At 39.0% G+C, this 72,089-nt stretch overlaps 1 protein-coding gene across 10 annotated transcripts; it reads left to right on the top strand.

Annotated features, from left to right (window-relative positions):
* Positions 1 to 12,929: 12,929 nt before the first annotated feature.
* On the top strand, positions 12,930 to 56,084 carry LOC148596692 (uncharacterized). Of its 10 annotated transcripts, XM_088563815.1 has the most exons (23): positions 12,938 to 13,073; positions 15,137 to 15,247; positions 17,244 to 17,294; positions 19,951 to 20,043; positions 23,664 to 23,762; positions 27,507 to 27,605; positions 28,782 to 28,880; positions 29,179 to 29,277; positions 32,765 to 32,863; positions 35,522 to 35,620; positions 39,754 to 39,852; positions 40,463 to 40,561; positions 43,015 to 43,113; positions 44,683 to 44,745; positions 45,005 to 45,020; positions 45,300 to 45,551; positions 47,129 to 47,644; positions 48,966 to 49,072; positions 50,464 to 51,669; positions 51,984 to 52,011; positions 53,730 to 54,001; positions 54,215 to 54,236; positions 54,648 to 56,084. In XM_088563815.1, exons 3-23 carry the CDS (start codon positions 17,277 to 17,279, stop codon positions 54,926 to 54,928), a joined length of 3,765 nt encoding a protein of 1,254 aa, XP_088419941.1. In that variant the 5' UTR covers positions 12,938 to 13,073; positions 15,137 to 15,247; positions 17,244 to 17,276; the 3' UTR covers positions 54,929 to 56,084. The 10 variants fall into 10 exon arrangements, with proteins under 10 accessions (XP_088419940.1, XP_088419949.1, XP_088419945.1 ...); XM_088563814.1 differs by lacking the exon at positions 15,137 to 15,247 and having other exon boundaries at positions 12,930 to 13,073; XM_088563818.1 differs by lacking the exon at positions 19,951 to 20,043 and having other exon boundaries at positions 12,937 to 13,073.
* The last annotated feature ends 16,005 nt before the right edge of the window (positions 56,085 to 72,089 follow it).

Genomic DNA, 72,089 nt, shown 5'->3' on the forward strand with positions numbered 1-72,089 from the left:
TGGGTAAGTATCAGCAACTCTATCGAACAAAGGAAATGTTGCAAATGTCAAGTACCTGGACAGCTTTTTAAAAAGCAGTCTTTTTGTTCTTCTCCACTTCCTCTACATTTTCGTCCCCCAAAGAGAGACGGAGGGTTGTTACGATATCTTTCCCGTCGTGATAAACTGGGACCACACGTAGTACTACACTCTGTCCAGTGGGTCCAGTGACCAAAAAGGCCATTCACTGTTCATACATGTTTGTTTGTTGGGGTTTAACGTCCGAGCAGCAATATTTCAGCTATATTCAGACGATGAACATGAAATGGATGATAAAATGAACATAAAATGAAAAAAAAGGATGGGACACAAGGACAATAGGGTCGACAAATTTTGATTGCCACTGGGAAAAGGGGGATGGGTAAGGTCGGGCAATTTAGCCTCCTGTGGCGGAGCGCAAAGGTTCCTACTCCTATCGAATACCACAGCAGGGTTCTTTAACGTGCGAGGAACATGGCATCTTTCCCAACACGGTGCACCACTATGGTTTGCGGTCAGGTTTTCCGTATTATAGCCTGACAACACCAGCATGTAACACGCCAGGGGTACCCCATTCCACCACCTGGGGCACACATCCCAGTTGCTCTGTGGGCAGAGCGCCTAGCCCCCGGCTAGGTTTCTGAGCACTATTTAGTCGCCTTATACGACAAGCGTAGCGCTGCTGCAGGCCTATTCTTTTAACACCCGGACCTGCATGGGGCCACTGTTCATACAAAAAAAAAAAAAAAAAAAAAAATGGTTAGTTTAAAAAAAAATGGTTAGTTTAATTTTATAGGGACTATACTACATGACAATGTCAATTAAATGTAATATAGTTAAGACTGTTCTCCAAATTGGAAAGATATTAAAAATACAAAGTGCAAATACGTATATGAAAGTGACATTGTACCAGTCAACTATTGATACATGATTAAAAGATTTTTGAAAACTGTGTAACTTACTACGTATCACTCAATATATAAACATGTAGTATAATATATTTAAGGTTTAATTGTCCCTAATGGAGCTTTGAATTTACGGTTACAAACCAATCACCCTTGATCACAGAAATAGTAGGTTTTGACCTTTTTTAGGTTACATTGCTAAAAATGTAGGGTGTTATGTGATCTCAAAAAAGGTTTCAATATTGGTTGTATATGATTTAATACATCAAGCGGTTCCAAAGCGGAAGAATACAAATTGTGGCGGGTAAATTGAAGAACAGAATGACGTCATAATCTAATTAAATCATGGAAAGGGATTACCAGAATAATGAACAGAATGACGTCATATTCTAATGAAATCATGGAAAGGGATTACCAGGATCATGTATTGGAAAAAGTGAATAACCAAATTATGATCACGAGTGCCAAAGAAAGCATTAATTTAACGCAGTTCCGCGCACGAGTTAAAACTTAATGCGTTCTTGACAGGAGTAATTCTATTTTGATCATACATTGTTTTTTTGTGAAAAATGAACGTGAGCAAACATTGGACAGACGTAAACGATTAAAAAGCAACCAATTCAATATTATAGATAGGTAAAAAAAATGCAGCTATTTTAAAATGACGGAAAACAATTGTTGGGGTTGTGAACAGCGAATTGATATACATGTTGTGACGTTTTGTAATGTTTTGGCGGGAAAAAGTATTAGAGTGAAATTACCAACATATTCCAGTGTGAATTATAGATTATTTTTACATAGGGAACATTCGATAAGTCACTGCTATCTACATTAACAAGTAATTGATTAGATGAAACTTTCTGTTTTGTTTCGATTACTGGAAGATAGAATTATCATTGTACATGTAAGACAAAATACATATTTTTTTACAAGGCATAGGTTTTAATATTATGATGATGTAACTTAGCCCACATTGCAGACAACACGGGTGAAAAACAAATGCGAATATGGAAACTGTACTTGTTTGATTCCATAAAGGAACAAAAAAAAAGAAGAGCCTGTGCCAATATTTTGCCTTTCATTATTGTTTTAGATCGATGTACCTGGACATTTTGGTTTATCACAATGACGTATGTCTGTAGATTCACTAGGGCAAAAAACACCTCCAGATGATGGTAATGGGTCATCACAGGATCTTTTCCTAGTCATGAAACCTGAACTACACGTCACACTACAGTTATTCCACATCTCCCAAGAGCTTCAACCACCATTTACTTAAACGGTCATGAAATATACAGTTGTTTTTTCGATAGAACAAAGAGTAAAATCAAAATATATTAACGAGAAATGCACGAAATATATGAAGAATTTTCTAGAAAATGATATTATCATAGTTCAAAACCTCTGTAAGGCACCGACCATTTTTATACTGAGGGGTCTTGGATTATTTCAAATTTAAGTCCCGTGCAGGTCCGGGTGTTAAAAGAATAGGCCTACAGCAGCGTTAAGCTTGTCGTAAAAGGCAACTAAGTAATGCTCAGAAACCTAGCCAGGGGCTAGGTGCTCTGCCCACAAAGCAACTGGGATGTGTGCCCCAGGTGGTGGAATGGGGTCTTTGTTTGTTGTTGGGGTTTAACGTCCGAGTAGCAATATTTCAGCTATATTCAGACAATGAACATGAAATGGATGATAAAATGAACATGAAATGAAAAAAAAGGATGGGTCACAAGGATAATAGGGTCGACAAATTTTCATTGCCACTGGAAAAAGGGGGGATGGGTAAGGTCGGGCAATTTAGCCTCCAGTGTACTCCTGGCATGTTACATGCAGGGGTTGTCAGGCTACGATACGGAAAACCTGACCGCAAACCATAGTGGTGCACCGTGTTGGGAAATATGTCGTGTTCCTCTTTCCCAACACGGTGCACCACTATGGATTGCGATCAGGTTTTCCGTATCGTAGCCTGACAACCCCTGCATGTAACATGCCAGGAGTACCCAATTCCAACTACACACTATTTTGACATTTTTTCCACAACCTACGAATTTGAACCGAAGCTTTTGACAATGGCATACACAAATGTTTCCATTTTGATGTAGGAATATATACCTGGACATTCTACTGAGTTACAATTACAGATGTCAGTCATGTCGCCCGTACATATAGATCCATTATAGGATAGTACCGGAAAATAACATGTCCGTGTTCTAACTTGAATACCACCGACACAAGTAGCATTACATCTCGCCCAAGACGACCATTTTGACCATCCACCATCAACTAAAAAAGTCATTTATCATGTTATCGAATGTATGAAAAAGCATTCTAAATATAGGAGGAAAGTATCAATTGAAATATTAAATATTTATATTTCAAAATAATATAGATTTTCGAATGTAAAATTCTTCAGTTGTTCTATTTTAATTTTTCATGATTAATCCAATTAATGCAAAATTTCTGCAATCTTATAATATGTAAACAGACAAGTCTAAATCTTCCGACATAGGTTTAAACATATCGACAAAAGAAATGAAGAGCATCTACTTAAACTATATATAATTTTAAGTACCATTCTGTGTTAGAATTAGGCAAGGGGTGGCACATCGTAATTCTCAATTTGGTCTTTTTTGCCTCAAAATATTCAAATACATCTAGAAAACAAGTATTAAGCTGTTTAAATTTATCCTGAAGCATTGGTGACGTAGATATTTTTTGACTGCTTATATAAGGAAAATCTTCGGGTAAATCTTTCCGCCATTTTCCATAGTGCTTTTCAACTAAATTAAAAGACCTATCAATATCTTAAAACGTAAACATTACAAACATTTTGATAGTAAATTCTTGAGGTTATAAGGTATAAATAATTGGATAATGTAATCAATAATCTGGGTTTTTTTCTTAATGTGCCACACCTTATTCACATTTTGCCTGATTCTTATATGGAGGAGTACGTAAATAGTTATTGTTATGTTAGTTGGGGTTTAACGTCCAAGCAGCAATATTTCAGCTATATTCAGACGATGAACATGAAATGGATGATAGAATGAACATGAAATGATGATGAAATGAAAAAGGAATGGGACACAAGGACAATGGGGTCGACACATTTTGATTGCCACTGGAAATAGGGAGAGGTGGGTATTGTTTGTTTGTTTTGTTTGTTGGGGTTTAACGTCCGAGCAGCAATATTTCAGCTATATTCAGACGATGAACATGAAATTGATGATAAAATGAACATGAAATGATGATGAAATGAAAAATGGATGGGACACAAGGACAATGGGGTCGACAACTTTTGATTGCCACTGGAAATAGGGAGAGGTGGGTAAGGTCGGGTAATTTAGCCTCCTGTGGCGGAGCCCTATGGTTCCTTCTCCGGCAGAATACCACAGCAGGGTTCTTTAACGTGCGAGGAACGTGGCATCTTTCCTAACACGGTGCACCACTATGGTTTGCGGTCAGATTTTCCGTATTATAGCCTGACAACCCCAGCATGTAACACGCCAGGGGTACCCCATTCCTACACCTAGGGCACACATCCCAGTTGCTCTGTGGGCAGAGCGCCCTAGCCCCCGGCTAAGGTTCTGAGCACTATTTAGTCGCCTTTTACGACAAGCTTAGCGCTGCTGCAGGCCTATTCTTTTAACACCCGGACCTGCACGGGGCGGGAGAGGTTGGTAGGGTCGTGCAATTTAGCCTCCTGTGGCGGAGCCCTACGGTCCTACTCCGGGAGAATACCACAGTAAGGTTCTTTAACGTGCGAGGAACGTGGGATTTTTCTCAACACGGTGCACCATTATGGTCTGCGGTCAGGTTTCTAAGCACTATTTAGTCGCCTTTTACGACATGCTTAGCGCTGCTACAGGCCTATTCTTTTGACACCCGGACCTGCACGGGACGAAAATATATGATCAGGCAAAATGTAATTAGATATTTCTCGTAACAAATATGAAGAAATGTATAAAAGATACAAACATATTGAAATGAAAAAAAAGTTTGCGACAAATATGATAGTCAACAAACTCACTTGTGCACAAGGTTAATATAATTTACCTGGACATTTTCCCATGGTACATACAATCAACTCTTCTGAAGATCCGTCACAAGTATTTCCTCCGAAAAGTAGGACCGGATCATTGTATTTTCTCTCACGTCTTGTTCTTCCATTATCACATGAAATACTACAGTCCGCCCAAACAGACCAAGAACTCCACGATCCATTTACTATATGTACATTACTACAATTTAATTTTACCAACCCAAACTTCAGTAATTATTTATAATTAATTCAATATTCAAATACATAATAATTAATCGTAAAAAAACTAATCTTTAAATATAAAGACCACCTACCACTTTATTACGCCATTTTATTTATATTTCAGTATTGCGATATATCCTCCGTTCGATGTGTTCATTTTCCTACTTATTCGTAAATTTAACATGCTAAGTAACTTGGGTGCTTCCTAAGGTATGAAAGCAGACTAACTGAATCTTTAAAAACCTGGACATTCAAATGAATTACATCCGCGAAGTTCAGTGTCATTTCCAACAAACTCAACCCCATTAAACGCTGGTTCTGGAAAGACACAATCCCTTGTTCTGTTACGGATACCACCACCACACGTTACATTACATGTACTCCATTCTGCCCAGAAAGACCATCCACCATCAACTTATTTATCAAATAAAAAACAAACAGAATTTTATTTAACCAAGCGGGATTGGCATGTATGCGAAAAAACTGCTACCTGATCCGCATGTTTGTGTACGGATAAAAATCCCCATATCAGTTCTAGACAATACAATATGAACGTTATTACCAAAGTGGGTTTTAATTGGTAAAGAAGTGTCAGAGGAGAATAGTATTATTGATACTGGCGGATAAAATTTACAAGAGCTAACATTGCTTTGAGCTAATAATAAAGGACGATGTGACCCCTTTTACCTCGAAAACATTTAAGATAAATTCGAAATTTGATTGATAAACAGGGCAGGAATTTTGAATAAGGAAATAAAAAGAGGCTATTCCGAATCGCTCATTTAGTCTATAAAAAGTTGTATACTAGTAAAACTAAGTATGGTCCAAATATTGCACAGATAATATTTATCATAGAACTGAAAATGTAAATATTAATTATGGTCTTTCTCATATAACTGAATAAAATGCTAAAAGTGCAAAATCATTAAAATATACAATCAACCGATATTTTACAAATTTACACCAATCATAATCTGTACCTACTTTACATATATATGTAATTCGAAGAAGTGTCAACAGACTTCTCATAAATTTGCATAAGTAAAAGATATTGGAACACTGAACATTTAATCAGTCAATTTTAATCATCAATCTGCTTTCGTTTTCTTAATAATAGGCAAAAACTGTCAAATAGGTAAAATTACAAAAAAGGGCAATAACTCCAAAATTAGTAAATCTATTATTTTGAAATGTTTAGGTTTGTTTGTTTGTTTGTTGGGGTTTAACGTCCGAGCAGCAATATTTCAGCTATATTCAGACAATGAACATGAAATGGATGATAAAATGAACATGAAATGAAAAAAAGAAAGGATGGGTCACAAGGATAATAGGGTCGACAAATTTTCATTGCCACTGGAAAAAGGGGGGATGGGTAAGGTCGGGCAATTTAGCCTCCTATGGCGGAGCGCAAAGGTTCCTACTCCTATCGAATACCACAGCAGGGTTCTTTAACGTGCGAGGAAAGTGGCATCTTTCCTAACACGGTGCACCACTATGGTTTGCGGTCAGGTTTTCCGTATTATAGCCTGACAACCCCAGCATGTAACACGCCAGGGATACCCCATTCCACCACCTGGGACACACACCTCAGTTGCTCTGTGGGCAGAGCGCCTAGCCCCCGGCTAGGTTTCTGAGCACTATTTAGTCGCCTTATACGACAAGCTTAGCGCTGCTGCAGGCCTATTCTTTTAACACCCGGACCTGCACGGGGCTGAAATGTTTAAGAAGATAGACCTCTTCGAGCCAAAGAGCCTTAGATATCTCAGATTTCTTCTATCTGTTATTTTTTTTTTATTTTATTTTTTTTTGAAATATGAAAAAAAATTAACGGTAATACCCCTACCTTTTTTCTAAGTTCCAGCGTCCATTTTTATTTTATTTTATTTTTTTTTTGGCGAGGGGCCACAATTATGGGAGTACACATGACAAGGATGATTGTCACCAAGTTTTATTAAATTATGTTCAGTGGTTTTAGAGGAGAAGAGATTGAAGAAAATATAACGACGGACACCAAGGGATGATAAAGAAACTCGGTCTTAGACCAAGACAAGGAGACAAGTCTACCCTAAACAGAAATTCAGAACATTATTTTAATAGTAACATATTGATATCAGAATCATCAAAATCGCATCAGCCTTGTAGCCCCTTATTTTCGAAAGGGGTGGAGGAAAAACCTTTAAAACCCTCCGTCATGTCTAGGAACGATGTGTTAAAATTTCAAAAAGACCAGATAAGAATTACTTGAGTTTTCTTGACATCATGTGCAATAGTCATCTGAAAAAAAAAACATAAACAATATGTGCGTGTCATTCAATATCAATTTAATACTTCATCAAGTTTTAAACAGTATCGTTAATATATTATACCTTAGATGTTGCAGCGATACCAATTCCAGTCCCACAGATGAAAAACCACAGATTTGAATTGCAAATTTTTTGAGCGTTCTAATTTCGATGCGAAGTTGTCATGCCTCCATATGCTTACGTTCTCTTCCCTTTATCAAACATGTTTCGATGGAGCAGCGTAGCAAACAAATTCGTGGCTTTCTGATACGTAGTGGTAATTTTATTTCATATTGGACTTTGTAAGTCAGCAATCATACTAATACTTGCCATTTGTAGCATGGTGTTTTAGAGAAGTTTTTTATGGGAATACAATGCATGAATAAGCATGATAGGCTATTGAAGACTTAATTATACATTACATATAAATCTGATGGTTTGGCAAAAAGTGTTCTGGATTTCTATTTCTGGGGACGTAGATTGGTAACCTTCATAAATCCGCCTATAATGATTTTTAAGGAGCGTTCTCTCGTTCACTTGTCACGTTATCATTTGCAGTTACTTGACATAATTCATTAAGTGTATATCTAGTGTGTCTTCGTGTATGAAGTGGACAGATATTTAACTCGATATCAAAAGCTATCACATCACCTTCTCAAATTACGGCAACAAACTTTTACAATTTATAAACACCCGTGCAGGTCCGAGTGATAAAAGAATAGACCTGCAGCAGCGCTAACCTTGTCGTAAAAGGCGACTAAATAGTGCTCAGAACCTTAGACGAGGGCTAGGGCGCTCTGCCCACAGAGCAACTGGGATGTGTGCCCCAGGTGGTGGAATGGGGTACCCCTGACGTGTTCCATGCTGGGATTGTCAGGCTATAAAACGGAAAACCTGACCGCAAACCATAGTGGTGCACCGTGTTAGGAAAGATGCCACGTTCCTCGCACGTTAAAGAACCCTACTGTGATATTCTCCCGTAGGAACCATAGCCCCGCCACAGGAGGCTAAATTGCCCGACCCTACCCACCTCCCCCTATTTCCAGTGGCAATCAAAATTTGTCGACCCCATTATCCTTGTGTCCCATCCCTTCTTCATTTCATCATCATGTCATGTTCATTTTATGTTCATCGTCTGAATATAGCTGAAATATTGCTGCTCGGACGTTAAACCCCAACAAACAAGCAAACAAACTTGATACAGACATTATAAAATGAAATTATAGATAAAATAAAATTTTATGACAACCTTGACCACCACTTGTATAGTGGGCATTAGAGTTTCAACGGTAGATAATTTACTGGATTAATTATTTCGAAGATAAAACGAAAACATTTGCTCCACATACCTTAGTTTGCCGAACTAAATCTGAGACAAGTTCGATGTATATTAGAAAATTATGCTATTTGACAAATCGGCCAATTCACGTCTACTTCAAACTTAATTTTGTTAGAAGCAGCTCGTTGTGTGTTTCTAGAAAAGCAACGTACGCTTAACCTACCGGTGCACCTGGTCTATATTCCCATTTATAGTGGACTCCGAGTTGCTCATTTACTTTAGTTGCTTTGTAAGTATTATTTTTGGTTATTTTATGTTCTTTGTTGTGTGTGTCTGTTTTCCATGTCTGGACTTTGTCACTCGATTACATTCTTCTGATTTCCGCTAGAATCTTAGTTTCCTTGATTACTCTTATCTAAATATATGCAAATTACTGTGACAGTGATTCAAATACTAAAATCATTGTGATTTGACCATGGCATTGTGATCCAAAAGATACATGTTGAACGTTAAAGAACAATCTAAAATACCTTACTTGAGAATCTAAAACGTGATACTGAATTGACTGTAACTCGTGCTCACGGGTCATTATTTTCTTCTTCTAGTCAATGGAGGATGTTTATACAATGTTTTTAAATAGTATGCCATGCAGTATAAATAAACAAAGACAATACAATGTACAGGAATCGGATGTAATTAGGATCTAATTTAATTAACTGTACTTATAACATTTATAAATTGTTTGTTTGTTGGGGTTTAACGTCCGAGCAGCAATATTTCAGCTATATTCAGACGATGAACATGAAATTGATGATAAAATGATTGATTGATCGATTGTTGGGGTTTAACATCCGAGCAGCAATATTTCAGCTATATTCAGACGATGAACATGAAACGGATGATAAAATGAACATGAAATGATGATGAAATGAAAAACGGGATGGGACACAAGGACAGTAGGGTCGACAAATTTTGATTGCCACTAGAAAAAGGGAGGGATGGGTAAGGTCGGGCAATTTAGCCTCCTGTGGCGGAGCGCAAAGGTTCCTACTCCTATCGAATACCACAGCAGGGTTCTTTAACGTGCGAGGAACGTGGCATCTTTCCCAACACGGTGCACCACTATGGTTTGCGGTCAGGTTTTCCGTATTATAGCCTGACAACTCCAGCATGTAACATGCCAGGGGTACCCCATTCCACCACCTGGGGCACACATCCCAGTTGCTCTGTGGGCATAATATAATATTTCAAGAATTACACTTCAAATTTGGATGTCAAGAGCCTTCGGAATTTAATATGAAGGAAGTGTGAAATACAATCGTAACATACATGATGCACTGTGATACTGATATACTATACTGCACATCTTGATATTTATTTTTACGACTATTAATATTGGGTATTTTCGGATAACATTGCCTTAAAAATGCCAATCAATTATATGTAGGTATCATTGAACATGTTGGTATATTCACAAAAAAAAAAAACAAAAAAAAATCATATTCTACAGAACAGTATTGCAACTTCTTGATGGCGATTGATAATGGAAACGAAACGATTACTTTTTAAATGAGTGGATTTTGACATAAGTTCTCCATTCTTATGTGTGTTTTAATTTGGAAAGCATTCAGTATCAATCGCAGGTGCTTTGGATTTGAACTTTTGTGTTTATGAAGAATGTTTTCTCAATTACTAGTTCGATTGATTGATTGTTTTCTAATGCCGTATCGGAAAACAGGGCCATATCACGGCAAGAACACTGAACAAAATGAAAATATTAAAAGCAAGATCAAAGTATCTTAATAAAATAATGAAATTAAAACAAAAATCTATTTACATATCAAAAGGTACGAAAAGGTAAATCTAAGACATAAAATATACGTACAAACATTACTTCGATAAAATATTAAAAAACTGAAAAATTAAGAAATGTATCAAAATTTAGGTTTTATTAAATAAACCGTTGTCCCGTAAGAAATCGATGTTTTTAATTGGTTGATTTAATGTAATGTGATTGATTGTTGGGGTTTAACGCCCGAGCAGCAATATATCAGCTATATTCAGGCGATGAAGATGAAGTGGATGATAAAATGAACATGAAATAATGATGAAATGAAAAATGGGATGGGACACAAGGATAATGGGGTCGACAAATTTTGATTTCCACTGGAAATAGGGAGAGGTGGGTAGGGTCGGGTAAGTTAGCCTCCTGTGGCGCCCTAAGGGTCCTACTCCGGGAGAATACCACAGCAAGGTTCTTTAACGTGCGAGGAACGTGGCATCTTTCCAAATACGGGGCACCACTATGGTTTGCGGCCAGCTTGTACGTATTATAGCCTGACAACCCCAGCATGTAACACGCCAGGGGTACCCCATTCCACCACCTGGGGCACACAACCCAGTTGCTCTGTCGGCAGAGCGCCTAGCCCCCGGATAGGGTTCTGAGCAGTATTTAGTCGCCTTTTACGATAAGCTTAGCGCTGCACCATGCCTATTCTTTTGACACCCGGACCTGTTAGGGACTCCTTGTTTTCCATCGAATTTTCATCTCATCAACCATTTCATTTTCAATTTTCATCAGCCCCGTGCAGGTCCGCGTGTTAAAAGAATAGGCCTGCAGCAGCGCTAAGCTTGTCGTATAAGGCGAATGAATAGTGCTCTGAAACCTAGCCGGGGGCTAGGCGCTCTGCCCACAGAGCAACTGGAATGGGGTACCCCCTGGCGTGTTACATGCTGGGGTTGTCAGGCTATAATACGGAAACCTGACCGCAAACCATAGTGGTGCACGGTGTTGGGAAAGATGCCACGTTCCTCGCACGTTAAAGAATTCTGCTGTGGTATTTAGTAGGAGTAGGAAACTTTGCGCTCCGCCACAGGAGGCTAAATTGCCCGACCTTACCCATCCCCCTTTTTCCAGTGGCAATCAAAATTTGTCGACCCTATTATCCTTGTGACCCATCCTTTCTTTTTTTTTCCATTTCATGTTCATTTTATCATCCATTTCATGTTCATTGTCTGAATATAGCTGAAATATTGAAATATTGCTGCTCGGACGTTAAACCCCAACAAACAATAACAAACAAACAATTTTCATCATCAGATATAAACTTATTTCATAATTGGCAAGGTCTACTATATGGAGAAGGCGATTACTTTGGTTAATTTTGTTGTTGTTTGTTGGGATTTAACGTCCGAGCAGCAATATTTCAGCTATATTCAGACGATAAAAAGGATGATAAAATGAACATGAAATGATGATGAAATAAAAAAAAAGGATGGGACACAAGGATAATAGGGTCGACAAATCTCGACTGCCACTAGAAAAAGGGGGAGGATGGGTAGGATCGGGCAATTCAGCCTCCTTGCACCCGGACCTGCACGGGGCCCCAAGTTAAAATAAGACATAAACATGTTATAAAGTTTTGATTTTAATATATCATGAACGTAATATTCTTTGAGACGTAACGTAATGTATGAATAAAAATATCATAGCCATAACGTTCTTTGAGACGTACCGTTTTCTACTTTATTTAATAACAGTATATCTATTTGAAATCATGGATCACATGAATATATCACTGAAATATTGCTGCTTGGGCGTTAAACATCAAGCAATCAATCAATTTTTCGTCATAATATTAATATGTAAAAGTATTTAATAAATAATTGTCAAGGTATAAAATATGGAGATTGATTGATTATTGGGGTTTAACGCCCGAGCAGCAATATTTCAGCAAAATTCAGGCGATGAACATGATATGACGATAAAATGAAACCCAGTCAAACCAATTGCTCTGTGGGCAGAGCGTCCTATGCCCCTGATACGATTCTGAGCACCATTTAGTCGCTTTTTACGACAAGCTTAGCGCTGCTGCAGGCCTATTCTTTTGGCACCCGGATCTCAAAGGGGCAATGTATGGAGAGGACGGGTACTTTGGTTCATGGTATGAGGAATAAGTTACCTTGTGATTAAGTTCGAAACTTCGTTGTGTTACCTGTTTATATTGGGCATACTCATTTAAAAGTTTTGAATTTATTGTTTGATTTTAAAATATAGCCGTAACGTTCTATAGAATGTTACGTTTTCTTCTTTATTCAATAACAGTATTTGTATTTGAAATCATGAATAGCATGAAATCTGCTGTTGTTATTTAAACGTTTTATAAGTATTTTCAACAAAGAGAAAATTGGCTTTCAAAACACCTGACACCAGGCATTTATAAGTATTTAAATTTCAGTTGTGACTTAATCGGACATTTTTATATTTATCACGGCTTACCAACAACAAAAAGGGACCGAGGACAAATCAGTCAAAGATTCAAATGAAGGTAATTTATTCAATTTCTTCATATTGTATGTAAAGGGGCAAAATACATATCTTGCTAAAATGCCTCGAGCGGGTCCGGGGCAGCGCTAAGCCTGTCGTAAAAGGCGACTAAATAGTACTCAGAACCTAGGTAGTGGAATGTTTGTTTGTTTGTTGGGGTTTAACGTCCGAGCAGCAATATTTCAGCTATATTCAGACGATGAACGAGAACATGTTTGTTTGTTTGTTTGTTTGTTGGGGTTTAACGTCCGAGCAGCAATATTTCAGCTATATTCAGACGATGAACATGAAATTGATGTTAAAATGAACATGAAACGATGAAGAAATGAAAAAGGGATGGGACACAAGGACAATAGTTCGACAAATTTTGATTGCCACTGGAAATGGGGAGAGATGGGTAGGGTCGGGCAATTTAGCCTCCTGTGGCGGAGCCCTATGGTTCCTACTCCGGGAGAATACCCCAGTAGGGTTCTTTAACGTGCGAGGAACGTGGCATCTTTCCCAACACGGTGCACCACTATGGTTGGCAGTCAGGCTTTCCGTATTATAGCCTGACAACCCCAGCATGTAACACGCCAGGGGTATCCAATTCCACCACCTGGGACACGCATCCCAGTTGCTCTGTGGGCAGAGCGCTCTAGCCCCTGGCTAGGGTTCTGAGCACTATTTAGTCGCCTTTTACGACAAGCTTAATGCAGGCCTATTCTTTTAACACCGGACCTGCACGGGGGGTAGTGGAATGGGGTACCCCAGTCATGCTACGTGTTGGGGTTATCAGGCCATACGCAGGACAGTTAAGGCACTTCAAGAGTATTTTCTACTACTGTGGAAGTACTTTATGTCGTGGATACCAATTTTCATGGATAAAGGATGAAACACAAGTTCGTGGATTCTTGAATAAGTGGTTTTGAGGTTTTCAGTATACACATCGATTGGATACTCCTTTTCGTTGGGAACCAAATTTCGTGGATCGGCCTACCCACGAAAAGCACGAAAACTGGTACCCCTAGAACAAAAGTAATTTCACAGTATATAACATAAAATACTACATGTCATAATCAATGTTTACGTCAACGTCTGCAGGCGATTACAATTTTTCATTAAAAAGACGTCTATCGGAAATGCTATCTAGATATACTTGAAGAGAAAAGACAATAATTAAGGGTTTAAATCATCACTTTAGATTTCAGCTTTAACATTCTTTAGACGTTTGCTTATTTCACATTTCTTACGATTTTAGTAGGCCCAGCTTATTTTTTTTTTAGTATAATTGTTTACTCAGTGTTTCATTATTATGTGAATATTACTCGCACGCCCATAATAGTTTAAACAACATTTATTTGTTTGTTTGTTGGGGTTTAACGTCCAAGCAGCAATATTTCGGCTCTATTCAGACTGATGAACATGAAATGGATGATAAAATGAACATGAAATGATGATGAAATGAAAAAGGGACGGGACACAAGGACAATGGCTCGACAAATTTTGATTGCCACTGGAAATAGGGGGAGGTGGGTAGGGTCGGGCAATTTAGCCTCCTGTGGCAGAGCCCTATGGTTCCTACTCCGGGAGAATACCACAATAGGGTTCTTTAACTTGCGAGGAACGTGGCATCTTTCCCAACACGGTGCACCACTATGGTTTGCGGTCAGGTTTTCCGTATTATAGCCTGACAACCCCAGCATGTAACACGGCAGGGGGTACCCCATTCCACCACCTGGGGCACACATCCCAGTTGCTCTGTGGACAAAGCGCCCTAGCCCCCGGAATAAATATTGGAATCTTTTCAAAGTATAAATCGACATCACTACCGTAGGTATATACGGATTTCCATAGTTTCATTTTAGTTGCCGAAAGCGCCTTAGAAACTTAAAAAAAACGGTTTTTCTATTATTTCAATCACTTCAAAGCGAAAAGTAAGATTTTGTCATAAAAGAATAAAATGTATTCCCACTGTACATTCATACATTATTTTAAAGTATCATTATAGTTTGTGCATGCGTTTTGTATCGTAAGAAATATGAGGGAGAGACGGATGATGGTGAAAGAATATTATTTTTGCAGGACATAAAAATACCATTCCATTTGAACAATTCTCCTGTATTGTTCCACCATGATAGTTGTCTAAACTACGACATAAACCAAGCTTAAAAAACACAGCAGTCTGATAAAAAGGTAGAGTTTAAAGAAATACTCATACATTTAGCCGCGGATTTCAAATTAACAAGTTGTAGATTAATTTTGGGTTTCAATGTCAACGCAGTCATTAATCACATTTAAAAAGAATGAACACTGTAATAATTTAGTTCGTAGTGATCAAGTGAACTGTTGAATATTGTAGAACGATGCGTAATTTCTTAAAGATTGATGATAAATGGGTGGAATTTCGAATCACCTTTTGATGTAGAATAAAATCAACTATAATCAGAACTTGCAACGCACGTTAAAGAACCTTGCTGTGGTATTCGATAGGAGTAGGAACCTTTGCGCTCCGCCACAGGAGGTTGAATTGCCCGACCTTACCCATCCCCCTTTTTCTAGTGGCAATCAAAATTTGTCGATCCTCTTATCCTTGTGTCCCATCCTTTTTTTTCATTTCATGTTGTAGTAGGTAGTGCTATTTAAATAGCTAGTTAATTCACTTGGCTACAGGACTAATTCTTTAGCCGAATCGGTTGGTTGCTGGCTTGTCATCGAGCGGTCTAGGGTTCGATCATCGGTGGAGGCCTAACATTTTGTGAGTCAAATCATGCTCTCCCGTTGGCAATGATATATGTGTTGTGAAGGAGATGCATTTTATTGCATTTACACGACTGTATTAATAATTTTATGGATGTTTTAAATGTTGTTTAGCCCCGTGCAGGTCCGGGTGTCAAAAGAATAGACCTGCAGCAGCGCTAAGCTTGTCGTAAAAGGCGCTCAGAACCCTAGACGGGGGCTAGGGCGCTCTGCCCAAAGAGCAACTGGGATGGGATACCCCTGGCATGTTACATGCTGGGGTTGTCAGGCTATAATACGGAAAACCTGACCGCAAACCATAGTGGTGCACCGTGTTGGGAAAGATGCCACGTTCCTCGCACGTTAAAGAACCCTACTGTGGTATTCTCCCGGAGTAGGAACCATAGGGCTCCGCCACAGGAGGCTAAATTGCCCGACTGTACCCATCTCTCCCTATTTCCAGTGGCAATCAAATTTTTTGACCCATTGTCCTTGTGTCCCACCCCTTTTTTATTTCATCATTTCATGTTCATCGTCTGAATATAGCTGAAATATTGCTGCTCGGACGTTAAACCCCAACAAACAAACAAACGACTGTTTAAGTGATAGACAGTTCATAATAGTAGGAGGGTAAGGACTGTTATGTACTGCCATGTCCTGCACCAAATAATAGCATTTTATAGTTCTTGCATAGTAATTTGACAGGAATTCACTGCTCAAGTCAGTGGGAAAATCACTGTTCCTGGGACAGACAGTACTTATTTTTGTTCATAGTGTAAGCGAGTTCCCTTTAATATTGTGAGAAATTTCAATTTTGTCCCCCGCGACGCGTAGCGTGGGGACAAAGGAAATACCGGGCGTCCGTCTGTCTCTCCGCAGTTTTTGCACATTTTCTTGTAATGATTTCACCAAATAAGTTTGTTTTTTGTATGTGGCCTTATTAAGAAAAGTTACGATTACGGTTGAATGATTTTTTACAGAAGTTACGGCGCTTGAAAATTTCAATGAATTTAAAGTTTTCCACATTTTTGGTTTACCAATTGATTTTTGGTTTTTTAATGATTTTTACAGGAGTTACGGCCGTTACGTTTCAGTAAATTTAATGTTTTCCGCACTTTTTTAACGCGATGGACATTAGAATGCTGTTCATTTTGAACTCTTGCGTGATCGTCAAACATTTTCCAATGGCATTTGATCCAAATCAGCATGGTGAAACCAATTCTATTTTAAGGTATAAACATTTTAAAAATAATTTCATCTACTAGTATACTGTTGTTCATGCGTATAGAAAGTCTATTTAGCAGCTAAAAAATCTTTCGTGTGCAAGGGCGTCATCCAAGACTAAAATAGGGTAAATCCGAACCAGTGTTCTTCCTAAACACTAGTGTCTATGTGGAGTGCAGAGATTTCATCTAGGCTAGTTATTAGTTTTTCTTCTTTTATTTGATTTTAGATGGAATAAAGACTAAAAGACAAGGACACTGCAATGAACAGTATAAACGAGGTATGAAGAAAAATATTTTTCAAAAATCAATATTATGTTATATTTCCATTTTGTAATAAAATTCTCTTGCAACCCTGGTCGCCAAAAAGGTAAATTAGACAATAATTATAGTATTGTTGATTGATTGTTGGGGGTTTAACGTCCGAGCAGCAATATTTCAGCCATATTTAGACAATGAACATGAAATGAAAAAAAGGACGGGTCACAAGGGTAATAGGGTCGACAAATTTTGATTGCCACTGGGAAAAGGGGGATGGGTAAGGTCGGGCAATTCAGCATCTTTCCCAACACGGGGCACCACTATGGTTTGCAGTCAGGTTTCTGTATTATAGCCTGACAACCCCAGCATGTAACACACCAGGGGTACCCCATTCCACAACCTGGGGCACACAACCCAGTTCCTCTGTGGCCAGAGCGCCCTAGCCCCCGGTTAAGGTTCTGAGCACTATTTAGTCGCCTTTTCCGGCAAGCTTAGCGCTGCTGCAGGCAGATTCGTTTGACATCCGTACCTGCACGGGGCCATAGAATTGTTGCCAGTGTGTGGAAAAATACAACAAAATTGAGGTCCGCCGTTTTTTGTTGTAACAGAATGCTTCGTTATGACTTAACTTTTCGTTAACATTGCGTCACTTTGTCCATATCTGTAAAAAGTACAACATAGACCAGACCATGACGATTGAGCTAATACAAATTTGTTTGTTTGTTGGGGTTAACGCCCGAGCAGCAATATTTCAGCTATATTCAGGCGATGAACATGAAGTAGATGACGAAATGAAAAATGGGATGGGACACATGGATAATGGGGTCGACTAATTTTGATTGCCACTGGAAATAAGGAGAGGTGGGTAGGGTCGGGCAATTTAGCCTCCTGTGGCGGAGCGCTTTGGTTCCTACTCCGGGAGAATACCACAGCAGGGTTTTTTTTAACGTGCGAGGAACGTGGCATCTTTCCCAACACGATTCACCACTAGGGTTTGCGGTCAGGTTTTCCGTATCATAGCCTGACAATCCCAGCATGTAATTAATTAACTGCAAATTATTGCGATTTTTCCTGGCCTCCACGTATATGTCCCTAACCAAATGATTAACTTTTTGTAGGTGCGGTTGTCAAAAGAATAGACCTGTAGCAGCGTTAAGCTTGCCGTAAAACTTCTTAATAGTGCTCAGGAACCTGGTCCGTGCTAGCCCGCTCTGCCTACAGAGCAAATGGGTTCTGTGCCCCATGTGGTGGAATGGGGTACCCCTGGCGTGTTACATGCTGGGATTGTCAGGCTATAATACGGAAAAACTGACCGCAAACCATAGTGGTGCACCGTGTTGGGAAAGATGCCACGTTCCTCGCACGTTAAAGAACCCTGTTGTGGTATTCAATAGGAGTAGGAACCTTTGCGCTCCGCCACAGGAGGATAGATTGCCCGATCAAACCCATCCCTCCTTTTTTCTAGTGGCAATTGAAATTTGTCGACCCTATTATCCTTGTGTCCCATTCTTCTTCTCATTTCTTCGTCATCATTTCATGTTCATCGCCTTAATATAGCTGATATATTGCTGCTCGGGCGTTGAACCCCAACAATCAATCGGTCATAGTTTTCGACGGATTTCTATGCATATGCAAAATACCATAAGAAACGTTCAAACCAATTTGTGTTCTACTCTGTCCAGCTGTATTACTAAAACCTGGTAAGAATTTACCTTGGGGTATTTTGTACAGCACTGAAGTCAGGATTTTTGTTCCATAAAAAAACAAGGCCGCCAATACAACGAAAAATGAACATACGGGTTTTTCGCTTATATCTCATAAACTGTTTGTTTCAGCCAAATTCTGACACAATAAAAGTGTTATTCATGATAAGATCTATCTGTGGTCAGATTATTGCTTTAATCTGTAACACCAACTTTAAGTTATTATCCTTTTTACTCCTATTTTAATGTTGTTTCTTCAAATATTTTCTCCTCTAATACAACTGGACCAATTAGAACTAATATTGGTATAAATGTTTCTCATGGTATTATGCATAGAACTGATCCGTCAAAAAACATGACCACCGTTACAAAAAAAAAAGAATACAGGGGTAGTTTTTCGCACATATCTCCAAAACCGTTAGGTTTAGCCTAATTCTTGCAAAGGTAAAAGTGTTCAGCATAAGATCTATTTGTGGTCAAATTTTCATTTTGATCTGTTAAGCCATGTTGGTTTGTTTGTTTGTTGGGTTTAACGTCCGAGCAGCAATATTTCAGCTATATTCTGACGATGAACATGAAATTGATGAAAAAAGAACATGAAATGATGATAAAATGAAAAAGGGATGGGACACAAGGACAATGGGGTCGACAAATTTTGATTGCCACTGGAAATAGGGAGAGATGGGTAGGGTCGGGCAATTTAGCCTCCTGTGGCGGAGCCCTATGGTCCTTACTCCGGGAGAATACCACAGTAGGGTTCTTTAACGTGCGAGGAACGTGGCATCTTTCCCAACACGGTGCAACACTATGCCATGTTGGAGTTATTGCCAAATTCCAACATAGGGTATAAGCGGAGAAAAGGTTATGAAAATTTAACTGGTACTATTAACAGATTAAGGAAGTTTTTCATAGCATAGATGTTTTAGTAGAATGTTTATACATTAGTAATCGAAATTTATTACCTATTTATCAGGAACTGCTACAAGCGGCTGTATTTGGAAATGTTAATGAAATAAAAAAACTGATTGAAAGAGGAGCTGATGTGAATTATGCAGAGAAAGAAACGGTAGGATATCAGATAGCGTCATTGAACATTCTAGTACATTGATTTTTGATGTTTAACATCCAAGCAGCAATATTTTAGCTATATTTGGACGATGAATTGGACACAAGGACAACAGGGCCGATAAATTATGGAGAGGTGGGGGTTCGATCAATTTAACCTCCTTTGGCGGAACGCAAAGGTTCCTTCTTTTTTTCGAGTACTACAACAGGGTTCTTTAACGTGTGAGAAACGTTATATCGAAGTTTAGTTTCTATGTTTATTTTATATCTTAAATTTACCTTTTTACTTATCTTTTTATATATTTGTTTGTTGCGGTTTAACGTCCGAGCAGCAATATTTCAGCTATATTCAGACAATGAACATGAAATGGATGATAAAATGAACGTGAAATGAAGAAAACAAGGATGGGTCACAAGGATAATAGGGTCGACAAATTTTGATTGCCACTGAAAAAAGGGGGATGGGTAAGGTCGGGCAATTTAGCCTCCTATGGCGAAGCGCAAAGGTTCCTACTCCTATCGAATACCACAGCAGGGTTCTTTAACGTGCGAGGAACGTGGCATCTTTCCCAACACGGTGCACCACTATGGTTTGCGGTCAGGTTTTCTGTATTATAGCCTGACAACCCAAGCATGGAAGACGCCAGGGGTACCCCATTCCACCACCTGGGGCACACATCCCAGTTGCTCTGTGGGCAGAGCGCCTAGCCCCCGGCTAGGTTTCTGAGCACTATTTAGTCGCCTTATACGACAAGCTTAGCGCTGCTGCAGGCCTATTCTTTTAACACCCGGACCTGCACGGGTCATCTTTTTATATATAAAGAGCATTTTGTTTTAATTTATTTTTTTGTATTAAGAGACTTCGATCTTGTTTTTATTATTTTCAGATTGTTAAATGTTCTTACCGTGATATAACCCAGGTCGCCAGAATGGCATTAAAAAGCAACAATCGATCAGTCAATTTTTCTCAACACGGTGCGCCACTTTGATTTGCGGTGAGGTTCTCTGTATTACGGACTGACGACCCCAGTATATCAGATTATGAAAGACTTCCAACACGCACTGATAATGAAATTAAGGAAGACATTGATTTGTGACCTGGAATTCTCCATCCCACAACATTTCCGAATTTAAAGCATTTCATTCTCAAGTTCCCCGTGCGGGTACGGGTGTCAAAAGAATAGGCCCGCAGCTGTGCTTACCTTGTAAAAAGCGACTAAATAGTGCTCAGAACCCTGGCCGGGGTTTAGGGTGTTCTGCCCACAGAGCAACTGGGTTGTGAGTCCCAGGTGATTGAATGGGGTAACCCTGGAATGTTACTTTTTGGGGTCGTCAGGCCATTATACGGAAAACCTGACCGCAAACCATAGAGGTGCAACGTGTTTGAAAGATGTCACGTTCTTCGCACGCTAAAGACCCCATCTGTGGTATTCTATCGGAGTAGGAACCGCCACAGGAGGCTAAATTGCCCGACCCAACCCACCTCTCCCTTTCCCCATTATCTTTGTGTCCCATCTCATTTTTTATTTCGTCACATTTCATGACCATTTTATTATCCATTTCATGTTCACCGCCTGTATATAGCTGAAGTATTGCTGCTCGGTCGTTAAACCCCTACAGTCAATCAATCGATCATTCTTAAGTTCATATATTAATGCAAGTACCATGTTGATAGCTGGCATGTCAGCTAACTGCTGTTTAGGTGTTTTTAATAGAGCAAAAATTTTTCCGCACTCTTCGCGGCTATCCTAAATCAGGAATTTTTGGCCTCTGTATGTCTTGTGTCGTTTTCATCTTCAGTTATGTCTCTTGAGCATAAAGGGCAAGATGCAGCCTGTTCTGTGGTGTGAGGGTTTCCTCATCGTTGATGACTAATGGGTGGCCTTGGGCTGACACAATCCTTCTTCCATTCAATATGAGCACCATTAATAACTGATGTTAAAAAATTCTGACAGATGTTTCGGAATATGTCGACACGGAACAACTGGCTTGTGTTCCCCACATGGTGGAATGGGTAATCCCTGGCATGCTACATGCTGGGGTCGTCAGGCCATGATACGGAAAACATGACAGGCAAACCAAAGTGGAGCAACATAATAAGAAATATGCCACGTTCCTCGCGTACAATAGAATCGTCCTCCGGTATTCTATATGATACATTCCTGATAATTATATACTTTATTAACATTAAGTAAAAGTGTTCTGTTTGAGATTATTTGAATCGTAGTGTGGACCAATCGACGTTGATGACGTTATAGTACCACGCTAGGTAATACAACATAACTTGGATTGCTTAATGAGAACGAATCAAAGAGAAAGCTGGGTACATTAAAATATTGAAAGAGTAATCAAGGGAGCCTAGATTCTAATGGAAATCAAAAGAAGGGAGTCCAGGAACAAAGACCACAAAATAACCATAATAACTCGGACTCCCAACAACAACAACTGGGAGCATGGACCAGGTGTACCGGTAGGGTAGGTGTCCTCTGCTTTTGGTCACAAAACGTCCAATCTAGGGTAGACGAAAGAGGATAGAAAAACGACGATACGTTAAACAAGTCAGTTTTCTATTGCAGATAGATACACCGTATCGATCTATGAGTTCATGATGTCGACTATAACATTTATGCAGCATCATAATCATTTTCCAGAAATAATGCGATACATAAAGTCTGCGTAGTTACGGCAAGCTCGGACATAACGTATGAGTTGTATTATGAAAACTCAATACGCAATTGCTAAAGGGATATTGCCACAACTGAAGTCAAAGTTGAAAACAAAGAAAAATGTCATCGCGTTTGTCGTATAGCTTGGTCAATAGTTGTTTTTTTAGATCTGTAAGTGTAGGACGAAATATGAAATATGAGGCTAAAATCACATGATCTAATTGATTGATTGATTGATTGATTGTTAGGGTTTAACGCCAGAGCCGCGATGAACATGAAAGGGATGATAAAATGAACATGAAATGATGATGAAATGAAAAAAAGGATAATAGAGTCAAAACATTTTGATTGCCACAAAATGAGAGGAATGAGTAGGGTCGGGGAAATTTAGCCTCCTGTTGCGGAGCGCAAAGGTTCCATCCAACAGGGTTCTTTAACGTGCGAGGAACGTGGCATCTTTTCCAACACGGTGCACCACTATTGAAAAACCATGAAACTACGAAAACTACGAAAAACCTGACCGCAAACCATAGTGGTGCACCGTGTTGGGAAAGATGCCACGTTCCTCGCACGTTAAAGAACCCTACTTTGGTATTCTCCCGGAGTAGGAACCATAGGGTTCCGCCACAGGAGGCTAAATTGCCCGACCCTACCCATCTCCCTCTATTTCCAGTGGCAATCAAAATTTGTCGACCCCATTGTCCCTGTGTCCCATCCCTTTTTCATTTCATCATGTTCATTTTGTCATTAATTCCATGTTCATCGTCTGAATATAGCTGAAATATTGCTGCTCGGACGTTAAACCCAACAAACAAACAAACAAAACGATACATGAAAAGATAAAATTACAATAAATGAATTCATGCAAAAGGACTCAATTGATAATGATAAACAAAGACCTGGACTTGAGTTATCAACAAAATAAATAACTGATCGTGTGATTTTTCATTTCCAGGGAGACAGACCACTACACAAGGCAGCAGATAATGGTCGTGTATCTATTACATTGTGTTTACTTGATTTTAGGGCTTCTGTAAATGCACACAACGATTATGTAAGTTGCATATGTTTATGATACCTATTCAATACGAAAGTTAAGTCTTTACTTAGTGATTTATATAGAAAAATAAACGGGTATGATTTGTGCATATTTTTTGTTAATACGGACACAAGGACAATGGGATCGACAAATTTTGATTGCCACTGGAAATAGGGAGAGGTGGGTAGGGTCGGGCAATTTAGCCTCCTGCGGCGGAGTCCTATGGTTCCTACTTCGGGAGAATACCACAGTAGGGTTCTTTAACGTGCGAGGAACGTGGCATCTTTCCCAAAACAGTGCACCACTATGGTTTGCGGTAAGGTTATTCGTATTATAGCCTGACAACCCCTGCATGTAACACACCAGGGGTACCCCATTCCACCTGGGGCACACATCCCAGTTGCTCTGTGGGCAGAGCACCCTAGCCCCCTCGCCTTTTACGACAATTACGTCATTGACCAATACCGACATTTTCGAAATGATTCGTTTACTACTGTAGGAGTTATGGCTCCTGAAACAATTCTTAATTTTTCCACATTTATATGTGCAATTTTGAAAATCTTCTTCTCTAAAACCATTTAAGATTAGTTAATGGAAATAGAGAATATTAATTCTTTAGTGAATTGTGCCCGAAATGACTTGTGTTTTTTAATCCATTAAAAATGTTTATGGCTGCCTACACTAAAAATGGAACAAAGGGGTCAGAAGAGTTTTTTTTTAAATAATTCAAAAACTGCTGCCTTCAGCAAAATTCTGGTTCAGGTCATAAAATGCTAGTAAAAGCATTTCCTGCATTTGACTATTCAGTTAATTTTATCTTAGCCTGTCTCATTGCCATTTTTCGGATAAACAAATGGTAAACCAGGTGAACGATTCAGACTCTTTTAAGCCTCTAGTTATCCATTTATAATGCTTCTATAATATATGATAAATGTTGATTTTCCAATTGTTCTTATCTAAATTTCTGGCACAAAATCCCATGCTGAGTAAGTCACAGTATTGTGACATTATGTTTAAACAACAAAATTATAAATCATTTTGAAATATTCTGTAAACAAGAACCTACATGTTCATGTTTAGAAGAGTAATCATGGAAACCAAGATTCTAGCGGAAATCAGAAGAATGTAATCCTGGGACATTTTGATAAGAAGATGTGCATTTCAGTAAAACAGTAGTTAAAAAAAAGGAAATGGGATATATTGTCAAGAGTTGATCAACAAAAGCAAGAAATATTATTTTTGGGTCTGATGGAATTCTCTCAAAATACAAAAATTAATAAAAACAATTTAGTATCAGTCATATGACATCTGTCCTCATTAACACTCATCAAGTCAAAAGTTGATATGTTATTTGACCATGAGGTCAAAAGTCAAGTTCAAATGTCAACCAATCTAGTACGAGGCGCCTCGCCTTGAGAAAACATAACCCCATACCAAATATCAGATGTCCAAGTAAAAAGAAAATTATGGCCTGGCCAAAATTTTTTATGTCATTTGACCTTGGAGTCCTGTTTTGTTTGTTGGGGTTTAACGTCCGAGCAGCAGTATTTCAGCTATATTCAGACGATGAACATGAAATTGGTGATAAAATGAACATGAAATGATGATGAAATGAAAAAGGGATGGGACACAAGGACAATGGGGTCAAGAATTTTGATTGCCACTGGAAATAGAGGGAGAGGTGGGTAGGGTGGAGCAATTTAGCCTCCTGTGGCGGAGCCCTATTATTCCTACTCCGGGAGAATACCACAGTAGGGTTCTTTAATGTGCGAGGAGCGTGGCATCTTTCCTAACACGGTGCACCACTACGGTTTGCGGTCAGGTTTTCCGCATTATAGCCTGATAACCCCAGCATGTAACACGCCAGGGGTACCCCATTCCTTCACCTGGGGCACACATCCCAGTTGCTCTGTTGGCAAAGTACACTAGCCCGCGGCTTGGATTCTGAGCACTATTTAGTCGCCTTTTACAAGCTTAGCGCTGCTGCAGGCCTATTCTTTTAACACCCGGACCTGCACGGGCTACCTTGGAGTCAAATGTACTTAGATATCTGACCTGTTTGACATATTAGTAAATCATATCAAGTTAGAGTGAAATGTTTTAGATTGGATGACTTTTGACCTTGGAGCCAAGGTCAGATATCTAAGTACAAAGACCAAAAAGTAATGGCACAGACAAAATTGTGTATCGTATTTTGCCAAAATTTGTATGTTATTTGACCTTGAGTTTAAAGGTCAAGGTCAAAGGTCACTCACTCTGGTACGCGACACTCCACCCTGAGAGGATATACCAACATACCAAATATTAGAAGTCTAGATCAAAAGACAACAAAGTTATGGTCTGGTCAAAGTTTGTATGAAAAAAATTAAGAAGAAAAGTCCTTACAGGGGGTGATTTAAGGTCAAAATGAGCAGAAAACAAAGATATGCTACATATTTTTATTTTTGATATGTTTCAGTGGAGAGCATCTACTACACATCCATGAATACATTTAATTAATATCTTCTTGCTCTTGTTAGCAAAATTGGTCTGAAGATAGCGTATTTTCGTATATTTCAAATTGCCAAAAATTAAGAATTTTGGTTGCTATGGTAACCAGATCTTAACCAATCAGATTGCTTTGTACTTTTTTGTAAATTGTTTTCCATAAGACACACTTCATTAATTTAATTATTTAGTTTGGTAAATTTCCACCATTAGATACAAAAAATATACAATCAAATTGTGATGTTTTTGTGATTATTAGGCCCTAAATTAGTGGTTGCTAAGGAGTGGTTGTTGCTATGGTAACGGTGAAAACATTTTTCATTTTTTCCATTTTATTCATTGTTTTTCTTATATATCCAACTGATTTAAAGTCAATTTGGATAAAATATCTGACATCAATAAATCACTTTCAGTGAAAATTGCATGATTCTTAAAAACATTTACACTCACAGACATTGGTTTTTTTTTTTTTTTTTGTCTTGGGTATATTGATATCGTTGTTGTAACTCATCAGACAAATAATGATTCCTTTGCCATGGAAAATTCTGATAAAAAGGGCTCTTGTAACAGTAGTATAATGAAGAAAAAAGAAACAGCAACCTGTTTGAAAAGGCAGGTGTATGATCGATTTTGAAGCTCACAAAGATGACTCTTGAATTTTATAAACAATATAACACAGATAAATTATTAAAATGTCACCTTTGCTATTAAAATCTGATATATTGCATTATTTATATGTGATAAGTATTGTTATATTTATAAACCATTGGATTATTGAGACTGTAGTTTGATGAAATGTTTCCGAGGGTTTTCAACTACCCATTAGTCTGACTCTACACGCATGAATTATATTATAAATTATAACTTAAACTTACTGATAACAATGATATATCATTATTTCCATGGTAGAACGTCTGGATTAGATTCCCATTTCGATTTATTGGGTTGTGACTATATATTCTTATGTAATTGGTTCTATTTCTTCTGCCGAGAGGTTAATCCTTAAAATACGTGTCCGCATAACAAAATTTTGAAAATGAATATTAAAATATGTATGTATTTTTTAATGAATAAAAAGAAGTTTAACGTTATATAGTTAACATATATATTATTTTATTAACAGAGCAAGACAAACTGACAAACAATTAACGATCGACAAAAGTGTTTGTGTTCTATTCTCATTAACTGAGTAGACACTCGAACTGAATGTGTCATTTTATTTACTGAGTTAGCGGTAAACGGTCGTTAAATGGAGTGTAATGTATTTTACAGAGATTAACACCTCTCCACAATGCAGCATATCATGGTTTCGACTCTATTGTTTCCGTTTTATTGGATAAAGGGGCAAAGATCAATGCAAAAGACAAGAATGTAAGTCTCATAAATACGCAAAAGTATTATTTGAATTAAGGAGGTGGACTTAGAGTAAGGGACATAAATCATGAATTCAGTGATATGTTTGTATCATATTCAATTTCAACAAAGCCTGTCAAGCTTTTATTTGAAACAAAATGAAATAAGTCGATTGATTGATTGTTGGGGTTTAACATGAAAGGGATGCAGCTGCAGGCCTATTCTTTTGACACCCGGATCTGCACGGTTCTGAAATAAGTCGAGGTTATTCTGATGCTTACATGAGGTTGATGTTAAATGCTGACTACAAACGTTCCAACGATTTTTATGAATTCTGTCCAATACCCTAGGTCTACCTCCTTAATTGTCATATAATCTGAATGTAGAATCCATGTCGAACATTCTTAATGTTAAGGACATGTAAACATTATTTGTTAGTCTTACGGGAAGAATTGACGTAAGATTTAAAAGAAAATTTCAATTGTTTAAATATGCTGATTCTAACTCTTCTAAAGAATCATTGAATCTATGGCGATATACAGACCGTTATATATATAAATAAAAGCATGATTCGACTATTACCCAATTTTACTGACTTGCAAAACGACGGGTACCTCTGTCGGACGATTCGCTGATAACATTTTCGGATTCAAGTTATAACTGCTTTAGATTGTTTAATGCTTTCTGGTTTTCCTTATCTTAAATTTCCATATGTTATTGTAAATTATTTTGTTATCTATTACAATGGGAAAAAAATCATAAGAGAAAATCAAATGTTTTCGTTGGAAATTATAATCACAAACGTCGCTATTTCACAATATCAGATCTGTGAATTCGTTTTTCGCACCACCTTTCTGTTTTGCTATGACTTTTCAGTTCCCATTGAAATCAGGATGTTTATGAAATGGGAGTAAATCATTAGTGTGTTAAATGAAGTGAACCTTATTGTTTTTGAATTATTAAACTCGAAAAGAGTGCTTTTTTTCCATGTTAAAATAATATAACCTGAAAAGAAACCAACTTGAACAAGAGTGAAGTTATAACAAAAAAGTTAAAATACTTCACTATGTAGTATAATGGATTAATGCTATGTTTCAAATCGATGATTTTTTTTTAATTGAAAATAATCATTTTCCTACATGATATTTTATATGATTTTATTTATATCAAGTCATGTCATGTATTTTCTGAAAGGGTTCCAGACCTTTACACCTAGCAGCACTAAATAACAACGATCTTACAGCTTCGCTTCTATTAAATAAAGGGGCGTCGGTTAATTCCAAAGACAATTGTGTGAGTGTGCTTTAAGTGGATAGTGTCCAAATACTTTTTTTTTCGTGAATCCCTTATGTGTACATACATAATTTGTTGACATTGTCGTGAAGAATATCTTCAATTTATTTTTCTTAAATGCGTCAATTCATAGATTCAATGTAAACATGAAATTGTTAACAATACAATACTAGTAACACTTAGTTGGATATGTACTCGCATAGTTTTCTTTATATATTCGATAACATATTAGACAAACTGTTGAAAATGTCTGAAATCTTTGTTATAAAAATAGAATCATATGGTGTATTAATTGCAGGGAGAAACACCAATGCATAAGGCAGTAGAAAGATGTTACAAGTCAATGGTTTCCTGTCTTCTAGAAAATAATTCCTCTTTAAATTCACGTACCCAGAAGGTTAGTAGTGTTAAGTGAAGTGCCTTATGTTTGTTTGTTTGTTTGTTGGGGTTTAACGTCAGGCCTTCCCTATCATAGCCTGACAACCCCTGCATGAAGTGCCTTATACTTATCACTATATTTCAATCAAATTATGCTGTTATATTATGTTGCCCCGTGCAGGTCCGGGTGTCAAAAGAAAAGACCTGCGCTAAACTTGTCGTATAAGGCGACTAAATAGTGCTCAGAACCCTAGCCGGGGCTAGGGCGCTCTGCCCACAGAGCAACTGGGATGTGTGCCCCAGATGGTGGAATGGGGTACCCCTGGCGTGTAACATGCTGGGGTTGTCAGGCTATAATACGGAAAACCTGACCACAAACCATAGTGGTGCAACGTGTTGGGGAAAGATGCCACGTTCCTCGCACGTTAAAGAACCCTATTGTGGTATTCTCCCGGATATTTCTGTTATATAAGTATGCATAGTTATCAATTAAACCTGACCATATATATTCTTTTACATCTTTACACTTTTAACATAATATAACAGTTTTGTTTGTTTGTTGGGGTTTAACGTCCAAGCAGCAATATTTCAGCTATATTCAGACGATAAACATGAAATTGATAAAATGAACATGAAATGATGAAATGAAAAAGGGATGGGACACAAGGACAATTGGGTCGACAAATTTTGATTGCCACTGCAAAATGGGGAGAGACGGGTAGGTTCGGGCAATTTAGTCTCCTGTTGTGGAGCCCTATGATTCCTACTCCGGGAGAATACCACAGTAGGGTTCTTTAACGTGCGAGAAACGTGGCATCTTTCCCAACACGGTGCACCACTATGGTTTGCAGTCAGGTTTTCCGTATTATAGCCTGACAACCCTAGCATGTAACACGCCAGGGGTACCCCATTCCACCACCTGGGGCACACATCCAAGTTGCTCTGTGGGCATATCGCCCTAGCCCCCGGCTATAGTTCTGAGCACTGTTTAGTCGCCTTTTACGACAAGCTTAACGCTGCTGCAGGCCTATTTTAACACCCGGACCTGCACCGGACAAGCACCGGACAATTTTTGTAGCATTTGTCATTTAAGATGTTAGTAGCACTTAGAATTACATTCCTATTCAAATCACCATCAAACACTTCTTTAGGCTTCCAATCTTTTTTTTTTTGTAAAACTAAATATATATCACTGATGATCCTTTATGGGGTATTTTACGATGATTTGTTCTTTGTAATAGTAATTATTTTGAAATATCAAATGATTGCCCGTTCGGGTTTAACGTCCAAGCAGCAATATTTCAGCTATATTCAGTCGATGAACATGAAATGGATGATAAAATAAAAAAAAAGGGATGGGATATAAGGATAATAGAGTAGAGCATTTCTGATTGCTACTAGAAGAAGGGGGTGGGGTAGGTAAGGTCAGGCAATTTAGCCTCCTATGGCGGAGCGCAAAGGTTCCTTCTCCGATAGAATATCACAGCAGGGTTCTTTAACGTATGAGGAAAGGAACGTGACATCTTTCCCAAGACGGCGCACCACTATGGTTTGCGGTCAGGTTTTCCGTATTATAGCCTGACATGCACCACGCCAGGGGTACCACATTCCACCACTTGGTGCACATAACCCAGTTGCCCTGTGGGCAGAGCGTCCTAATCCCCCGGCTAAGGTTCTGAGCACTATTTAGTCGCCTTTTACGACAAGCTTAGCGCTGCTGTAGGCCTATTCTTTTGACACCCGAACCTGCACGGAGCAGTAAAATGAATATTTTTGAGAAAAAAAAATAGAAGTATCGGAAGTACGATTTTTTCCATGAATATTGTTCTTCTAGAGATGTGTAAAGAATGGGAAGTATTTTTCTTTTTGACATTTTGATCTTGGACATAAGGTGGGTTTATAAATATGATACAAGGACTTCGGTTGCTTCCTTAGGAATATGTTTTGTCCTACAGACATGAAAAGAAGTAATATTATATGCACAGATATTAGAGGTCTTCATTTTACATTGCTACTTTTTCGCATAAACCCCAACAATCAATCAATCTTTTTCGCATAGATTTAGATTTGTCTTGTTTTCTTTATCTATTTGTCTACTTGTTTTTATTTCATTTGATTTCTTTTGTTTTGCCCAATGCGGGTCCGGGTGTCAACAGAATGGGCCCGCAGCAGCGCTAGGCTTGTCGTGAAAGGGGTCATCAGGCCATAATACGGAAAACCTGACCGCAAACCATAGTGGTACAACGTGTTGGGGAAAATGACACGTTCTTCGCATGTTAAAGAATCCTTCTGTGGTATTCTCCGGGAATAAGAACCAGTCCGCTCCGGAACAGGAGGCCAAATTGCCCGACCCTACCCACGTCTCCCTATTTCCAGTCAATCAAAATTTGTCGACCCCTTAATAGTTGTGGCCCTTGCCAATTTTCATTTCATGATCATTTTATCATCCATTTCATGTTCATCGCCTTGATATAGCTGAAATATTGCTGCATGGGCGTTAAACCTCAACAATCAATCATTATTTGTTTGTTTTTTTATTATTTCTTGATTGATTGTTATATTTTAATGCCGTTTCGGCGACTAGGGCCATATCACGGCAAGAACATTTAATGAAATGAAAATATTAAAAGCGAGATCAGTCTCTTCATAAAATAATTAAAACAAACAGCTATTTACATAGAAAAATGTACATAAAAGGTGAACCTAAGACATAAAATACATATAGAAACATAACTTCGATAAAACATTTGCCCCGTGCAGGTCCGGGTGTCAAAAGAATAGGCCTGCAGCAGCGCTAAGCTTGTCGTATAAGGCGACTAAATAGTGCTCAGAAACCAAGCCGGGGGCTAGGTGCTCTGCCTACAGAGCAACTGGGATGGGTACCCTTGGTGTGTTACATGCCGGGGTTGTCAGGTTATAATACGGAAAACCTGACCGCAAACCATAGTGGTGCACCGTTTTGGGAAAGATGCCACGTTCCTCACACGTTAAAGAACCCTGCTGTGGTATTCGATAGGAGTAGGAACCTTTGCGCTCCGCCACAGGAGGCTAAATTGCCCTACCTTACCCATCCCCCCTTTTTCCGGTGGCAATCAAAATTTGTCGACACTATTATCCTTGTGACCCATCCTTTTTTTTTCATTTCATGTTCATTTTATCATCCATTTAATATAGCTGAAATATTGCTGCTCGGACGTTAAACCCCAACAATCAATCAATCAATCGATAAAACATTTAAAATATTGAAAAATCAAGGAAGGGATCCAATTTGGATTTTATTAAATAAACCGATGAAATGATGCGAGTAGTTCGATGGTTTTGATACTAAACAGTAGAGGTAGCGTCCTCTACCAGCGAATCGTGTCAAATATTTATTGTTCTCAATCATATACCTTGTTAGGTTTCTGTCCCTTTCTGTATATATCCCTGCCTTTCACAATTTAAATTTAACAATGTTTTTTATTTTAAACAATCAGTACAAATCTCATTATTTTTTTTTTCTTCAGGGAGACACACCTCTACACACTGCAGCCAGGACCGGTGATAAATCTATTGTTTCAAACTTACTTTCAAAAGGTGCTCCCCTAAATGAAAAGAACGAATCTGTGAGTTTTACTTTTATTTTACTCCATTCTGTGAGTTTTAGGGGAATAAACTTGTTGAATATAAATAAAATATACAACACTTAACGTTGACTTAAAAACATTAATTATAATTTCAACATCATTTATCATAACTGCAACTTTAAAAATGTTGATGTAAATTAAGGTTTTCTTAAATCATATTCGAACTAGGGTTACAAACGATCTCTTTACATCTCACACTTTTGAAAAGATTGTTTGTTGTTTGTTGGGGTTTAACCTCCGAGCAGCAATATTCCAGCTATATTCAGACGATGAACATGATATTGATGATAAAATGAACATGAAGTAATGATAAAATGAAAAAGGGATGGGACACAAGGGCAATGGGGCGACAAATTTTGATTGCCACTGGAAATAGGGAGAGGTGGGTAGGGTCGGGCAATTTAGCCTCCTGTGGCGGAGCCCTATGGTTCCTACTCCGGGAGAATACCACAGTAGGGTTCTTTAACGTGCGAAGAACGTAACATCTTTCCCAACACGGTGCACCACTATGGTTTGCGGTCAGGTTTTCCGTATTATAGCCTGACAACCCCAGCATGTAACACGCCAGGTTGTACCTCATTCCACCATCTGAGGCACACATCCCAGTTGCTCTGTGGGCAGAGCGCCCTAGCCCTCGGCTAGGGTTCTGAGCACTATTTAGTCGCCTTTTACGATAAACTTAGCGCTGCTGCTGGCCTATTCTTTTGACACCCGGACCTGCAAGGGGCCTTTTGAAAAAGAATGATATTATTGAGAGAAACCGTTAAATGTTATACTGTATAAGTATTATTATTCGTGGGGGTAAGAACTTTCTTGGGTTTTGTAAACCAAGAAATTTGGTTCCAAACAACTAGGAAATTTCCAATACCAATGTATGATACAGTTATAAAATCCACGAAATCAAGAATCTACGAATTGATATTTTCCAATATTTCAATATTTTCCAAACTTTTTGTATCGCACTAGAACTATTAACAAATAGGCTTCTGGAACAGGGTTATGTTGCTACAAGATTGAAGTCAATCACTACAGAAGATTTCTGGTCGTCATCATGAACTCATGCATCGTTATGGTGTATCCATCTGCACCATGAAAACTGATTTATTCAACGGGTTATTGTTTTCCTTTCCTCGTTTGTCTACCCCGGACTTGACTTTTTATGAGCAACTCGGCGGATGTTTCTAGAAAAGCAGAGCCCCGTGCAGGTCCGGGTGTTAAAAGAATAGGCCTGCAGCAGCGTTAAGCTTGTCGTATAAGGCGACTAAATAATGCTCAGAACCCTAGCCGGGGGCTATCGCGCTCTGCCAACAGAGCAACTGGGATGTGTGCCCCAGGTGGTGGAATGGGGTACCCCTGGCGTGTTACTTGCTGGGGCTGTCAGGCTATAATACGGACAACCTGACCGCAAACCATAGTGGTGCACCGTGTTGGTAAAGATGCCACGTTCCTCGCTAAAGAACCCTGCTGTGGTATTCGATAGGAGTAGAAACCTTTGCGCTCCTATCGAATACCACAGCAGGGTTCTTTAACGTGCGAGGAACGTGGTATCTTTCCAAACACGGTGCACCACCATGGTTTGCGGTCAGGTTTTCCGTATTATAGCCTGACAACCCCAGCATGTAACACGCCAGGGGTACCCCATTCCACCACCTGGGGCACACATCCCAGTTGCTCTGTGGGCAGAGCGCCTAGCCCTCGGCTAGGTTTCTGAGCACTATTAAGTCGCCTTTTACGACAAGCTTAGCGCTGCTGCAGGCCTATTCTTTTAATACCCGGACCTGCACGGGGCGCTGTGGTATTCGATAGGAGTAGGAACATTTGCGCTCCGCCACAGGAGGCTAAATTGCCCGACCTTACTCATCTCCCCTTTTTCTAATGGCAATCAAAGTTTGTCGACCCTGTTGTCCTTGTGACCCATCCTTTTTTTTATCATTTCATGTTCATTTTATCATCCATTTCATGTTCATTGTCTGGATATAGCTGAAATATTGCTGCTCGGATGGTTAAACCCCAAGAAACAAACAATATAATTTGTTACATGTTGTTGAACAATCACTTCTAATATAAGTTTGGTACAAGTTCAATATACCTAGAAAAAAAATGTGCTCTGACGCCTTTGCCTACCTTTTTTCATACAACATTAAAAACTCTTGCCACAGGATGAGAACTTATAAACCATTGCACCTTGCAGTCAGTCCCAAGCTCCACAAAAACGTAAAAAAATACTTGTCTGATGAAATTCTTAACTGTTTATTATGCAATCAATTTCAAAGACGTGCACTGGCATGGCAGTTAAACATTTTCCCAAGTCTCAAGCATATTTTAAATCATTTGACGCTGGGCCATAAAGTTAAAAATAGATATACCATCGGGTACCTTTTCATCATGTTAACTTTATTGAGATTTAAAATCCTATGCACTTATATGTTTACTGAAATATGGCTAAAAAAGGCCAACATGTAAATGTTTTTTATATTTGTATTCTTGCTATATAACATAAAAAATATTTTTTGTTTTTTATACTTTTTGTTACATTAATGACATTAAGTTAAAGAAACTTGTTCATAAAGCACTTGCAAAATTGTGGATGTTGTTAATTATTTTTTTTTAAATATTTTGTTCTGTCGGCTGTTACAGGGAGAAACACCCTTGCACATAGCTGCCCGGGAGAATGAAGAGTCTGTCGTGATACTTTTACTTTCATGTGAACCTCTACTAAACGAACAGAATAAATCGGTAAAAATGATCTTACAACCTTCATTCATTTATTTGCATTAACGTTATATTCATGTTTTGTTGTTGTTTTTTTTTCCAATTCAATTTAACCATAGGAAACAAAGATCCCCGCTTTGTTTATTGTTGAAAAAGGTATATTTGTATTATGGTGAATGTATGTGGTAAGATTTATTAAATATAATAAGATTTGGATTTGAAATATGGGTGATAACAAAATTACCGAACACTAATCCGTTTCACAATCAAGTAAAGTCCAAAATAAATCTGGCAAAATAGATATTATACCACCGGAGGAGCTGGTAACGCAATGATCTTGACTTGATACAGCGCATTTCAAACGAAACGGTGTTAAATATAGGTTTTAACCCAGACAACAAAATAACAGATGATGACAACATTTTTGTTAACGTTATAAGTTTTCAACAAGTTTGTTTAGTGGAAATGGCGCTATTATTTCACAATTATTTGCTTGGTCTTGCAATTGATTGATTGTTTGGGTTTAACGCCCGAGCACCAATATTTTAGTTATATCCAGGTGATAAAATGAACATGAAATAATGATGGGATTGGGCAAAAGAATGATAGGGTCGATGCGTTTCGATTGCCACTGGAAATGGAGAGGTGGGTAGGATCGGGCAATTTAGCCTCATGTGGCAGAGCCCCATTTCCTAATCCCAGAGAATAACACAGAATAAGAGCGTAAAAATCCCGTGCTTATGATATGCAACAAGCAAACGTTCCTACTCCGAGAGAATACAACTGCAGGGTTCTTTAACGTGCAAGGAACGTGGCATTGCAGATAAGTCTGAACCATTTTTTTCATATAATAGGGTAAGGCTAATCTCCAAAAACTAAAGGGCCGTCTGAGTTGTCCCTAGGCGCAATGTGTTCAAATTTAAAAGAACACTCGATAGGTTATACTCAAGTTATGGTAAGCAAACGGACGCCATTATAGTGAAGACAGGTACATTTGTGGTTGATATTTAGCTGCCCCTATGCAGAATATTTCATCTTCAGTTAGTTGGGGGTTTAACGTCCGAGCAGCAATGTTTCAGCTATATTCAGACAATGAACATGAAATTGATGATAAAATGAACATGAAATGATGGAATGAAAAAGGGGTGGGACACAAGGACAAAGGGGTCGACAAATTTCGATTGCCACTGGAAATGGGGAGAGGCGGGCAGGGTCGGGCAATTTAGCCTCCTGTGGCGGAGCCCTATGGTTCCTACTCCGGGAGAATACCACAGTAGGGTTCTTTAACGTGCGAGGAACGTGGCATCTTTCCCAACACGGTGCACCACTATGGTTAGCGGTCAGGTTTTCCGTATTATAGCCTGACAACCTGACAACATCTTCAGATTGCAAGTTTCTTTTCGTTATTTTTACTAAGTATCAATACATTTACTAACGACGAATCAGGGTGGTTCCATTATACATGAAGCAGATCGTGTTTTTTTTTCTGTTTAATATTTGTATTTGTTGTTGTTTTTTTTTATTTTGCAATTGAATAAAATAAGATTTGAATGTGTCATGGAACTCCATTTAGAAGTTCCTGAATAAAAGATGCTCCACTCCCTCCCTCGATCAACCAATCAACGGGAAACCCAAAAAGGGTTTGTTTGTTTGTTGGGGTTTAACCTCCGACTCCGAGCAGCAATATTTCAGCTACATTCAGACAATGAACATGAAATGGATGATAAAATGAACATGAAATGAAAAAAAAGGATGGGTCACAAGGATCGACAAATTTTGATTGCCACTGGAAAAAGAGGGGATGGGTAAGGCCGGGCAATTTAGCCTCCAGTGGCGGAGCGCAAAGGTTCCTACTCCTATCGAATACCACAGCAGGGTTCTTTAACGTGCGAGGAACGTGGCATCTTTCCCAACACAGTGCACCACCATGGTTTGCGGTCAGGTTTTCCGTATTATAGCCTGACAACCCCAGCATGTAACACGCCAGGGGTACCCCATTCCACCACCTGAGGCACACATCCCAGTTGCTCTGTGGGCAGAGAGCCTAACCGCCGGCTAGGTTTCTGAGCACTATTTAGTCGCCTTATACGACAAGCTTAGCGCTGCTGCAGGCCTATTCTTTTAACACCCGGACCTGCACTGGGCCCCAAAAAGGGACTAAGATGGAAAAACAAAGAAAGAAGGTGCACAAAAGCATCATGTGGTAAAAATTGTATGTAAGTTTCCTCAAATTCCATTCAGCTGTTACGGTCTGATAGACGAACGGGCGGACAGCATGTTCACATTTCAAGCTGGTTGTGTAATAAGGGTCAGCATTTTAGGCAATGTCCAATCTTAGTAAAGTATTTGATGTAGTGTAAATAAAATACCACAAAAGAGGTGAAGAAATGGGACCCATTTTAACAAAATTGTAAATGACAGTTAAAAATTAAATGGGAGTCCGGAAGTTAAAAATAATACGACCGCAGTAGCCCTAAGCTTGTGGTAAAGGCGACTTAATGCTCAAAACACTCTTCCTACAGAGCAACTGAGTTGTTTTATCCAAGGTGGTTGAATGGGGTACGCTTAGCATACCTCATGCTGGAGTTGTCAGGCTATAATGCGGAAAACATCATTGCAAACCATAGTGATTTAACGTGATGGGAAAGATGCTATGTCCCTCACATGTGAAAGAACCCAGTTGTGGTATTCGATAGGAGTAAGAACCTTTGCGCTTCGCAACAGGAGGTTAAATTGCCCGACCCTACCCATCCCTCCCTTTTCTTGTGGCGTGTTACATGCTGGGGTTGTCAGGCTATAATACGGAAAACCTGACCGCAAACCATAGTGGTGCACCGTGTTGGGAAAGATGCCACGTTCCTCGCACGTTAAAGAACCCTACTGTGGTATTCTCCCGAAGTAGGAACCATAGGGCTCCGCCACAGGAGGCTAAATTGCCCAACTCTACCCATCTCTCCCTATTTCCGGTGGCAATCAAAATTTGTGGACCCTACTGTCCTTTTGTCCCATCCCTTTTTTCATTTCATCATTATTTCATGTTCATTTTATCATCAATTCCATGCTCGGACGTTAGACTCCAACAATCAATCAATCAATTTTTGGCAATCAAAATTCGTCGACCATATTATCCTTGTGCCATATCCCCTTTTCTCATTTCATCTCCATCATTTCACGTTCATTTTATCATCCATTCATGTTCCTCGCCTGAATATAGCTGAAATATTGCTGCTCGGGCGTTAAAACCCTATAATCAATATCAATCAGTCAAAAGAAAATTACCACTTAATGGAAGATATACGCATCAATGAACCAATTTAAAATATTTATTCAATACTTGAATATCCGAGTTTAAAAAGAGCGGATTTGCTTAAGGGTGACATCTTTGCTCAAGTAATTGAACCCTTGTTTGGAATTGTCGTCATTTAATATCAGTGTCACTTGGAAACTTGCATACTGTAAGTCATTCTAATGTTCTAGTGACGTAATTCTTTCAATTAGAATTTCCTGCCTTACCGTAAGTCTACTACTGAAATAGTATATTTTGTGTTTGTATGTTTTCTGAGATTTCATCAATTTAAAACATGTTTTACCTATATTATCAATATATACGTAGCGTGGACTAATTGTCCGGGTGTTAAAAGAATAGGCCTGCAACAGCGCTAAGCTTGTCGTAAAAGGCGACTAAATAGTGCTCAGAACCTTAGCCGGGGGCTAGGGCGCTCTGCCCACAGAGCAACTAGGATGTGTGCCCCAGGTGGTGGAATGGGGTACCACTGGCGTGTTACATGCTGGGGTTGTCAGGCTATAATACGGAAAACCTGACCGCAAACCATAGTGGTGCAAGGTGTTGGGAATGATGCCACGTTCCTCGCACGTTTAAGAACCCTACTGTGGTATTCTCCCGGAGTAAGAACCATAGGGCTCCGCCACAGTAGGCTAAATTGCCCAACCCTACCCATTTCTCCCTATTTCCGGTGGCAATCAGTATGTCGACCCCACTGTCCTGATGTCCCATCCCTTTTTCATTTCATCATCATTTCGTGTTTATTTTATCATCAATTGCATGTTCATCGTCTGAATATAGCTGAAATATTGCTGCTCGGACGTTAAACGCCAACAAACAAACTGGACTAATTGTATAATACTTTTCATTTCAGGGAGACACCCCTCTACACATTGCAGTCAAAGAAGGGTGTGAATCTACTGTTTCACATTTAATCTCCAAAGGAGCTTTACTAAATGTCAAGAACGAATCTGTAACTATCATAAAACCATTTTTCTATATTCAATGAGCTTTTTTAAAATAAGCGTATGACCATTGAAACCAATGAAAAATTTAGGCGTATATTTTTTTAAAAACAATATATGCAAAAATAAATTATAAAGGATTTACTAAAGATTAGCACCGTTTGGGATGAACGATTATATAATCATATGCATCAATGCTAGCAAAGGGAAATGCGTTACTAAAATTATTCACAATTGTTTGTTGAACTTTACCTTGGATATTTTTCGTAATGAAAATTATGGTAGACATAAAAGACAAGGAAATTTTTGTACTTTAAAAAAAACTGTTGTCAGGCAGTAGTGCAAATATGTCAAAGTGTCAGAATTTTATTTAGAATTTAAAATGATATGCATTAGAGTGTGAACGGGAAACGACACGAAAAAAATTGTTTTATTTGAGTACAGACATAGACATTAAAATTAACTTAAACATTCAATCAAAATTGTAGACATTGGATGCATTATAAATTAAATCATGAATTTAAGTTAATTTTTTTTTCAATCAGTAGCATTCCGTTAACGAAACTTGTGCCAAAGTAAGTTTATTAGTTGTATATTTCTTTTTGTCGGATGTTTCAGGGAGAAACACCTTTGCACATAGCTGCCTGCGAGAAAAATGAAGCAGTGGTCTTACTTTTACTTTCAGCTCGGCCTCTAATAAACGAACAGAATAAATCGGTATTTATGAAAATGATTTTACGTTTTTCTAACTCTCATTAGTATCGTTACATTTAACGTTATATTTCAACTTTCTCTTTCTTCATTGTCATTCAGTGAAAACCTTGATTTGTTTATCGTACTGAAAGATGTTAAGTGGTGTAGACAATCAGTTAAATTAATTCATAAATTCTAAAATGATGACCAATATGTCAGTAAAGTACTTCACATGTTATTTGATTTGATGTCTATGCTGTCAGTAATACGAAATCGCAAAATAGACAAAAAAATTTGCTTCTTAGCTTCAACTCAACAACAACTCCGTGCAGGTCCGGGTGTGAAAAGAACAGGCTTGCAGCAGCGCTAAGCTTGTCGTTAAAGGCGACTAAATAGTGCTCATAACCCTAGCCGGGGGCTAGGCGCTCTGCCCACAGAGCTACTGGGATGTGTGCGCCAGGTGGTGGAATGGGGTAACCCAGGCGTGTTACATGCTGGGGTTGTCAGGCTATAATACGGAAAACCTGACCGCAAACCATAGTGGTGCACCGTATTGGGAAAGATGCCACGTTCATCGCACGTTAAAGAACCCTACTGTGGTATCCTCCCGGAGTAGGAACCATAGGGCTCCGCCACAGGAGGCTAAATTGCCCGACCCTACCCACCTCTCTCTATTTCCATTGGCAATCAAAATTTGTCGACCTCATTGTCCTTGTGTCCCATCCTTTTTTCATTTCATCATCATTTCGTGTTCATTTTATCATCAATTTCATGTTCATTGTCTGAATATAGCTAAAATATTACTAGTCAGACGTTAAACCCCACAAACAAACAAGCCCCGTGCAGGTCCGGATATTAAAAGAATAGGCCTGCAGCAGCGCTAAGCTTGTATAAGACGACTAAATAGTGCTCATAACCCTAGCCGGGGGCTAGGCGCTCTGCCCACAGAGCTACTGGGATGTGTGCGCCAGGTGGTGGAATGGGGTACCCCAGGCGTGTTACATGCTGGGGTTGTCAGGCTATAATACGGAAAACCTGACTGCAAACCATAGTGGTGCACCGTATTGGGAAAGATGCCACGTTCATCGCACGTTAAAGAACCCTACTGTGGTATTCTCCCGGAGTAGGAACCATAGGGCTCTGCCACAGGAGGCTAAATTGCCCGACCCTACCCACCTCTCTCTATTTCCATTGGCAATCAAAATTTGTCGACCTCATTGTCCTTGTGTCCCATCCCTTTTTCATTTCATCATCATTTCGTGTTCATTTTATCATCAATTTCATGTTCATTGTCTGAATATAGCTGAAATATTACTAGTCAGACGTTAAACCCCACAAACAAACAAGCCCCGTGCAGGTCCGGATATTAAAAGAATAGGCCTGCAGCAGCGCTAAGCTTGTATAAGACGACTAAATAGTGCTCAGAAACCTAACCGGGGGCTAGGGCGCTTTGCCCACAGAGCAACTGCGGTGTGTGCCCCACGTGGTGGAATGGGGCACCCCTGGCGTGTTACATGCTGGGGTTGTCAGGCTATAATACGGTAAACCTGACCGCAAACTATAGCGTTTTTTTTTCATTTCATGTTCATTTTATCATCCATTTCATGTTCATTGTCTGAATATAGCTGAAATATCTTTCCCAACACGGTGCACCATTATGGTTTGCGGTCAGGTTTTCCGTATTATAGCCTGACAACCCCAGCATGTAACATGCCAGGGGTACCCCATTCCACCACGTAGGCCTGCAGTAGCCCTAATTCGGTAGGAGTAGGATTTGTTTGTTTGTTTGTTGGGGTTTAACGTCCGAGCAGCAATATTCAGACAATGAACATGAAATGGATGATAAAATGAACATGAAATGAAAAACAAAGGGTGGGCCACAAGGACAATAGGGTCGACAAATCTTGACTGCCACTGGAAAAAGACCCCGAGCCTCCTGTGGCGGAGCGCAAAGGTTCCTACTCCTATGGAATACCACAGCAGGGTTCTTTAACGTGCGAGGAACGTGGCATCTTTCCCAACACGGTGCACCACTATGGTTTGCGGTCAGGTTTTCCGTATTAAGGCCTGACAACCCCAGCGGTACCCCATTCCACCATCTGGGGCACACATCCCAGTTGCTCTGTGGGCAGAGCGCCCAGCCCCTGGCTAGGTTTCTGAGCACTATTTAGTCGCCTTTTACGACAAGCTTAGCGCTGCTGCAGGCCTATTCTTTTGACACCCGGGCCTGCACGGGTGTGAAACCCCAACAATCAATCAAAATCATTTTATACGAAGACAGTTTTATTCAATTAGCGACAGTATATCACTAGTACATCCGCGATCAATACATTTCATTTTGATCGCTTTATGTGAATGGTTGTGACGGAAAATCAGGAAAATAGAGTTGTCATCTTGTGAATATTTCACCATTTCTATAGCTTAAGAATCAAGCTTTACTGTTACGCTTTTTAAAATTCGTTTACTCTTTATTTTAGGGATTAACGCCCCTCCATTTAGCTGCTATGTCTGGTTCTAAGTCTATCACTGTTGCCTTGCTTAAAACTGGTGCGATAATGGACATGAAGGATTTAATGGTAAGAAGGATTATGTATAATATGTATTAAAAACAAAATTAAATATTTTTTTTAAAACTGAATTTTCTAAATATAATCAACATTCACTACAGGATGGAAAAAATGAATATAATTTCGGATAACCAATATCCTACCTCAGCACTACCAAAATACGATTCTGTTATACATATATAATGTTCATACTCTATATTTACTTACGAGGAAGTATCACTCGGTTCATGAAAGCATTTTTTTATACAGCCTAGTTGATCAAGTAGTCTAGAGCGTCTAACTTTTCATCGTCTGCATTCTTGCATTTATTCCCGAGTTTGAAATGTACCTTAAGACTCCAAACTCGAACTTTTTTGACATATATTGCAATCCCACCTGCACTAAGTCAAACTCGCTACACCACTCGGCAAACATTCGCTGGTTGGGTCATTACTCCTTGTAGGTTCAATAAAAACAAATAAATACTGTACATATATTTACATCTCAAAAGGTTACAACTATTCACTACACTGTTCTATCGGATCATTTTAAAACAGGGAAGTTTGTTTGTTTGTTTGTTGGGGTTTAACGTCCGAGCAGCAATATTTCAGCTATGTTCAGACGATGAACATGAAATTGATGAGGAAATGAACATGAAATGATAATAAAATGAAAAAAGGATGGGACACAAGGACAATGGAGTCGACAAATTTTGATTGCCACTGGAAATAGGGATAGGTGGGTAGGTCCGGTTGTTAAAAGAAGTCCTGCAGCAGCGCTAAGCTTGTCGTATAAGGCGACTAAATAGTGCTCAGAAACCTAGCCGGGTGCTAGACGCTTTGCCCAGAGCAACTGGGATGTGTGCCCCAGGTGGTGGAATGGGGTACCCCTGGCGTGTTACATGCTGGGGTTGTCAGGTTATAATACGGAAAACCTGACCGCAAACCATAGTGGTGCACCGTGTTGGGAAAGATGCCACGTTCCTCGCACGTTAAAGAACCCTGCTGTGGTATTCTCCCGAAGTAGGAACCATAGGGCTCCGCCACAGGAGGCTAAATTGCCCGACCTTACCCATCCCCCTTTTTCCAGTGGCAATCAAAATTTGTCGATCCTATCACCCTTGTGACCCATCTTTTTTTTCATTTCATGTTCATTTTATCATCCATTTCATGTTCATTGTCTGAATATAGCTGAAATATTGCTGCTCGGACGTTAAACCCCAACAAACAAACAAACAAGCAATTTAGCCTCCTGTGGCGGAGCGCAAAGGGTCCTACTCCGGGAGAATACCACAGTAGGGTTCTTTAACGTGCGAGGAACGTGGCATCTTTCCCAATACGGTGCACCACTATGGTTTGCGGTCAGATTTTCCGTATTATAGCCTGACAACCCCAGCATGTAACACGCCAGGAGTACCCCATTCCAGTTGCTCTGTGGACAGAGCGCCATAGCCCCCGGCTAGGGTTCTGAGCACTATTTAGTCGCCTTTTACGACAAGCTTAGCGCTGCTGCAGGCATGTTCTTTTAAGAAACAATGTTTCAACGTTCCAGGTCCCGAAAATCTGGAATAAATCCTGTAAGAATTCATTTATTTTTTAGGGAATGACACCCCTAGATCTGGCAGACGATTACAAACATCAAAATGTATCTAAACTTTATAAGGTACTTTATATTATGTCAGTTTACCATACATTTCTTTCGCTGCACATTTTTAGGTGGTAAATGATGTTTTTTTTTCATAAGAAACTTGCTCGTATCATACATTAGACCCAGAGTTGTTATTATAATGAAAAAAAAAACCAGCTTGTATCATACATTAATACATTAAATCGACAGTAATTATTATAAAGAAAAAAAAACAATACTATTTATAAAGAGTGAATCACTGGAAACTTTAACAGCTTGCATTTTTATTTTACAGAAAATACTGGCATCAGGTAAAATATTTCTTTTCGTTATTTGAATTATGTATAGGTCTTGTTGATTTTACATGAAAATTGAGGTTAAGTACCAAGAAAGGTTTTAAATGTTTTTCTTAATTACTTGTGTACTGTCGATAAATTAAGGCCACTAACTTAAACATTTGACGGTAGTTCTAATAGCCTGAATTTCATTTGTAATTTTATACATGTTTGTATACATTTATTTGTAGATTGTCTTTGTAATATATATAACGATATTAACAATGTTAATTACCAATCATAATGTGTAACTAGGTTTACCAAAAGAACTATTGTACCTGTCCACAAATGACGGCGCTACATTCACCTCAAGCCTAAAATCAGGCTTTTATTTGTCATTCGTCGGGAAAATTATGTGTGTAGGGTGCGAAGCGGTAGGAAAAACTGCTATCATATCCGTGTTGAGAGGAAAAAAACCTAGTAAAGTGAGGAAATCAACCGAGGGTATAGATTTACATATTTATAGAGCAGCAGTAGATAAAGAAAACAGAACATGGGTTTTAGAAGGTATTATATACTGAGTATTACATGTCAAAATCTGTATCACGTGCATATGCTGTATCAACCCGTGACTCCTATATCACCCCAAGGGCCACTGATTTTAACATGTCATGTTCATATATTATAGCCCCGTGCAGGTCCGGTTGTTAAAAGAATAGGCCTGCAGTAGCCTAATTCGGTAGGAGTAGGATTTGTTTGTTTGTTTGTTGGGGTTTAACGTCCGAGCAGCAATATTCAGACAATGAACATGAAATGGATGATAAAATGAACATGAAATGAAAAACAAAGGGTGGGCCACAAGGACAATAGGGTCGACAAATCTTGACTGCCACTGGAAAAAGACCCCGAGCCTCCTGTGGCGGAGCGCAAAGGTTCCTACTCCTATGGAATACCACAGCAGGGTTCTTTAACGTGCGAGGAACGTGGCATCTTTCCCAACACGGTGCACCACTATGGTTTGCGGTCAGGTTTTCCGTATTAAGGCCTGACAACCCCAGCGGTACCCCATTCCACCACCTGGGGTCACACATCCCAGTTGCTCTGTGGGCAGAGCACCCTAGCCCCCGTCAAGATTTCTGAGCACTATTTAGTCGCCTTTTACGACAAGCTTAGCGCTGCTGCAGGCCTATTCTTTTGACACCCGGACCTGCATGGGGCGGTGGGAGTAGGAACCTTGCGCTCCGCAACAGAAGGCTAAATTGCCTGACCATACCCATTACTCCCTTTTTCTAATGGCTATCGGAATTTGTCGACCCCATTATCCTTACGTCCCATCCCATCAGGATCATCATTTCATGTTCATTTTGTCATCCTTTTCATGTTCATCACCTGATTACAGCTGCTCGGGGGTTAAACCTTAACAATCAATCAATCATTATATTATATACTTTAACCATATTTTAGGTATGGTCTGTGAAGGGGTGCGCTGTAAGGTATGCGACAGTGCTATAGGTATGATATAGGGTAGTCGATATATGGTTTAAACAAATACTTATAATGCATATACGCCTCGTGCAGGTCCGGGTGTTAAAAGAATAGGCCTGCAGAAGCGCTAAGCTTGTCGTATAAGGCGACCAAATAGTGCTCAGAAACCTAGCCGGCGGCTAGGCGCTCTGCCCACAGAGCAACTGGGATGTGTGCCCCAGGTGGTGGAATGGGGTACATTTTTCATAGGCCTTAAAGTAGGACTTTGACCATATTTTGGTGGATAAGAGTTGCAGTATACATTTGTTTTCTCACAAGTAGTAAGTAATTGGAGCGGCGTTTGTGTTCTATTCCATATAAAATCAGGCTTTCTAATCGATGAATGTTGTTGAGCCTCGTTTTGAGTGTTTGGAAAATTGTACTACGTGTTTTAAAAGGTAGGAAGAATATTAAATTATTCCAGTCTTATTACAATAATTTTATTGATTTATGCAAGATATTGGGTTTCCTGAAAATCGTATTTCAGGTTATCTCAGCCCAAGTGCTATTAATCTGTCAATTAATGCTGTGTGTCCTGATAATTGAACTGGATAAGATTCAGCAGTCAGTAATATTTTAAGAGCAAAAATTATCTCTCTTTCCAATTCGATATTTTCAAGCGCTTGATGCTGAAGATTTGGCCTTTAAAGATCTAGTGAGCATGCCACAACTAGTCCATCGAGACTTAGACGCTCTAGATGAAATTGAAGATGTTTATGATCGAGACGAATGTACTGAGGTTGTGACACCTACCAAAAGACAGAGTAGTTGGCAATTCGACGATAGCACGGTACGAAAGGAATACGATTGTCCAACTGACAACAAAGAAGATAACCAGAAATCGAAACTGCAATGGTTAAAGCAGAAATTGGGTATTGAGAAAGCCGAAATACGTACGATCGATGATTTACAAAAAGAAGCCGTTCGGCGAGGAAAGAAGGGTCTACTGAGCAGATCCGTGGCCCCCATCAATATGATGGATTTCGGTGGGCAGTCAGCATTCTACTCGACCCACCAATCCTTTCTTACATATAGAGGCATCTATATTTTAGTTCTAGACGGAAGTAGACGCTTTGATGATGTGATTGATACTGAATCATTCATTCCAGGGCGCTTTGACAGACCAACCTCACGAGGTAAGTGTAAGTTGGCAGTTCCAATTTCGTGGGTCAGTTTATAAATATATAAAAACCGTATGAATAAGAATAAATATTGACGGTATGAGGTCATAAACCGTTGTAACTTATATGAACAAAACATTAGATCCTGTCTGACTTCGTTGAAACCTTAAAAAGCATGTACTAAGAAAAGTATTTGTGAATAAATGAAAGAACAGCGTTCCAATGTCCCCCGTGTAAAAAAATGCGGAAAACTTTAAATTTACGGAAATTTTCTATGTTTGTTTCTTTGTTGGCGAGGAACATGAAATGGATGATAAAATGAACATGAAAAGGCTTGTTTGTTGGGGTTTAACATCCTAGCAGGAATATTTTAGCTATATTCAGACGATGAACATGAAATTGATGATAAAATGAACACGAAATGATCATAAAAAGAAAAAGGGATGGGACACAAGGACAATGGGGGCGACAAATTTTGATTGCCACTGAAAATAGGGAGAGGTGGGTAGGGTCGGGATATTTAGCCTCCTGTGGCGGAGCTCTATGGTTCCTACTCCGGGAGAATACTACAGTAGGGTTTTTTAACGTGCAGGAACACGGTGCACCACTATGGTTTGCGGTCTGGTTTTCCGTATTATAGCCTGACAACCCCAGCATGTAACACGCCAGGGGTACCCCATTCCACCACCTGGGGCACACATCCCAGTTGCTCTGTGGGCAGAGCGCCCTTTGTTTGTTTGTTTGTTGGGGTTTAACGTCCGAGCAGCAATATTCAGACGATGAACATGAAATTGATGATAAAATGTACATGAAATGATTAAATGAAACAGGGATGGGACACAAGGACAATGGGGTCGACAAATTTTGAATGCCACTGGAAATAGGGAGAGGTGGGTAGGGTCGGGCAATTTAGCCTCCTGTGGCGGAGCCCTATGGTTCCCACTCCGGGAGAATACCACAGTAGGGTTCTTTAACGTGCGAGGAACGTGGCTAGGGTTCTGAGCACTATTTAGTCGCCTTTTACGACAAGCTTAGCGCTGCTGCAGGCCTATTCTTTTAACACCCAGACCTGCATGGGGCCGCCCAGCATTACCATGGCCCCTCGCAACACGTCTCGGAGGACTATTAAAACGGGATTAAAAACTTTGTTTGTAATGATTTATGCAAATCAACGACGAGACAAAGGTTTTCTGTTTAACAAGTTAAAAGTGTATTCATTTTTTGAGGACTTGGTTATCAATACGAACAAACCAATAATTATTAATTGACAGTGAACCTAGTGCATGTTAGGGAAGTTAACTATCTTGTAACATTGCAAAATTTGGTTTTATTCCAGAATTTACGCTCTTCTGGGTTAGCTCAATAGTATCCTTCGCAAAAGGAAGTTCAGGCAATTTTCCAAAAATACTGGTTGTACTCACCCATAAAGACAAAGTTCCAGAGGTAATCTTGTTTCTGTATATCAACATTAAAATCGGCGATAACAAATTCATGAAAATATGTCATTAGAAATAAAATAATCGACTAATTATGTTTTTTATCGTGGTCATTGGTCATGTGCAGCTTTAATATATAGCGTTTTTTTTTGTCAACATCCTCTATTTTTGCATAAAGGAAACTGAAAGTATATAGTTAAATCTTCAGCTAATAAATAGCAATTATAAATATATTAAATATTGGCCACATGTTAAGGACCATGAATGTTAACAGAATGTGTATTTTTTTTTTATTTTTGGAAGTTTACTAATTATTCATCATCCGAAATACTGTTTTAAAAGACAAGTAAAAATTCAGAAATATTATTTCGATCGATACTAAATTCTTGAAGCCAATAAGATGTTAGATATTCTACAAATAAAACAAAAGCTATTAGCAAGTAAAGAAGGTTTTGATATAGTTCTGTGTATTGGTTTAAGGAGGTAGACCTATGGTATGTTTGTTTGTTTGTTGGGATTTAACGTCCGAGCAGCAATATCTCAGCTATATTCAGACAATGAACATGAAACGGATGATAAAATGAACATGAAATGAAAAAAAAGGATGGGTCACAAGAATAATAGGGTCGACAAATTTTGATTGCCACTGAAAAAAGGGGGATGGGTAAGGTCGGGCAATTTAGCCTCCTGTGGCGGAGTGCAAAGGTTCCTTCTCCTATCGAATACCACAGCAGGGTTCTTTAACGTGCGAGGAACGTGGCATCTTTCCCAACACGGTGCACCACTATGGTTTGCGATCAGGTTTTCCGTATTATAGCCTGACAACCCCAGCATGTAACACGCCAGGGGTACCCCATTCCACCACCTGGGGCACACATCCCAGTTGCTCTGTGGGCAGAGCGCCTAGCCCCTGGCTAGGGTTCTGAGCACTATTTAGTCGCCTTTTAGACAAGCTTAGAGCTGCTGCAGACCTATTCTTTTAACACCCGCGACCTATGGTAAGGGACAAAACTCTTATAAATCATTGAAACGTGTGTATTCAGCATTTAGATCATTCTCGTGTAAGGATCAACTGATTGATTGATTGATTGTTGTTTAATGCCGTTTCGGCGACCAGGGCTACATCACGGCAAGAACATTTAATGTAAGGAAAATATTAAAAGCAAGATCAAAGTCTCTTCCTGAAATAATGAAATTAAAACAAACAATTATTTACATATAAAAATGTACATAAAAGGCAAACGTTAGACATAAAATACATATAGAAACATAACTTCGATAAAAGAAGTGCCCCTTCCCCTAGGTCTGTATATACAATAATATGTAGCAAACATCATATGAACATTCGTCTGATATTTTTGTTAGAAAGCTATTGATGTTTTATGAATCATTTTAAAGGGTGAGACAGATCGAAAGGTGCGGACCATCTTAAGCGAAATTGAAAAGATGTTTCAGAACACGCCTGCAATCAACCATTTGGTCCTAAAATACGAGATATTCCTCAATGCAATGGATCCAAAAGACCCAAATTACGAAAAGTTACAACAAGTTCTCGTTGAATTGTTCTACAGTCAGCCATCCTGGGGTGAAAAACTACCTAAATCATGGATTTACCTCAAAATGATGATTAACAGAGCCGTAGAGAAGGGTGACGCAATTATGTCGATGGAAAAAATGAGAAGTATAAACCAGAACAACCCAGTACAGAGCCTATCGGAAAATGAACTACAGCTTTTTCTTAAGATCAACCATTCGCAAGGGGAAATCATCTACTTTCCTTTACCAGACCTTAGTGAGCAGATAGTCATATCACCAAAGTTTTTGGTGGATGCTCTACGATCTTTGATAACAGATAAGCGGTTCTGCAAAGGTGACCGACTGAAAACCCTTAAAACCGTTCACCAGCATGGGTTTGTGAAGAGAGGAGACATTTATGACATTTGGAAGGGCTATACGAAATTCATGCAATACAAGCAATACCTCCTGTCACTTATGGGACACCTTGATATTTTAGCCACACCCAGAATGTACAATGAATTTGGAGATTTGATAAAGTCAGATTCCTTCTACGTGCCTAGTCTTGTCAAAAGTGTAAATGATACATGCTATCTTGAACGAAGTTTCGAAGCCAGATCACTTGGCTTATCATTTAAATTTCACAGCAGCATACTGCCACCTGCTATTGGGTACAGGATAATTGCATCCTGTGTTGACCTGTATGAAGTACAAAGGTACAACGACAAGATGTTATTGTTTTCCGGAATGGTAATTGTCAAGGTAAAAAAGAATCTGGATCTTGTTGTTATTCTTAGATCTGATAGAGTAGACATCGCTCTGTTACATAGCACGTCCAGGCTTTACATACTTCGAGACACCGCTAATGGGGTATTGGAATGCCTAACGGACATCTTAACCGGTATCTTAGAAAGCTACAAGTTAACGTCATCAGAGGGAGAAATCAAACAAGATGTACCTTTCCATATAGAATTTCCTTGTTATGAGGTTTCATCACCATGCTACACCAACGAAAGTTCCTGCGAATTCGCCTGCATGCATGGGCACAAACTTACAAAAGAAATCAGATGTAGATGGTTTGTTGATAGGGTATGTCTTACAATTTGTTTCCAAAGAGAAATAACCAATTTTTTTTTAACGAAAGGTTGAACGCTTTACTAGGATAAAAAATGTAAAATGAAATTAAGGAATAGATTTAGATTTATCGGTGATTATTATTTTTTTTAAATGTGCCTATTTATATTAGGACAGTAAATGCTATCATCATGTACGAACCATTTCATACATCATGTTCTACTTTAAGTTCAAATAAAAAAAAAACACGGTAAAATATTAATGATATTAAATATGAAATGAACAGCATCGTTAATGGTACATAATTCATGTTTTCTTTTTATCAACAGAAAGAAGTGCATAGTTTCGAATGTGAAGGTAATACACATTATGTTGATCTTTTGGTTCAGTATTTTTTATGTAAAAAAAAAACGCCTAAAATCATTCGAACTTTCAGCATAATGCCAGATTGCTAATGAAGTATTATTTTCAAACAATAAAACTGAAAATAAAATAGTAACTAGCAAACTCGCAAAGAAAATAAATCGTCTATGTAGTTATGGAGTTGCCCCGTGCAGGTCCGGCTGTTAAAAGAATAGGCCTGCAGCAGCGCTAAGCTTGTCGTAAAAAGCGACTAAATAGTGCTCAGAACCCTAGCCAGGGGCCAGAGCGCTCTGCCCACAGAGCAACTGGGATGTGTGCCCCAGGTGGTGGAATGGGGTACCCCTGGCGTGTAACATGCTGGGGTTGTCAGGCTATAATACGGAAAACCTGACCGCAAACCATAGTGGTGCACCGTGTTGGGAAAGATGCCACGTTCCTCGCACGTTAAAGAACCCTACTGTGATATTCTCCCGGAGTAGGAACCATAGGGCTCCGCCACAGGAGGCTAAATTGCCCGACCCTACCCAACTCTCCCTATTTCCAGTGGCAATCAAAATTTGTCTACCCCATTGTCCTTGTGTCCCATCCCTTTTTCATTTTATCATCAATTTCATGTTCATCGTCTGAATATAGCTGAAATATTGCTGCTCGGACGTTAAACCCAAACAAACAAAGTTATGGAGTTTATATAAGCAAAGTACACCAATATCATTATGAAGGAACGTTATGTTCCGCAATTTTCTAATGTAAGAAAGATCAAGTTTTATAAGAATTTAGAACAAATACAGACCCATCGAATTTTTTTAAGCACATCTGACATTCGGTCAGACACAAGGTGATGACTTGTCTGACCGAAAAAAACTCTGAACAATTTATCGACACGCTAACATTTTTGATTGGGGGTGGGAATCTCAAAGTACATTTTATTATCAAGCTGATTTTAAAACTACTGGGTATGGGCTCTTGAATTTGCTAATTTGTCACCATTATTCATTTTGGCTAGAGTGTATATGATGAGTCTTCATAAACGAAACATGTGTACTTTGTTTTGAGTTCTTTGTATTATATATTGTTGATTTTTTAAATTTGAAATAAAGTATTGTTATTAAATTATAAAATCTATTCTCAATCTCTGGCATAAAACATAATCATTTCAAAATTCAACATTTCATCTTGATAGTCAAAACATTCACTGTCTTCATAATCATCATCATTGTCAAATGAAAATTTGTTTTATCAGACGTTCAATTATTAATCTTTATCAATTTCGATGTAAAAGAAATATACTTTATTATTTTTTTCATTATTATTTTGACAATATAATGACCGCATGTTTCACATGTAAACGAGTAGCGAGACAACGGCAGGGACGATATATCAAAGGACGAAATGACGTGTAGCGAATGAACCGGAAGTTACATATTGTTTACAATCAAATTGATTGACTATCTCGCTAGACTGTAGACTAATTTACGTAATTATTAAAACGTTCTAGTTTTATTATTCACAAAAACCACTTCAGTCTTGAGAAAATCTTCTTTAACGTAAGAAAAAAACATCGGACACCCGGGCCGACAAGCAACGTGTATTTACCGGACCCGGGACAATTTTACCGGACAGGTCCGACGGTCCGGCAGGTTTCGATGGGTCTGCAAATAATCAAACGGCATGTAATTATATTTTTACGTTGAAGATTTATATCTATATTTTAGACTTGACTGTTGGGGATCTTACTGCAAAGCCAACAGAACTTCATCTTGCAAATCTTGCTCTACACTTTACCCGGGAGGACATGTACTCTCTTGTTATAACTCTAGGACTAAAGAAAACTGACATTGATGCCATTGAATTTGATTGTGGGAGCAATCTCTTGAATGTGAAATTTCTTTGTTTGAGAACATGGAAACTGAAGACAAATGGGACCATTGGAGACATTATAAAGGCTATCAAAGATCTACGCCTGAATGTCCAAGTGGCTTGTATGGTATGTCAAACGACAATTTAAAAAAAATGAATGAAAAACCAATGTCTGAAAGAATACTGTTAACAGAAATTTAACTTTTTAAAATTTTAAATTAATTAAGTAATCAGCTACTATCGGCTTCACCAAACAATAATCAAACTGCGTTTTTTGTTTATTTTGTTTTGTTTTGTTCATTCTATTAACCTATCGACATAATTGCTTTATTTTCTTTAGATGACAAGAAATAAGCCTTTACGTGAGTATTGCTACATTTATGTTTAATATCAATATCTCGATAACTTATGTCAGTTGTCATAAAGTAAAACCGAAATATATGTTATCGTCAAAATAGGTTTTTTTTTTCTTTAATTCTTTTTACTATTTGCAATTAAGTGTTTTTTTTTCCTGAGATGTGAAAATGTAAACCATACAGATTTGTATGTGTATTTTATAATTAATTGAAACCAAATAATACAGTCAATCTATTATGTTTGAATAAGCCATTAGATATGATGTAACAAAAGTTTCAGTCGATTATTAAAGTATGAATTTAAACAGTACTGTAAATTTAGATATACAAGAAGTTTAGTATTATACAGATGTTTCCATAGTAATAATAGTTCCAATAGAACTATTCATGTGTAGCGCTTTTGGCAATTTATTTTAGATGTCCCAGATGAATGGTTGATACATGAACCTACAGATCAAATGCTGGATGCCATTGCAAGTGAAGTAATCTACGAAAGTTTGTTATTGTCAGTTCAACTTGGTCATAAGGCTTCCTTCTGGCTTGACATGATTCAGCAACGATACAAAATAGTACACATCAATAGAGAAGTGTTGGGCAAATGGAGAGAGAAACATTTTGCTCAAAACGGTATCAGAGATCTTGCGCAGGCGATGAACAATGTTGGTCTAAACATAACTGCTTTTTTCACAGACGTATAATGAACTTCTTTTAAACTGTACGCTAATGACTTATTTGTGTATTATTTTGTAGGGCTAGGGCGCTCTGCCCACAGGTCAACTGGGTTGTGTACCCCTGGCGTGATACATGCTGGGGTTGTCACGCTATAATACGGCTATAAAACCTGACCGCAAACCATAGTGGTGCACCGTGTTGGGAAAGATGTCACGCCCTAGTCCCCGACTAATGTTCTGAGCACTATTTAATCGCATTTTATGACAAGCTTAGCGCTGCTGCAGGCCTATTCTTTTGAGACCCGGACCTGCACGGGGCCAAGTGGTCAAGTAATGTGGTTGGATTTTCATTTATTATGTGGATGTGAGGATGAAATTTATAGTTATTGCTATCAGATAAATTTGTATTTGTTGTATGTATTCGAAGAGAAATAGGAAAATAATATTATTCTTATTTTTGCAGTCTTTTGTACTTGGCTTTGTAAGGTTACATCAAGTTTTATTCTTATATCAATTTTATTATAGAGTGCTTTGTTAGATATTAAATTGTATATTAACAGTGAGACCTTTCTTTGTGACTTAGAAATTGGTTGACAGGTTCAAAAAGATTAAAACTACATTTTAACTTGATATGTAGGGACTGTCAAGGAGTTTCGTTTAGACTGATTTTGAATTATTCAGAGGTGTGTTTTTTTTTAAAGTTTCACTGTATGTACACGTGTACACATGCTGTACATGTAGACGCTGTTTGTAATGTACATGCATAATTGAGCTAGAGATGGAGCTGTACTTATAATTTACATACCATTAGTAGTCTGAAGAAGTGATATTGAATACGTTAGTTCGATTGATCTTATGGTGAAATATATTTTACTATGAAAACTGTTATCTTCAACATGTTATAGTTTTCCTTTCGTATACCCCGGACTTGACTTTTTATGAGCAACTCTGCAGGTGTTTCTAGAAAACCAGAGGACGCACCCTACCAGTGCACCTGGTCTTTGCGCCCATTTTTTTTTAGTGGAGTCCGACGAGTTGTTCATTAACTTTTGTTACTTTATCTATATTATTTTAGTTACTTTATGTTCTTTGTCGTGTTTGTCTGTTATTCATTGTCCCTGGATTAACTCTTACAAAGTTTGACATTTTTGTATTCATTAAATAAAATTATATGCACTTATCATTTCATTTGTAACTCTATGTATTTCAATCTTTTCATTTTAGTCTTCATTTAAAAATGATAGAAGGGGACTGCAAAAAAAGACGTAGAAAAGGCGACACACGTATACTCGTAAATTTTTTTGCTTACTGGCGAAGAGGAAACTTAAGAAAATTTAATTACATGACAAAATGTTGTGAAAATAAGAACCGAAAAATGCTGTTAAATTTCACCATCTCCCCCACCCTTACGTGTTATCTTACATATGATGCCTTTATTTCGACAACACTCATATCGTTTAAAACAAATCTGTCTACTTGCTGAAGTTTCACTCAACTGAAAAAAAAATTGTACATTTATCTTGTTATGCTTTAAATATGATACTAAGATAAAACTATATAAAAAGAGAAAGCGATACATTCTTTTATTTAAACATAGTGATTTACATCATGCACAAAATACTAAAACGCCCCGTCGGGCAGGTGTTAAAAGCAGCAGCGTCAGGCTTGTCAAGCCTTAGGCTAGGGCGCTTTACTCACAGAGCAACAGTGTTGGGAAAAATGCCACGTTCCTCGTAGTTAAATAACACTGCAGTCTTATTCGACAGGAGAATGAGCCTCGGCTTGGCTATAGGAGGCTAAATTGTCCGACCTTACCCGGCTCTCCTTATTTCCAGTGGCAATCAAAATTCGTCGACCATATTATTCTTGTGTTCCATCCCAAAGCTTGTCGTAAAAGGCGACTAAATTGCCCGACCTTACCCATCCCTCCCTTTTGCTAGTGGCAATCAAAATTTGTCGACCCTACTGTCCTTGTGTCCCATCCCGTTTTTCATTTCATCATCATTTCATGTTCATTTTATCGTCCGTTTCATGTTCATCGTCTGAATATAGCTGAAATATTGCTGCTCGGACGTTAAACCCCAACAATCAATCAATCAATCAATCGGAGTGCCCCGTTCAGGTCCCAGTGTCTAAAGAATAGGCATGCAGTAGAGCTAAGCTTGTAGAAGGCCAAGAAATACTGCTCAGAACCTTGTCCGGGGGCTAGCGCGCTCCGCCCACAGAGCAACTGGGTTGTGAGTCCCAGGTGGTGGAATGGGGTAACCCTGGCATATTACATTCTGGGGTCGTCAGGCCATAATACGGGAAAAATGACCGCAAACCATAGTGCTGCAACGTCTTGGAAAAGATGCCGCGTTCCTCGAACCCTACTGTGGTATTCTCCCGAATCCATAGAGCTCCTCCACAGGAGACTAAATTGCCCGACTCTACCCACCTCCCCCTATTTCCAGCCCCCTGCAGGTCCGGGTGTTTGAAAAATAGGCCTGCAGCAGCGCTAAGCTTGCCGTAAAAGGCGACTAAATAGTGCTCAGAACCCTAGCCGGGGGCTTGGGCGCTCTGCCCACAGAGCAACTGGGATGTGTGCCCCAGGTGGTGGAATGGGGGTACCCCTGGCGAATTACATGCTGGAGTTGTCAGGTTATAATACGGAAAACCTGACCTGCAAACCATAGTGGTGTACCAGGTTGGGAAAGATGCCACGTTCCTCGCACGTTAAAGAACCCTACTGTGGTATTCTTCCGGAGTAGGAACCATAGGGCTCCGCCACAGGAGGCTAAATTGCCCGACCCTACCTATCTCTCCCTATTTCCAGTGGCAATCAAAATTTGTCGACCCCATTGTCTTTGTGTCCCATCCCTTTTTCATTTCATCATTTCATGTTCATTTTATCATCAATTTCATGTTCATCGTGCCCCGTGCAGATCCGGGTATTAAAAGAATAGGCCTGCAGCAGCGTAGGCCTGCAGCAGCGCTAAGCTTGTCGTAAAAGGCGACTAAATAGTGATCAGAAACCTAGCCGGGGACTAGGCGCTCTGCCCACAGAGCAAATGGGATGTGTGCCCCAGGTGGTGGAATGGGGTACCCCTGGCATGTTACATGCTGAGGTTGTCAGGCTATAATACGGAAAACCTGACCGCAAACCATAGTGGTGCACCGTGTTGGGAAAGATGCCACGTTCCTCGCACGTTAAAGAACCCTGCTGTGGTATTCGATAGGAGTAGGAACCTTTGCGCTCCGCCACCGGAGGCTAAATTGCCCTACCTTGCCCATACTCCCTTTTTCCAGTGGCAGTCAAGATTTGTCGACCCTGTTGTCCTTGTGGCCCATCCCTTTTTTTTCATCTCGTGTTCATTTTGTCATCCATTTCATGTTCATTGTCTGAATATAGTTGAAATATTGCTGCTCGGACGTTCAACCCCAACAAACAAACAAACAAACTACACTTAGTATGACGTAGGTATCAAGGAAAATTCCACAAAACATAGGTACCAATAATATTCCGTCATGCAATTATGTAAAATACTACTGCTAGTTTTTTGCAGGTCTTTTGTAGGTACACAGCCAAAAGGAACACTTTTGAGAATAATTTGCTTTGATGAATTATTAAAAAAATGACTGATTGATTGTTGTTGTTTATTGCCGTTTCGGCGACCAGGGCAAGAACATTTAATGCAAGGAAAATATTAAAAGCAAGATCAAAGTCTTTTCATAAAATAATGAAATTAAAACAAACAGCTATGTACATAAAAAGTGAACCTAAGACACAGCCAAAAGGAACACTTTTGAGAATCACTTGCTTTGATGAATTATAAAAAAAATACATTGGGATAAAAATGAGACACCTTCGTTAGAGAAGAGCATATTCAAATAATCAGTAATTTTTAAAGCCTGGGTTGAGTTTCATAAAAATCACAATTGATATTTCTCTCAAATCATTAGTCAATCCATATGTCGACCAATCAAATCTTTTGAAATATAGTTGTGGGCAGTTTCATGATAATAATGTCAATTATACCATTTTTCATTTCGTCATATCGATGTGACAGAAACATTTTCAAATCTACTGCAGCTTGATCTTTGATTATTTGTCTTTCTGATTCAGTCGCAGTAAACCATCCTATTCCTGCTTCGATAGCTCCTCTGATATAATCAAAAATATTTGATCAGTTAAAGTTTATTGAAATTTTCAGTTTCCTGTATCGTTGTTTGAAAATTAAACCCATTTTAAATATACAAATATAAAAATAAGTCATATATTTACGTTCTTCCTTAAATTTAAAATATTAATGTAGTGTTAAATTTTTAATTAGCTTTGCTTGGCTGATGTGGACAAAAGACCGAAAAAGTTCTCGAAATGTCCAAGTGATTTCATCCAAAATAAAAGTACGTAAATATAGATTAATCTTTAGTTGTGTTTTCGATCGAGATGGTTTTTGTTTGTTTGTTTGTTGGGGTTTTACGTCCAAGCAGCAATGTTTAAGGCCCCGTGCGGGTCCGGGTGTTAGCAATATTTCAGCTATATTCAGACGATGAACATGAAATGGTGATAAAATGAAAAAGGGATGGGACACAAGGACAATGGGGTCGACAAATTTAGATTGCCCCTGGAAATTGGGAGAGGTGGGTAGGGTCGGGCAATTTAGCCTCCTGTGGCGGAGCGCAAAGGTTCCTACTCCTATCGAATACCACAGCAGCGTCCTTTAACGTGCGAGGAACGTGACATCTTTTCCAACACGGTGCACCACTATGGTTTGCGGTCAGGTTTTCCGTATTATAGCCTGACAACCCCAGCATGTAACATCCCAGGGCTACCCCATTCCACCACCTGGGGCACACATCCCAGTTGCTCCGTGGGCAGAGCGCCTAACCCCCAGCTAGGTTTCTGAGCAGTATTTAGTCGCCTTTTCCGACAAACCTGGCGCTGCTGCAAGCCTATTCTTTTAACAACCGGACCTGCACGGGGCAATGTTAGCTTGCATGTATATATGCATGTGTGTATTTGAATATATTTATTTACGTATGTATGTAGATGATCATTTCTGTATGTATGTATAGATGTAGTTTGTATGAATGTATGAATCAACGGAAACAAGAGTCTAGAGGAAATCAAAATAATGTAATTCAGGTACAAAAAAAAGCAAGAGAAGGAAAACACACAAACACAACATAGAAGATAAAGTAACTGAAATAATATATACAAAGTAACAGAAGTAAATTTTTTCCGACCAACTTCTGTAAATACTGGGTTCATGGGCAGCGGTTTGATAAGCAACGTCTGCTTTTCTAGAAACATCCGCAGTTGTGCATCAAAAGTTAAGTCCGGGGAAGACAAAAATATGTATGTATATTTCCATACATGGATGCACTAAGTGTAAACGAAATGAGGAAGAAATGAAATGTATTTATCGTATCTTGGTGCAAGGTAGGGATGTGTTCTTACTATAATGTGTTCGGCTGGACCCTGATCGGAGAGACATGTTTCATCAATCCCAGTGAAGTTATCGTAAAAGAATTATCTGTTTGTAAGTGTTATTATTGTTTCTCATTAAATGTTTTCCGGGGTCAAGTTACTCATTCCTATAGTATGCTGCAGAATAGTATAACTGGATCTGGCAATGAGCAACGATTTTGCTCGAAATAAATGAAACAATTTTCAAACCGTCCCGTGGTTTCCACTTGAGGAAACATGGAGGCCCAACGGGAAAATTTCCTTTCATAGTCAGTTAGCCGTCACAGTGTAAAAGCCCCGTGCAGGTCCGGGTGTTAAAAGAATAGGCCTGCAGCAGCGCTAAGCTTGTCGTAAAAGGCGACTAAATAGTGCTCAGAAACCTAGCCGGGGGCTAGGCGCTCTGCCCACAGAGCAACTGGGATGTGTGCCCCAGGTGGTGGAATGGGGTACCCCTGGCGTGTTACATGCTGGGGTTGTCAGGCTATAATACGGAAAACCTGATCGCAAACCATAGTGGTGCACCGTGTTGGGAAAGATGCCACGTTCCTCGCACGTTAAAGAACCCTGCTGTGGTATTCGATAGGAGTAGGAACCTTTGCGCTCCGCCACAGGAGGCTAAATTGCCCGACCTTACCCATCCCCCCTTTTTCCAGTGGCAATCAAAATTTGTCGACCCTATTATCCTTGTGTCCCATCCTTTTTTTCATTTCATGTTCATTTAATCATCCATTTCATGTTCATCGTCTGAATATAGCTGAAATATTGCTGCTCGGACGTTAAACCCCAACAAACAAACAAACAAACCCTATTTCCAGTGGCAATCAAAATTTGTCGACCCCTTTGACCTTGTGTCCCATCCCTTTTTCATTGTATCATCAATTTCATATTCATTGTCTGAATATAGCTGAAATATTGCTATTCGGACGTTAAACCCCAGCAAACAAGCACAGTGTAAAAGTGTGACCTGACAAATGCATAGTATTGAACTTCCTGGAGTTGAAAAACTAGCTGGCAAGCTTTCTACACGACATTTGAAAAATTTGCAGATGCTACAAATTGGTTGATAAATAATTGATTGTTGAGGTTTAACGTCCGAACAGCAATATTTCAGCTATCTTCAGACGATGAACATGAAGTGGATGATAAATGAGCACAGAAATCAACTTTGCTGGTGTTTGGAAGAATAGCAAGTGATTTTTTTGCAATGCTCGCAGATAGCGACCAAGATTACATGGCTCTTATTCAGAAGTTTGAAAGGCGTTTCGGGTATTAGTATTTGCAAGAAACTTTGCGAATGCAGTTTCTCAGTGCTCGATAGAAAGCAGTGGAGAAAATTGATGATTGGGCAGACCGTGTGCTCTCATTGAACGCCAGGAACAGCAGAACTTGGAAGCCGAGGGAACTTAGTTCAAACTAAAGGGCTTGATCGGAACAAATAAAATTACGAATTTTATATGCTTTTGTAAGTATTAAAATAACCCTTTCAGTCTGCGTGAGGTTGGGTTTACTACTGTTGTGACCCCGTGCAGGTCCGGGTGTCAAAAGAATAGGCCTGCAGCAGCGCTAAGCTTGTCGTAAAAGGCGACAAAATAGTGCTTAGAAACCTAGCCGGGGGCTAGGCGCTCTGCCCACAGAGCAACTGGGATGTGTGCCCCAGGTGGTGGAATGGGGTACCCCTGGCATGTTACATGCTGGGGTTGTCGGGCTATAATACGGAAAACAAATAGGAGTAGGAAACTTTGCGCTCCGCCACAGGAGGCTAAATTGCCCGACCTTACCCATCCCCCCTTTTTCTAGTGGCAATCAAAATTTGTCGACCTTATTATCCTTGTGTCCGCATGTTAAAAGAATAGGCCGCCTGCGGCAGCGTTAACCTTGTCGTAAAAGGCGACTGAATAGTGCTCAGAACCCTAGCCGGGGGCTAGGGCGCTTTGCCCACAGAGCAACTGGGATGTGTGCCCAAGGGGGTTGAATAGGGTACCCCTGGCGTGTTACATGCTGGGGTTGTCAGGATATAATACGAAAAACCTGACCTCAAACCATAGTGGTGCATCGTGTTGGGAAAGATAACACGTTCCTTGCACGTTAAAGAACCCTACAGTGGTATTCTCCCGGAGTAGGAACCATAGGGCTCCGCCACAAGAGGCTAAATTGCCGACCCTATCCACCACTCCCTATTTCCAGTGGCAATCAAAACTTCTCGACCCCATTGTACTTGTGTCCCATCCGTTTTTCATTTCATCATCATTTCATCATCATTTCATGTTCATCGTCTGAATATAGCTGAAATATTGATGCTCGGACGTTAAACCCCAACAAACAAACCAAATTCGTAAAATCCGTCATGAATGGAAACAAAGTTAACTACTACAAAATATATTTTTAATACAAGTAAAAAAGAATAATAAACAGTCAAGTTTTTAGGAATTAAAGAATATGATAATTGGCTATAATAATGACTAATATAAATTTAAAGTATACCACACCTTTTACACATAGGATTCTTTTCGGTCATCTGGCAACATCATATAGACATATATTTTACAGTTGTCTCTTAGCGTTTTAAAAAGTCAAAATGATGTGTCATAACGCAATTTGAAATATTCTTACTTTTGTTACTTTGTATGTATGATTTTAGTTACTTTATGTTCTTTGTTGTGGATGTCTGTTCCATATCTGGTCTTTGTCCCTGGATTAAATTCTTTTGATTACCAATATAACCTTGCTTGCCTTGATTACTCTTTGACATTAAAATCTGTAAAATTAATTTTAAAAAGTTCTTTCAGGGGAGATAACTAGCAGGGAAAACCCCATTGAAATATAATGGGGATTTTTTGTAGTTTTCTTTCTTAAAATTACTGAAAAAAAAAGATATAGGTGACTCCCATTTGTATTTGTGTAATATGAATTAATTTCAGTTGTGTTCTTTATATAAATTATATCTTACAGTTTTTTTTAATAATTGCGCAAAACTGAAAAATCTTTTTACTTAAAATATTAAGTATGATCTACCCTAATAAATTCAAGTATCTGAACCGAAAAGGTTCTTATCCAATTTTCTGAACTATGACCTCCGTGACATGATATATATGTAAAGTAACGCCTTTACATCGGGCAATATAATTGCGAAGTACTTCTTTAACTGTTTTTTCTATGTAGATATCATCTCTATCTAGCGACAATCCAGATTTCAGCATTCTTTTAACCAACGGTGCCAGTGATAAAACAGATGTATCTGTAACAATAAAATAATTCCGGATATCAGAGCTTATCTTTACAACATACAAATATCACATTCAAAACAATGCCTTTGGAAAAAAGGAATTCATTTAGTCTCTACGTATATTTAAGATAGGGACACACTTATAAGATTAAGACTATGTTACTAATTGGTTGATTATTTTCCATTAATATGTTGAATATCCTTTGATCCATTAGGAAGACTATTAGTTTTACGTTAATTCCTCCCTATTCCACATTACAATAGTCAATTTTCTATAACTATGGACTTCTAATCAATCAAAGCAGATTAATACTAAAAAATTGTAATTTACTCTGTTTACCTTTTGATATTTTTTATTAGTTTTAGTTTCAAAATCTGGGTTTTACTTGCATGACGCCCATGGTGGGTTTAAATTATAAGTAAAGGAACAGAGATCGTGTCGAATAAAATATAAAAGTGCAAAATGAACAACTTTGTAAAAGAAAAAGATTGCTGTATATCTTGGATTGTACGTCGTATCTTTAAGAACTGATTTTAACAGTAATACGGGAAAATTAATTTCAATATATCATTTCTATATTTGTTTGTTTGTTGGGGTTTAACGTCCGAGCAGCAATATTTCGGCTGTATTCAGACGATGGACATGAAATTGATGATAAAATGAAATGGAAAAGGGATGGGACACAAGGACAATGGGGTCGACAAATTTTGACTGCCACAGGAAATAGGGAGAGGTGGGTAGGGTCGGGCAATTTAGCCTCCTGTGGCGGAGCCCTATGTTTCCTACTGCGGGAGAATATCACAATAGGGTTCTTTAACGTGCGAAGAATGTGGCATCTTTCCCCACACGGTGCACTACTATGGTTTGCGGTCAGGTTTTCCGTATTATAGCCTACACAGCATATAACACTCCAGGGGTACCCCATTCCACCACCTGGGGCACACATCCCAGTTGCTCTTTTGGCAGAGCGCCCCAGCCCCCGGCTAGGGTTGTGAGCACTATTTAGTCGCCTTTTACAAGTTTAGCTCTGCTGCAGGCCTATTTTTTAACACCCAGACCTGCACGGGGCTCATTTTTATGAATTATATTGGGCCATGTATTATTGTTCCTAAGTTACACTAATGAATTATATTATGTCCACATATCGATAAAATAGATTGTGTACGCATGTGTATAATGTTCTATCAATTGGTAGTGTTAAGAATGCAGACAAAGTAATCAAACACACTCAGTAGTGTAGCTTCGGAAAATTGCAAGGATACATGGCCCAATAGTTTTGATTCATTTTAACTTAACCAACTGCTTACATATGGTATATCAGCATTTTTCAGCCCCGTGCAGGTCCGGGGGTTAAAAGAATAGGCCTGCAGCAGTGCTAAGCTTGTCGTAAAAGGCGACTAAATAGTGCTCACAACCCTAGCTTGGGGCTAGGGCCCTCTGCCAACAGCAACTGGGATGTGTGCCCCAGGTGGTGGAATGGGGTACCCCTGGCGTGTTACATGCTGGGGTTGTCAGGCTATGATACGGAAAACCTGACCGGAAACCATAGTGGTGCACCGTGTTGGGAAAGATGCCACGTTCCTCGCACGTTAAAGAACCCTACTGTCGTATTCTCCCGGAGTAGGAACCATAGGGCTCCGCCACAGGAGGCTAAATTGCCCGACCCTACCCACCTCTCCCTATTTCCAGTGGCAATCAAAATTTGTCGACCCCATTGTACTTGTGTCCCATCCCTTTTTCATTTCATCATCATTTCATGTTCATTTTATTATCAATTTCATGTTCATCGTCTGAATATAGCTGAAATATTGCTGCTCGGACGTTAAACCCCAACAAACAAACAAACAAACAGCATTTTTCAAAATTTGTAGAGCTCGTAGTCTCGCCAATCTCAAAACCTTATAACCAATTTTCTCAAGTATTATTTCCCTTCCTTGGTAACAAAGGCGTGTCAATCTTGTTCAGATTTTTGATGCTAGAGCCTACTTGTCGCATATGGAGAGCTATAATCATAAGGGTACTATTACTAACCATTGTTTGCAGACATTGGAATTTCAACTGTATTTACATCAATAAGCTTTAGTTTGTAAGAACACGTTTTGTCAAGAAATTGTGCTCGAATTTCATCTTCGTTTCTGAAGTAAGCTGGGAAATTGATCTTTCGAAGTTCTTCCTAAAAATATGTAATCATCCATTTAATTGTATTCAATCACAGATAAAACGAATATACCAACACAGATATAGACAAAATATATAATAGTAAGAACAAATCACAAACAAGAATAAGAAGTATTAGAATTCTTGTTTTTCTGATCACCTAAATTAATCTGGAAATTTGTGTACCAAAGTTTTTACATCAATTCTAAACAACAGTTATCAATGGAAATAATGTTTCAGTGGAAATCAAAAGAATACATTCCCAGGATCATAACAGGGACGAAAGACACAAACACACAAAAAACATAAATAATCAAAAAAACAAGTACATAGAAGCAAATGTATTTAAGCAGCCTAGACTGAAAACTTGAAGTGATGCAACAATGTTACAGCTAAATCAGATGGTGCATTTGTGTAACATATTGTGTATAATTTTACCTTAGTGATCAGTCCTTGTTGGTGTATATCAAGAAATGAATATTCAAATGCGTCCATGTGTTCTTTTCCAGGATTAATAAATCGAATTATAAGATATCCATCTAAAACAGAATACAAAACGTTTGTCTCTTTCTTCATCACACATTCTAAATATAGTATGCATAGCTTTTGTTTTCCATGCTAATTTTCGCGGGAGATGATGGAGCTTAATTTAACTTATTACCGCAATGTTTTTTTACGTTTAATATAGAATTAAACACTGTTTTTTTTCAGAATTTATATGAGTAAGAAAAAAAAAACAGTATTTAATCCTGATAATTCCAATTCTTAACTATCCGAAATACATTAACAGTTTTGTTTGTTTGTTGGGGTTTAACGTCCGAGCAGCAATATTTCAGCTATATTCAGACAATGAACATGAAATGGATGATAAAATGAACATGAAATGGATGATAAAATGAACATGAAATGAAAAAAAAGGATGCTACTATTCAGATTGATTGATTGTTGGGGTTTAACGTCCGAGCAGCAATATTTCAGCCATATTCAGACGATGAACATGAAATGGATGATAAAATGAAAAAAAGGGATAGGACACAAGGATAATAGGCTCGACAAATTTTGATTGCCACTAGAAAAAGGAAGAGATGGGTAAGGTCGGGCAATTCAGCAAAGTTTCCTACTCCTATCGAATACCACAGCAGGGTTCTTTAAAGTGCAAGGAACGTGGCATCTTTCCCAACACGGTGTATCACTATTGTTTGCGGTCAGGTTTTCCGTATTGTAGCCTGACAACCCCAGCATGTAACACACCAGGGATACCATTCCACCACTTGGGACACACATCCGAGTTGCTCTGTGGGCAGAACGCTAGCCCCGGCTATGTTTCAGGCCCGTGTCTGGGTGTCAAAATAGGCCTGCAGTAGCACTAAGCTCATCGTAAAAAGCGACTAAATAGTGCTCAGAAACATGGTAGGGGCGCTAGGGGGCTCTGTCCACAGAGCATCTGGGTCGCGTGTCCCAGGTGGTGGAATGGGGAACCCTGGCATGTAACATGCTGGGGTCGTCAGGCCGCAACCACAGTGATGCATCGTGTTGGGAAAGATGCCACGTTCCTCGCACGTTAACGAACCCTTCTGTGGTATTCTTTTGGAGTATGAACCATTGGGCTCCAACACAGGAGGCTAAATTACCCGACGTTACCCATCCCTCTTTTTCTAGTGGCAATCAAAATTTGTCGACACGAGTGTCAAAAGACGAGGCCAGAAGCAGCGCTAAGCTTGTCGTAAAAGACGATTAAATAGTACTCGGAAACCTAGTTGGGGGCTAGGCGCTCTGCCCACAGAGCAACTGGGATGTGTGCCTCAGGTGGTGGAATAGAGTACCCCTGGTATGTTACATGCTGGGGTTGTCAGGCTATAATACGAAAAATCTGACCGCAAATCTTTGTGGTGTACCGTATTGGGAAAGATGTCACGTTCCTCGCACGTAATAGAACCCTGTTGTGGTATTCAATAGGAGTAGGAACCTTTGCGCTCCGCCACGGGAGGCTAAATTGCCCGACCTTACCCACCTTTTTTCTAGTGGCAATCAAAATTTGTCGACCCTATTACCCTTGTGTCCCATCCTTTTTTATCAATGAAATATTGCTGCTAGGACGTTAAACCCCAAAGAACAAACACACATCTTTCCCAACATTGTGCACCACTATGGTTTGCGACCAGGTTTTCCGTATTATAGCTTAACAGTCCCAGCATGTAACACGCCAGGGTTACCCCATTCCACCACCTGGGGCACACATCCCAGTTGCTGTGTGGGAAGAGCGCCTAGCCCCCGGCTGGGTTTCTGAGCACTATTTAGTCGCCTTTTACGACAAGCTTAGCGCTGCTGCGGGCCTATTCTTTTAACGCCAGGACCTGCACGGGGCGACACATATGAGAATCATTTGGTTTCATGAATTATGAAAAGATACATTGGGATAAAATTAGACACCCTGGTACCAATAATACTAAAACATATTCAATTCATCTTTATTTTGTGAAAGCTGGGTCGAGGTTTATAAAGAATCTCAAATTGATATTTCACTCAAATCATTGGCCAACCGATATTTCGATCAATCAAATCTCTTAAAGTTGTTCGCAGTTTCATAATAATAATGTCAATTATACCATTTTTCATTTCGTCATATCGATGTGACAGAAAGATTTTCAAATCTACTGCAGCTTGATCCTGTATTATTTGTCTTTCTGATTCAGTCGCAGTAAACCATCCTACTCCAGCTTCGATAGCTCCTCTGATATATTCAAAAGTATTTATCAATTAAAGTTAACAGAAATTCTCAGTTTCCTGTATCATTTGAAAATAAAACGGATTCTTTTAATATACAAATATAAAAAATAAGTCGTATCTGTACGTACTCAAAATATTAATGAAGTGTTAAATGGTTTATTGGCTTTGCTTGGCTTATGTGCTCAATAGACCGAGAAAGTTCTCCCTACCATGTCAAAAGATTCAAAATAAAAGTAAGTACATATAGATTCGTCTTCAGTTATATTTTCAATCGATATTGTAAAATAAAGAATTTGAATATGCGGGAATAAAAACGTAAGAATCTTAATTTTACCAATAGTGGAAAAGTAAATTAAAGGAAGTATTAGCTGATGGAGAAACGGTTTCTCCATTACATTTATAGAAAAACTTAAAAATGTGAAATGATGGGAGCCTCTCGCAAAAAAGTCAGTCAGAAAGTTAAAAAGTCTCATGGAAGTTTGTCTACTGGATTAGAATAGGAGAAAACATTCTTACTTTGATACTAAACATAGCTGCTTAATCCCAAATCTATACTTTCTTTTGGAAGGCATCGCTCATACATGTTACACGCACTCATCAACACGTGTATATCCATCCCTTTTGTCTTCAAACCTATAATATATCAAAACATGAATACTCCTTTTATCAACTTAAAACTTTTTTTTATAAAATATTGACACACGTTACAGGAAATGTACAATAATTGATTGATTGTTTGGGTTTAACTTCCGATCAGCAATATTTCAGCTATATTCAGGCGATGAACAAAAATGATGATATGAAAAATGGGTTGGGACACAAGGATAATAGGGTCGATACATTTTGATTGCCACTAGAAAATGGGAGGGATGGGTAGGGTCGTGCAATTTAGCCTCCTGTGCCCGAGCGCAAAGGTTCTTACTCCTATCGAATACCACGCCCCGTGGAGGTCCGGGTGTCAAAAGAATAGGCCTGCAGCAGCGCTTAGCTTGTCGTAAAAGGCGATTAAATAGTGCTCAGAACCCTAGCCGGGGGCTACGGCGCTCTGCTCTTAGAACAACTGAGTTGTGTGCCCCAGGTGGTGGAATGGGGTACCCTAGCATGTTACTTGCTGGGATTGTCAGGCTATAACACGGAAAACCTGACCGCAAACCAGTGTTGCACCATGTTGGGAAAGATGTCACGTTCCTCGCACGTTCAAGGCATCTTTCCCAACACGGTGCACCAATAAGAGTTGCGGCGCGATTTTCTGTATTATGGCCTGACAACCACGGCATGTAACACGCCAGGGATACACAAACCCAGTTGGTCTGTGGGCAGAGCGCCCTGGCCCCTGGCCAGGGTTTTCTGAGCACTATTTAGTCGCCTTTTACGACAAGCTTAGTGCAGGCCTATTCGTTTGACCCCCGGACCTGACGAGGCTACAATAGTTGAAGCATAAACGTTATGTGTATTTTATTGGCCAAGATGAAACCAACTCAAAGAATATATTAAAGAAATATGCAGCCAAATGTGCCATATACAATTACTATATATTGCTTGACTCCTGTGATTGATTGATTGTTGTTGTTTAATGCCGTTTCGGCGACCAGGGCCATATCACGGCAAGAACATTTAATGTAAGGAAAATATTAAAAGCAAGATCAAAGTCTCTTCATAAAATAATGAAATTAAAACAAACAGCTATTTACATATAAAAAAGTACATAAAAGGTAAACCTAAGACATAAAATACATATAGAAACACAACTTCGATGAAACATTTAAAATATTGAAAAATCAAGGAAGGTATCAAATTAAGATTTTATTAAATAAACCGATGTCCCACAAGAAATTGATCAAATTTTTTAGATGAAACGGTCTTGAACAAATCAAACATATTGGCGCAAATAATTTTGCCTGGTGTTGGCAAAATCCACACAATCTAGAAGAACATGTTTGATAGAGAAAAGGGCAATCACATGGGATACACTCAGGTGGAGGATCACCAACAAGCAAATGGTCATGTGTAAATCTAGTCATGACCAGTTGCTCTTTGCGATTGCCCGATACGGATTGATGAACGCCTAGATCAGGTTTTATTGAATGGAGTTTGTTGTGTTCAAGACCGTCCCATCGGTCCTGCCACATGTTTAAAATATATTTCCTTATTAAAGGTTTAAAATCGGTGTATGGCAAACTAACGTCCTTTATTATTTTATTTAATGCCTTCTTGGCAACCCAGTCTACAACTGAATACCAACATGACTGGGTACCCAGAGAAAAATAATCTCTATATCAAATTCCCGGAGTCGATGAATAAAATATAAAATTTGTAAGATAAGAGTGTTTTTCAGTTTGTGATTCTTAATTGCCAAAAGACAGCTCAAAGAGTCAGAACAAATAATAAACTGTGACAGGTTAGATTGAGTAATCAATTTATGTGCTAACAAGATGGCTCGAGCTTCAGCTGTGAATATGGAAGCGCTCGATGGCAACCGTTCAGTTACAGTTCTGTCACCATGGACAGCAGCACATGCGACGCTATCGCCATCTTTTGAGCCATCTGTATACACCGTCGAAAAATCTGGATAATTTGCTTTAATTTCAGAAAATTTTTGTTGTAAAAATAAAGGATTGGTATCGGACTTTTTATATTCACGCAGAACAAAAATGAAGAAAAGGTGTGGAAACTTCCATGGAGGGCATTTCGAAGTAACAACAGGTGTCACTGCATTGGTATCCAGATGAAATGCTTCCAAATGAGGTTTTATTCGAATTCCAAAAGGAGGGGTTTTGCTTTCGTGTTTTCGATAAATGTCGACATCAATAGGATTAATGACACAGTCGTAGGCAGGGCTATCTGGGTAGGCCATAAGTTCACTTACATATTGAAGACCTAATTTCAAACGTCTGTCTCCAAGAGATGGTTCATTTGCCTCGGCATAAAGGCTCTCAATAGGAGGCTAGGGCGCCCTGCCCACAGAGCAACTGGGATGTGTACCCCAGGTGGTGGAATTGGGTACCCCTGGCGTGGTACATGCTGGGGTTGTCAGGCTATAATACGGAAAACCTGACCGGAAACCATAGTGGTGCACCGTGTTGGGAAAGATGCCACGTTCCTCGCAAGTTAATGAACCCTACTGTGGTATTCTCCGGGAGTAGGAACCACAGGGCTCCGCCACAGGAGGCTAAATTGCCTGACCCTACCCACATCTCCCTATTTCCAGTAGCAATCAAAATTTGTCGACCCCATTGTCCTTGTGTCCCATCCCTTTTTCATTTCATCATCATTTCATGTTCATTCTATCATCAATTTCATGTTCATCGTCTGAATATAGCTGAAATATTGCTGCTCGGACAAACAAACTCAATAGGAGAGGTTCTGAAGATACTAAGGCAAAGTCGCAACTCCTGGTGGTGAACAGCATCTAAAATTTTAAGGGTAGAGTTTTTGGTGGAACCATCAACAATAGATCCATAATCAGACGATTAATATTGAAGTATCAGCACCCCAATCGGTACTGGACACCATTTTTAAAATATCTAGTGCCTTAAGACACCTAGATTTAAGTAATTTGATATGGGGAAGAAAAGAAAGTTTACTATTGAAAAGTAAACCAAGGAATTTTGTTTCTACTATTTTGATT

Source organism: Perna viridis, chromosome 15 (genome assembly GCF_037379345.1).
Source record: "Perna viridis isolate PV_CMFRI_1.1 ecotype Kerala chromosome 15, ASM3737934v1, whole genome shotgun sequence".
In the NCBI taxonomy this organism is placed as follows: Eukaryota; Metazoa; Mollusca; class Bivalvia; order Mytilida; family Mytilidae; genus Perna; species Perna viridis.

What these genes read in the sequence shown, in the direction of transcription:
- LOC148596692 (XM_088563814.1), top strand. An exon ending in TAAACGAACAGAATAAATCG is followed by an intron (nt 35,621 to 39,753) that starts GTAAAAATGATC and finishes TTTTCATTTCAG; the next exon opens with GGAGACACCCCTCTACACAT. An exon ending in GACAAGAAATAAGCCTTTAC is followed by an intron (nt 54,237 to 54,647) that starts GTGAGTATTGCT and finishes AATTTATTTTAG; the next exon opens with ATGTCCCAGATGAATGGTTG.